Below are 71677 nucleotides of genomic sequence, written 5' to 3'. Positions count from 1 at the left end.
CGTCGTTTATGGTCAGAACTAGGGCGGTATCTGATCGCCTTCAAACATCTGACTTTCGTTCTGGATAAAAGAAAACATTATTGGCAAATGCTTTCGCAGTAGTTCCTCTTGCGACGCGGCAAGAATTTCCCCTCTAGCGCCGCAATACGACTGCCCCAGTCTATCCTTCTTAACCATTACCTTGTATTCCAAAAACCAATAGAACCGAAACGACGCCTTCTACTATTCCATGCAACATTACTCCGGCGAGTCGCCTGCATTGCTCTAGCTTTTTTTTTCAAAAGTAGAAGCACCGGCCTTCTCGAGGCACACAATGAAGTGCACCAAGAAAGGACGGGCATGATGTTCAGTCCGAGCCGTCGAAACGGGTAGATGCACTACTCGTCTGGAACTGAGATCCAACTACGAGCTTTTTAACCGCAGCAACTATTACAGTAAATGCTATTGGAGCCGGAATTACAGCGTCTGCTGGCACCAGACTTGCCCTCCAATTGATCCTCGGTAAAGGATTTAGAGTGTACTCATTTCAATTACAGAGCCTGATTTTTTTCCCATTATGCGCTAAAAAGCTCGAGACAGTTCTGGCAATGCACGCGCAAATTGCCCATGTGCTCTCATTTCTCGATTAGCTCAATGTAAAGAAATGGCCGCCCGCGGGCCCCTAGTGTTCCTACACAGGGACACCACGGGCCCCGAACCACCCGCGCCATCTACCGGATGCGCAGCAGAAACTATTACGAGTGGCAGAGCCGCACTCTACATGGCGCCACCGCGCAGTTCAAACACCTCTAATATTCTTCCACCACAGTCAGCACTGTCTAAGCATCGCTTGTTCTTTTAACCCCACTAAGGCCAATAATGCCCCAGTCAATGCTTGATAATGGACCTTGGATGGCTGGATGAATCGAGGGATGCTAAGCGTCCCTTTCGAAAGAGGCGCTGGGTTGCGCCACCAAGCACTTCCCCTTATTTTGCCGAATATCCCACCTATCTTCATTAAAAAGAAAACCACAAGGAATTCCTTGCATCAAACTTTCTGAACCACTACTGGGAACATTTTTGTATGCCTCCGTCAGTTGTTGCATCCCTCCTTTTTTTTGCCACCAAACCTCCAACCACGTCTTACTAATCTCTATCGCGGATATGTTTACTTTCCTCCTGCTATCCATGTGGTGGTGGTGGTGATAAACTTTATTGAAAGGGGGAAGGGTAAAGAGGGACGTGGCTGAGCGTTAGGGCTCAAGTAAGGCCCTGGGCCTGCTTGGCCTTTTCCGCCCAGTCCACCAGTTCCAATTGTCGGTCGACGTCCCCGGAACTGAGCCAGGCTGTCCAGTCAGTCTCGCTGCTGACGGGGGGATGAGAGAACGGGAGCGAGGTGCATTCCCACATTATGTGTGTGAGTGTTCCTGTTTCTGAACAGAGCCTACATTTGTCGCTTTCCCTGCCCCCTGTGATTTTTTAATGTATTTTGGGTGTGGGTATGTATTTGTCTGAAGTCGCCGAAACGCGACCGCTTGCGTTTTGTCGAGTTGCTTGGCCGGTGGTGGGAGCGCGCGACGCCTCAAGCGATACCGATGGGCTGTTTCATAATAAGTCTCGCAGGGTTCCTCGTGTGCCTCCTCCTCATTCACGCCGTCCGCATCCGCGGACGAGGCTCGGCGCGCGAGATCTCGAGCCAAACTGTGAGCCGACGCGTTGCCGGGCACAGCCGCGTGAGCGGGGGTCCACACGAGGGTTTTCAAGCCGCTTAGGGGGCGTCGTATGAGGACATGGTACGCCTGTTTGCAAATTCTACCACGGACGAAATTGCCGATGGCCTGCTTGCTGTCGCTGATGACGGTATTGGCGTCCGCATGCATGGCCATGGCAATCGCGGTTTCCTCCGCTTCCACCACTCGGCCAGCCGTGATTGTTGTATGTTCTAGCAGTCCTCCGTTGTGATCAGCTACCACCGCAGTCATGAGGTCGCCGCGAGGGTGTCTGGCTGCGTCTGTGTAGACCACTCCATCTTGCGAGCCATAGCGTCGCCAAATGGCTTCACTACGGGCCTGCCGACGGCCCTGATGGAACTCGGGGTCCATGTTGCGGGGTAGAGGTGGGGCATAAATATGCCCCCTCACCTTTCGCGGAATCGTAACGTACTCAGCAATTTCGGGGATAGCCTCGAGACTGAGCTTCCGGAGGACTGTGCGGCCAGCCGGGGTTAGCGAGAGACAACGGACTTGGGCTGTGTGGTGAGCGTCCAAGAGCTCCTCGATCGTGTTATGCATGCCTAAGGCCTCGAGCCTTGCGGTGGCCGCGTGGTCCGGAAGGCCCAAAGCTGCCTTTGTGCTTCGTCGGATCATGGTGTTTAATTTGGCTAAATCTGTGACTGCGAGTTTGACATACGGTGTCGAGTACATGGTTCTGCTGGCTATGTATGCCTGCACAAGTCGAAGCAGATCGCCCTCGCCCATGCCGTGGTGCCGATTAGCCACCCGGCGAATGAGCTATCCATAATGCCCAGCGCTTCAAGAGAGCCAGCCGAGCCTAAACCGACAGCTGGGTCGATAGCTTCACCATATAAAATATGACCCATTGTTTCCCTAGATTTACTGCAGCAAGTACAAGCTTCTTATTCCTCGGTGCACCTCGCTTTAAAACTTCACGTTCAAAGGCGTCCTGATCTCGCTTCGAAAAGTAAAGAGCTTCCCTTTGAGTCATCACAAACTGTGTTTTTCCTTATTTCGTTTTCCCTCTTAAGTAGTTACTCATAGCAGGTTTATTTTCCATTGCCGCCGCCCTGGAGACTGTTTCAGCGTCTCCCACTTTGCGTTTGGCGTTATCTCTTGCCAGGTTGCTTACGATACCGGTCGCGTTTCTACCTGCTAAGCTTCCCAGTTCTTTTCCCTCATCATCATCATCATCAGCCTGGTTACGCCCACTGCAGGGCAAAGGCCTCTCCCATACTTCTCCAACAACCCTGGTCATGTACTAATTGTGGCCATACCGTCCCTGCAAACTTCTTAATCTCATCCGCCCACCTAACTCTCTGCCACCCCCTGCTACGCTTCCCTTCCTTTGGGATCCCGTTCGTAACCCTTAATGACCATCGGTTATCTTCCCTCCTCATTACATGTCCTGCCCATGCCCATTTCTTTTTCTTGATTTTAACTAAGATGTCATTAACTCGCGTTTGTTCCCTCACCCAATCTGCTCTTTTCTTATCCCTTAACGTTACACCTATCATTCTTCTTTCCATAGCTCGTTGCGTCGTCCTATATTTGAGTAGAACCCTTTTCGTAAGCCTCCAGGTTTCTGCCCCGTAGGTGAGTACTGGTAAGACACAGCTATTATATACTTTTCTCTTGAGGGATAATGGCAACCTGCTGTTCATGATCTGAGAATGCCTGCCAAACGCACCCCAGCCCATTCTTATTCTTCTGATTATTTCCGTCTCATGATCCGGATCCGCCGTCACTACCTGCCCTAAGTAGATGTATTCCCTTACGACTTCCAGTGCCTCGCTGCCTATTGTAAATTGCTGTTCTCTTCCGAGGCTGTTAAATTGGATTGTAAAACTTTATTTGTCCAACAGATGTAGGGAAGGCTTTAAGTCTTCCCACCTAGACGACGGCCAGGAGTCCTTGGACCCTAGCGGCGATTTCGGCCAGTTGGACGGTCTTCAGTTGAATCTCCGGATCGGAGCTGAGTAATAAGGTCTCCCACTGTTCTAAAGACATTATTCTTCCCTCAGAGGGAGCCTGTGGGCATTCCCACAGAATGTGATTAAGATTAGCCCTGGCTTTACATAGCTTACACTGGCTAGAGTACTGACCCGGGTAGTAGAGGCTGCACGACACCGGGCTTGGAAACGAGTTGGTTTGCAGGCGACGCCAAGTGGAGGCCTGGCTCTTGTTTAAGGATGCATCAGCCGGAGGATATTTAACCCGCCCTAGTCTGTAGTGTTGTGTAATCTCTCTGTAGCACACTAACCGGTCTCGCCCCGCGAAGCCTTCGGCTAGCCCACCAGCTCGGAATGTGAGTCCTCGAGCTAATTCGTGGGCCGCCTCATTCCCAGCGAGGGAGGCGTGGGCAGGTGCCCAGATTATTTCAATTTTCCTGCTATCTCTGCAGGTCTGCAGGATTCTGTTCGCCTCGGGAGAAATTCTGCCTCTGGCAAAGTTCATCACCGCAACCTTAGAGTCGCTGACTATAATTTTGGCTAAAGTACTTGCAATTGCAAGTGCTATGGCAGATTCTTCTCCAATTTGAGAGCAATCCGTTGGAACTGTGCCACTGGTTATCAATCTAGTTTCAGCGCTCGCTACAGCAAGGGCCATGCGGCCGTTGCCATGGTCTGCAGCATCAACGTAGAGCACGTCCTTCGAGTTTTTGAAACGCTTCTCAAGAGCCTCGGCCCGTTTCTGTCTGCGTTCCTTGTGATGGATTGGGTGCATGTTTTGAGGTAGTGGTGGGATTATTAGTCGGTTCCGCACGCTGCGCGGCAGGTCTACTTTGATGCCTTCCTGCCCCTCATAGTTTATGCCTAGCCTAGCTAGGATTTTCCTGCCCGTAGGGCTTCCCGCAAGTCTCTCATACTGCGAGATCCTCACTGCCTCAATAATCTCCTCAAGCGTGTTGTGGAGCCCTAGAGCTAAAAGCTTTTCATTTGCAGTGCGGATGGGAAGCCCCAGCGCCTGTTTTATACTTTTACGTATGATGCAATCAATCTCCTTCTTCTCGAATGACCTAAAACTGAGGAAGGGAGCAACATAAGCTATTCTACCTATCACAAAGGCGTGGACTAGCCTAACTAGATTCGCTTCTCTCATCCCGGACCATCTGTTGGCGATCCTGCGGATCAGCCTCATGGTCTGCAGTGCGCAGCCGTCTAGTCTCCTTATTGTTTCGCCATTAAAACCGTTGGCCTGAATAAAAAGTCCAAGAACTCTGATTTTGTCCACTTTTGGAATGGGGATCCCCCCAGCTGTGAGAGAGATTTGCGGTTCCTCCTTACTGGCCCTGCCTTTCGGCTGGTATAGAAGCAGTTCCGATTTTTGCGGTGAACATTTAAGTCCCCTAGGTCCGACATAACCTTCAACTGCCTGGATAGCCCTTTGGAGGGTTTCCTCTATTTGGGCATCGCTGCCCCTAGCTATCCACAAAGTAATGTCATCAGCGTATATGCTATGATTTAGTCCTTCAATAGCCTCCAGTCTTTCAGGGAGTTTGATCAAGGCCACATTGAAAAGAAACGGCGAGAGCACAGAGCCATGTGGGGTCCCTTTGCTGCCTAATTTAATGTCATCCGATTGGCATTCTCCAATCTGGATTTTTGCTTCTCGGTCTGACAAGAAGTCCCTAATGTAATTGTAGGTTCGCACGCCTACTCCCAAGTCCTGAAGGTTCTCAAGAATGGCTTTATGTGTGACGTTGTCAAAAGCCTTCGCTAGGTCAAGCCCTAGAATTGCCTTTGCGTCCCCCGTTTCCGCATCGATGATTTGGTGTTTTAGTTGCAGCATCACGTCCTGGGTGGAGAGCCTGGGCCTAAAGCCCACCATCGAATGCGGATAGAGGTCATTATCCTCCATGTAGTTATTGAGCCGCGTTTGAATAACGTGCTCCAAAAGCTTGCCTGCACAAGAGGTTAGAGAGATAGGTCTTAAATTCTCTATCTGGAGTTTCTTGCCTGGTTTTGGGATCATCACCACCTTAGCGGTTTTCCACTGATTTGGTAGTTTACCCTCTTCCCAGCACTTCTGCATAAAGTTAGTTAATGCAGTTATAGAGTTATCGTCTAGATTGCGTAGCATTTTAGTGCTAACGCCATCCGGGCCTGAAGCTGATTTGGTTTTGAGCTTGGCAATCTCCGCCCGGACCTCCGCCTCGCTGATGGGTTCGTCTAGGCTGGAGTTGCCTACGCCTTCATAGTTAGGTAGGGGTTCCTTGCTAGTGTCCCCTATGTATCTCTCCTGTATGTCCTTCATTAAATCTACCTCCGTACCTTCGTACAAGTGAAGAATTTTTTGAAGGTTCTGTCGCTGCGCTGTTTTGCAGCCCTGTGGATCCAGCAGGTAGCGGAGTAGATTCCATGTCCTAGCTAGGCCTATATTTCCGTCCATCCTATCGCAGGTGGACTCCCAGTTCTGCCTGGTTAGTTTGAGCGCGTAATCTTCTATATCTTTATTGAGCCTAGCGATCCGTCTCCTGAGATTGCGGTTCCACCTTTGCCTCCTGAGCCGTTTTTCCATGCTGAGCTTAGCCTCCCACATATGGAGGAGGTGGCTGTCCGCTATCTCCAGTGCAGAGTCTTCCGTTATCTCCTTGGTTGCGTTTTTAACGTCCTGGCCTAGTTTCTTAGCCCATTCATCAATATCCTTTATCTCACTCCCTGCCGTCTCCCTTCTTATTTCGCGAAAGGCATCCCATTCAACAATTAGCTGGTTTCTGCCTTTTCTCCTGGCAGGGCCTGCGCTCACCACTGTTTCGAGAATAAAGTGATCGCTACCTAGGTTTTCCTGGGTATTAACCCAGGTTGCATCTCCCACGTTTTTGACGAATGTGAGGTCGGGTGAGGTGTCTATGCTGACACTATTCCCCGTTCTAGTGGGGGTTTGGGGGTCGGTCATTAAGGTGAGCCCCTCTTGCTGTGCATCGAGCCACAGTTCCCTTCCCTTAACTCCTTCTTTTCTGTACCCCCAGGCAGCGTGTTGGGCGTTAAAGTCTCCCACCACTACTAAAGCTTGCCTGTTGGCAATACGCAGAGTTTTTTGGAGAAGAGTTCCAAATCGGGCCTTCCTTTGTTTTGGGCTGCTATAGATATTGAGAACAAAGAGGCTGCCTTCTTTCTTTTTTGCTGGAATGAGTTCAACAAGGACGTGGTCTACGTTGATAACCTCCGTGTCGTGCTTAACGACTGCCAAGTTTCTCCTGACCAGGGTGGTTACCCCAGATCTTCCATCATCTGTACTAAATGATATGTAGCCCGATAATTTTGCCATCCCCGCAGTTTCTTGTAAAGCGATTACGTCCGGATTGTCTTTGCCAAGAAGGAGCTGCTGTAGGACCGCCCTTTTGCGACGGTACCCGCGGCAATTCCACTGCCAAATCGTGTGTTTATTGTGACTGGCCATGATTGAATTGTGGATTATCACCCAGTGGTATTAGGGTCGCAGTCGTCTGAGAACCACCATGTACCTTCTGCTCTGTTTCCCTCTGCCAGTTATTAATGCTCACCAACGCAGCCCTGTGTTTCTGGCTTTCTTCCGATAGCGCCTGGATGGCTTGGATGACTGATGCGAACTTTGCCTCCCAACTCGCCTGGAAGTCGTCCATTTTCTTACACAGATCTGCCATTGTGGGTTCTTGTGGCGCGTTCGCGCCTGGTTTCCTTTTCAGAGGTGGGGAGCGGGTGTCATCTACCTGCATCGCCACAGTGCTTTCAACGGCTGGGTGGGTTCCAATCGTGTTAGCTGTTTTGACTGCGTTAGCTACTTTCTTCTCCCTTTTTAGCATAGCGTTTTCCTTTTCGAGGTCATCTACTCTCTTAATGAGTTTCTCTACCGTGATTCTCATCTTGGCGAGTTCCTCGGACTTGGTATTTTTTGGGGAGACCTTATCTACCCAGCTCACCTCCCTTTGCTTGTTGGCTTCATTCCTCGGCCTGGACGACGATCTTGCCCTGGAGCCGGAGTGGACCCCGGAGCCGGAACGATCCCTGGAGCTGGAGCAGCCCCTGGAGCTGGAACGGCCCGGGTGATCGAGGCGAGGGAAGGAGCCCGAGCGGCTCCGGAAGCCCTCCCGGCTTCTTGATCGGCTTTTTCGCCCAGACGAGGGTGTTTTCTTCGCCTCCTCTTCTTGGAGCTTCCGCTCCCACCGGCGTTTCCTGATGATGTATGGAGTTCGGTAGATCTCGCGACACTTCTTGTTGCCCAGTTCATGTCCCTTTCCACAAAGAGCACATTTAGGATCGCACACGTGTCCATCCGGTGGCTTCACCGTAGAGGCTGTTAAACATTACTTTAGTTTTCTGCAGATTAATTTTTCGACGAACTCTTCTGCTTTGCCTCTCCAGGTCAGTGAGCATGCATTGCAATTGGTCCGCTGAGTTACTAAGCAAGGCAATATCATCAGCGAGTCGCAAGTTACTAATGTATTCTCCATTAACTTTTATCCCCAATTCCTCCCAATCCAGGTCTCTGAATACCTCCTGTAAACACGCTGTGAATAGCATTGGAGAAATCGTATCTCCCTGCCTGACGCCTTTCTTTATTGGGATTTTGTTGCTTGCTTTATGGAAGACTACGGTGGCTGTGGAGCCGCTATAGATATCTTTCAGTATTTTTACATACGGCTCGGCTACACCCTGATTCCGTAATGCCTCCATGACTGCTAAGGTTTCGACAGAATCAAACGCTTTCTCGTAATCAATGAAAGCTATATAAAAGGGTTGGTAATATTCCGCACATTTCTCTATCACCTGATTGATAGTGTGAATATGATCTATTGTTGAGTAGCCTTTACGGAATCCTGCTTGGTCCTTTGCTTGACAGAAGTCTAAGGTGTTCCTGATTCTATTTGCGATTACCTTAGTAAATAGTTTGTAGGCAACAGACAGTAAGCTGATCGGTCTATAATTTTTCAAGTCTTTGGCGTCCCCTTTATGGATTAAGATTATGTTAGCGTTCTTCCAATATTCCGGTACGCTCGAGGTCATGAGGCATCGCGTATACAGGGTGGCCAGTTTCTCTAGAACAATCTGTCCACCATCCTTCAACAAATCTGCTGTTACCTGATCCTCCCCAGCTGCCTTCCCCCTTTGCATATCTCCCAAGGCTTTCTTTACTTCTTCCGGCGTTACCTTTGGGATTTCGAATTCCTCTAGACTATTTTCTCTTCCATTATCGTCGTGTGTGCCACTGGTACTGTATAAATCTCTATAGAACTCCTCAGCCACTTGAACTATCTCATCCATATTAGTAATGATATTGCCGGCTTTGTCTCTTAGCGCATACATATGATTCTTGCCAATTCCTAGTTTCTTCTTCGCTGTTTTTAGACTTCCTTCGTTCCTGAGAGCATGTTCAATTCTATCCATATTATACTTCCTTACGTCAGCTGTCTTACGCTTGTTGATTACATTCGAAAGTTCTGCCAGTTCTATTCTAGCTGTAGAGTAAGAGGCTTTCATACATTGGCGTATTCCCTCACTGTGAGTCAATGTATTTTTCTGTATAAGAACACTGTGGCAACCCATTAACTTTCTTTCACATCTCTAAGTCATTCTTCGAAATGAATTGCAGTATGAGCTTCCCTCACTTCAAAACTTCTCCAGCCCACATCACCCTGTGCAGCTCTATTTGTAGCCTTCCGTGAGCGTCCATTGCGAGCTGATGTGCACGCTGCCCTTGTCCTCGCATGAGCGAACATAAAGACGACTATTCCGTGGAGCCGCAACAGTTGTGTGCTTACCGTAGATTGGATTGGAAAAACTTTAATAAAAGTCCTGCAGGACGCACGTCAGCGCGCAGTGGGCGTCTCCCACGCAGGGACCGACAGGGAATACCTGGCGGCCGCTGCGCGAGCCTGCTGGACGGCCCATTGCTGGTCCTGTAGGAGCGGGCTTCTTAGGGTCTTCTCCCACTTGTCGGAGGTAGAGTCGGGCGGAGCGTTTCTGCACTCCCAGAGCACGTGTGCGAGTGTCGCCGTGACCCCGCACGAGGGGCACGCATCGTCTGGGTAGACGTCCGGGTAGATTATGTGTAAGGTGACCGGGTTTGGATAGGTATCCGTCTGTAATAAGCGTAGCGTTAGCGCCTGCGGCCTGTTTAGTTTGGGGTGCGGGGGCGGAAAGAGGCGTCGTCCCAAGTAAAAGTGTTTGGTTATTTCATTGTATGTTATTGGGGCATCCCTGTTCGCCTCCAACTCATCGAGACGTAGTTGCCCGGGGGTGACGGCGCGGTCGGTAAGCGCGCGCGCAGCGTCGTGGGCTGTCTCGTTGAGGTTGGGCGGGGCGCCCGGAATCCGACCCAGGTGGGCGGGAAACCAGATGACGGTGTGGTGTTTGAGGGTGCTTGGATCAGCGGAGCGGAGGATGCGTAATGCCTTGACAGAGACGACTCCTCTCTCGAACGCTTTGATGGCTGGTCTCGAGTCGCTAAATATTGTGGTTCGCTTATCGTCGAGCATTGCCAGGGCTATGGCCACTTGCTCCGCCACCTCGGGATCACGTGTGCGTACCGTGGCGGCGTTCAAAGTTCGTTGCGAAGACGAGACCGCTACCGCGGCGAAGGCTCGGTTGCATCGGTAGGCGGCGGCGTCCACGAAAGCGACGTCATCCGCTTTCTTGTTTACTCGTTTGAGGAACGCGGTGGCCCGGGCTTGGCGCCTGCCTCGATTGTGTTCCGGATGGACGTTTCGCGGAATGGGCGCGATCGTGATCAGGTCGCGGAGCTCGCGGGGAACCGGCGTAAGCTCCGGTGGATCCTGGGTGTTCAGTGGGAAGTACCCGAGCTCGCGCAAGATGTGACGGCCGGTCTTCGTCATCGTCAGTCGTATCTTCTGCGCTCTCTCCTGAGCCTCAGCGATCTCTTCGAGGGTATTGTGCACCCCGAGCTCGAGGAGTCGATACGTCGGCGTCGTGATCGGGAGCCCAAGGGCCCGCTTCACTACCTTTCGGATTAGTGTATTGAGCTTGTCACGCTCCGATTGTTTCCACTTATGCATTGCTGCGACGTAGGTGAAGTGACATAGGACGAACGCATGTACGAGACGCAGCAGATTGTCTTCTTTGAGGCCGTGGTGACGGTTGGCCACCCTGCGTACAAGTCGTATTGCGTTCTCCGTCTTTGTCGTCAGCTTGTGGACCGTTTGGATGTTGGATCCGCCTGCCTCGATAATCATTCCCAGTACTCGGATGGAGTCAACCCTGGGGATTGGGCGACCGTCTCTGGTGCGGACAGTGATGTTGCGCTCGGTGGGTGGTTTCCATCCGTTAGGCCTTTTGCCTCGTCGTTTTGGGCTGTACAACAACAACTCCGATTTGGCGGAGGAGCACTTGAGGCCCGTGTGGTCGAGGTAGGATTCGGCAGTTTCGACTGCCTCCTGCAGAGCGGATTCGATAAAGCCATCCGACCCCGCGGAGCACCAAATGGTGATGTCGTCCGCGTATACCGTATGGTTGAGGCCTTGTATCTTCGACAGGCGTTCGGAGAGCCCAATCATCACCAGGTTGAACAGCGTCGGTGAGAGGACGGAGCCCTGGGGGGTGCCACGCTGTCCGAGCTCGACTTCTTCCGACGTGAGGTCTCCGACATGGAGCACGGCCTTGCGACGGGCTAGGAAGGAGCGGACGAACTCGTAGAACCGGCGCCCGAGCCCTAAGGCCGTGATCGCCTTTAGTATTGCCGAGTGCTGGATGTTATCGAAAGCCTTCTCCAGGTCAAGGCCAAGTATGGCGCGGGTGCCCCAAGTAGCCCCGGCGTCTATGATTTGGTGTTTCAGGAGAAGCATCGTATCCTGAGTCGAGAGCCCGGGTCTGAAGCCGATCATGTGGTGTGTGTAACAGTCCTGGTCTTCGAGATACCGGCCGACTCTGTTGAGTACGACATGCTCGGCCACCTTACCCACGCACGACGTTAGCGAGATGGGGCGAAGGTTATCGACGCCAGGCGCCTTGCCCGGTTTCGGAATGAGGATCGTCTGGGCTAGTTTCCAGGCATCAGGTAACTCGCCCCGCCCCCACACGTCATTGATGGCGTCCGTGAGGTACTCGACCGAGGGGTCGTCTAAGTTCCGCAGGAGCTTGTTGGTTATGCCATCGGGGCCTGGGGCGGAACGGCCGTTTAGTTCATGGAGAGCCCGGCGTATCTCTTCGACGGAAAAATCGGCGTCTAGGAGACTGTTGTCGGTACCGGTGTAATCGGGATATAGGGTCGGCGGGCCTTTGGCTATCGGCAGGTACTTATGCACAAGCGTCTTGACGATGTCATCCGGCGAAGCGGTGCCTTTGGCCTGGTGAAGGATTTTGGTGAGCGAGTGGCGCTGGTTTGTGTGGGTGTTGGTGTCGTCGAGCAGGTGTTTGAGGAGGTTCCACGTCTTCCCGTTGCGGACTTGTCCGTCGACGGAGTTACACACCTCGTCCCATTGCTGTTTGGATAGGGTGCTGCAGTGTTCCATTATGGTCTGGTTCAGTTGTGCAATGCGTTTGCGGAGCCTGCGGTTGAGACGCTGGCTCTTCCATCGTGTCATTAGAGACTGTTTGGCTTCGAGCAAGTGGGCGAGGCGGCTGTCCATCTTCTCGGTTGGCATATTCGTGCTAAATGTTTTCGTGGCCTTAACGACGTCGGCCTTGAGCTGAGCCGTCCACGTCGCGAGGTTCGGGGCAGCGTCTGGAGGGAGTCGTGAGGCGCGAGTCTTGCGAAAGAAGTCCCAGTCGACCCACGTGTATGCCTTGGGCTTCCTGACGATGCTGGGTAAGTGCACGGCCAGTATGAGATGGTCGCTGCCAAGATCCTCCGCAAGATTGGACCAGCGGGCATCGGCTGTGTTCTTCACGAAGCAGAGATCTGGAGTGGTGTCTCTGTGCGTGGATGTGCCGATACGGGTAGGGAACGCCTTGTCTGTCACTAGGGTGAGATCGAGCTCGTTCGCATGCTGCCACAGCGCGGTGCCCTTGGGGGTGTCATATACGTAACCCCAGGTGCGATGCGCAGCGTTGAAGTCGCCAGCAATGACGAGCGGGTTTGAGCCAGCAAGACGTATGGCTCTCTGGAAGAGGCGTCGGAAACGGTGACTCGTTTGTCTGGGGCTGCTGTACACGTTGAGTATGTACACACTTTGTCGGGACGCGTCGCTTGGGAGAATCTCCGTCATGACGTTGTCAACCTCGGACGTGCCGAGGTCATGCGCGAGGCAGGTGAACTTTTTAGAGACCAACGTGGCAGTACCACGTCCTCCCGCGAGGCCTGGTAACCACTGGTAACCGGTAAACGTGGCGGTGTGTGTTAAAGTTTCTTGCAGAAGGATTACGTGGGGCTTGGCATCGTGGCTACGTAGGTATTGCTGCAGGGAGGCTTTCCGTGCAGTGAAACTCCTGCAGTTCCACTGCCAGATGCGGAACGCTTCATCTCGCCTGGCCATCTTGATGCTTGTGGGGATCGGCCCGGGCGCTTGACGGTTGGAAGGGGGCCGCGTGTGTGGGTGGATTGAGCGTGGGGTGTTGTGTCGAGACCGGCTTAGCAGCGTCAATGGCGGGGGCTACGACGTTTTCGAGATAGTGTTCGACTATCCCCAACCGATTACCGTGGGCCGTGAGGGTTGACTGTACGCGGGCCATATTCTCTCCGAGAAAGCGGAGGCTCTCTTTAATTGCCGACAGCGTACTTTTAATCTCCTCTAACTCGGGTTTCAGTTCAGGTATGGCGCGAGCTACGGCGCGTTTCTTGGGCGCGCTCTCGCCGTCCGCGCTATCAGCGCTAACAGGGTGTGGCGGTGGTGACGGGGCTACTGCCTTCGCAGCGTTTTCGGCGGCGGGCATAATGGCTGCGCGCGCGCTCCTGTCGTTCTGTAGTTCGGCAATCGCGGCCGTAAGTTTGAGGATTGTTTCTTTCATAGCGGCGTTTTCGCGTTTGAGTAACGCTATCTCGGATATGTTGGTGTCTGTAACGTGCTCTGGGAGTGAGCCCGACCCTACCTGTGATGTGATGTCGTTCCTTCTTCCCCGGACGACATCTGTCCAGGTGAGGGAACCTCGTTTCTTGTTGCTTGTTGGTGGTGCCGGTGAGCTTGGCAAACGTTGACAAGAGGGCTCGGAGCGGGATCCAGAACGGGACCCGGGCCCGGACTTGGAGCGAGAAATGGAGCGGTCCCGAGATGCGCCGCGCGGCGCACCGCGGGAGCGGGCCCGTGGTCGGCTCCGGGATGTCGATGCCCGCCTGGAGCGGCTCCGAGATCGGCCCCTGGATCTGGAGTGGGATCGGTCGTTGTCAGCGGCCCGGGAACTGCCAGGGAGTTGCGGGTAGGCGTCTTCGGTGGTAGCGATGGCGGACTTGGGCATTGCAGTGCAGTCGTCACCGTTCCTCGTCGAGCGTGCTCTCTCCCATCGCCGTCGACGGACCACGTATGGCATGTGGTAGCGTTCCTTGCAGGCTTTGTCGGCGGTGAGATGGGGGCCACCGCATAGCTTACATTTGGGTGCACAGTGGTGCTCCCGAGTGGGGTTTGGGGCACCACAGCCTCGGCAAACAACGTCCCCAGGGTTTGGGCACACGTCCGCACGGTGGCCGAGCCGACCACAGGCGTAACATATGTCGACCTGCCTGCGGTACAGCGTGCAGTGCATGAGGACCGAGCCATAGCGCACGAAATTGGGCACTCGATGGCCATCAAATGCCACGATTGCTGCGGTGGTAGTGCCTATGCGCTTGGCGGCCAATGCCAGTGGATTTCTGTCATTGACGATTTTCGAGTCAATGTCCGTCGGCCCATCCTCCACGGGGACCCCGCGGATGACTCCCTTACAAGTGGACTGTGGTGCCGCTTCGTAGGCGCTGATCTCGTGGGTGACGCCTTGGATGCAAATTTGCTTTACCCGCGCGTAGCTGTTAGCATTTTCTCTGAGCGGAGTGCTTGCCACTAAGATATTCTGTTTGTTGTTGGGGCAAAGCGTGTCCGAGTGTTGTGCCGGGCTGAGGCCAGCCGAGGCGGCAATGGCGTTGGCAACCACCGCAGGGCCAACCTTTGCTATGTTAAGTCCCCCACGAGGCCTTATAATAATACGGATGTCATCTTTTGGCAATGGCGGCATTCTGCTCGCGCGGATTATGGTGTTTTTAACGTTTTCACGGCCGCGGGTCTCAGTTCCTCCACGTTTCAGCACGCCATATGGCGGAGTATGGTTAACGCTCTCACGTTTGGCTGCGGCGCGGCGAGACGTGGCAGTCTGCCAGCCTTGATCCGGGGTGATGTCCGCCAAGGCAATGTCATCCCCAGCCACTTGGTATTCCATGTCTCAGCACAATGATTGTAGCCCATGCAGCGGCGGCGACGTCGTGGAAGAGAGAGCAACGCGCCAGAAGCGTCGCCGCGCTCGACACGTCGGATCAGAAGCTCCCCTCGTTAGGGCTAGCGAGGCGGCGGCCGGGTGACGATGGCAAAACCGCTGTAGATGGTAGAGATAAACACTCACAGTGTCCAGGAAAGTGTCCACAAGGTCCGTGCAACTTCACAAAGCCGTGTTACACAAATATTTTCTTGAAATCGTGAAAAATCGCCACGAAAACATTGGTAGAAACAAGAGCCGAATAGAATTCGTCCGCGCACTCCGGCGTCTACCGTAGAGACTAGTGCGAAAGGAACTGTACCACTCACCCTACCTGGTACGTGAAGAAACCGCCGCGCGCAGCTAGCTAGTAAACTGTAGCACAGCAGTATGATGATACCAACGTTGCTATGGTAACAGCACCCGTCAATTTCTCCTCAAAGAAACACATCATTGACAGCCCTGAGCCCATTGACAGCCCTGATTTCTCCTCAAAGAAACACATCGGACAGCCCTGAGTTGGTCCGCCAGCACTTCACTGTGCAGCATCCGCTGCCACCACTGTTCACCTCGAGAACCATCACCGGCCAACGCCAAGCAGCGCCACAGCATGTGTTGTAAATCGAGCAAACCCCCACACTTACTACAATAAACTGAGACCCCGCAGTCCGGATTAATTTTATTAATGATGACCGGGTTAGGGTACGTACGTGTCTGTAGAAGCCTTAATGTAACCGCCTGCGGCCTATTTAATTTAGGATGTGGCCCCCGCTCTTTCGGAACGCAGGATGTAGAGAAAGACTGGCTAAGGTAAATACTGCTCTCATCGTATCTGTACTTTTACTAGGCCTTCTTGAAAAAAGGAAGATACGTAAGGTCTTCTTCAGATATGTCGACGGCTGTTTCAGTGTTTTGCAATGACAAAACCTTGAGCTCTTCACGGCTCGTCTAAACAGTATGCAAGCAGCAATCAAGTTCATCGTAGAAGTGGAATCTGACGGCTAACTGCCGTTCTTAGACACAGTTGTGCAACGCGAAGAGCCAAACCTGTCATTCAAGGTGATTAGGAAGCACACTCACACTGGTCCCTACCTCAACTACACGTTGGTGCACCTTGGTTTACAAAAGAGGTCTGTCGTCGCCTCTCCTTCGTCGGGCTAAAAGTTTGTGCACAACAGCGGAAGACCGCATGGCTGACAATGCACGTGTGCGGCGGGAATTGACGGCTTGTGGATACCCTGAGTACTTCATTGACTCACTAGGGCATCAGCTGTCTCGCGCAGTCCCCACCCACCCTGGACCCTCCCCCCCCCCCCCCCCAAAACAAAAGGAAGAAGACCAGGCTTCGATACCGTACTTCCCCGGCATAAGCGAGACACTTGCACGCGTTCTGTCGTCACATGACGTGCAGGCTGCACACGATCCCTACCGGAAACATGGACACGAGCTCGTACATGTAAGAGTCTTTGGAGCAGGACAAGTTGCCAGGTGTGATATACGTAATTCTGTGCGCGGCCTGTCGCTATGCCTACGTCGGGGAAACCGACAACATCGAAACAAGACTTAAACGGCGCAAGAATAATGTCTAGAAGCAACACATTGCGTCTAATGCCCTGACCGACCACTGTGCAACCTCGTCACATACGATTAACTGGAAAAAATATCGAGTGAATGCCAAAGAACGAATTTATTTTTCGCGTCTTTATCTTGCGTCCCTAATCATCCAAACACGGCGCACGCTCTCAACCGCAACGAAGGCAATCTGCCGTCCTTGTATGACAAGTGCCTTATTCATGTTTTGAGCCGCACATAAAAAGGGCGCCAGCTCTGCCACTTGATTCATTGTGAACAAGGCTCCCGTTGGCGAGCCGAAGTGTAAATATTTCTTTAACCATTGTGGTCGGAGTCCGGACCTCTACCTTTTAAGTAAAAAACTATATTAAAGCACTATATTATATTCCCGGCACGCACCATATACGTTCGAAGACGTTTTGAGACTTCAAAGAAAGGTGATCGGTGACCTTGAAGAAGTACTGACATACATTATACTCAGTTTATCGTTCTTTCTTTTTTCTTTTGCGTTAAATTGTTCGCAGCTAGGCCTCTAAACGACATAAAGAATACTGGCACGTCTCAGAGCGTCCTAGACATCCTAATATAATAGCTTTTCGAGAGTCAGATTTTTCTTTTTTTTTCGCTTTCCAGAAAATTACTCTTTCGTGCCGTCATGACGCAGAGGGTGATCACGCGGGCACACAACAGCGCAACGTTTTCGCACTCGCCCCGGTTCACTCGGTCGCCCCCTATGTTGCTACTTGTTGTTAGGGCCGATATAGTCGCACAGCAGATGGCCGAATGAGCCAGAGCGAGTGTCAAAAGGTCGGAACGTCCTGCTCCCACGTGACCACCCTCTGCGTATTGACGTCAGAGCAGAGTAGAAGCAAAACTGAAACTATCTGTAGAACAGCTAATATAATCATTTATTTCAGCACTTTGAGGCTTACGAGTACTTTTCTATGATTTAGAGGTCTCTGACCTTCATTTAACGGAAGACATGAAGGCTAAAAAGTGGCTTGTCGGTATCCCTTCAAGTGAAATATGTATTCCTTGGCCTAAGTCACCGTCACACGGCTAGAGGCGTTGCCGATGCTGCGCTTCTTGCACGCACAAGTAAAAAAAGACCACATAACGGCGTAAAATAGCGCGTAACTTTTATGTTTAGTAGGCAAGCGAGAACGTTAGATCGCGTCGACACAGTATACACGGTCACTAGAAATGGCGAAATATTTTACGGGGCAAACTTATCAAGGCGTCCAAGCAACAGTTGCCGCTGCCCAGTACCGTGAGTGTTTCTTGGGGAGGTCTCACCCACCGCGTTGTTTTTTTCTTGTTTTCAATATAGTGTGTAGCTTCAAAGCTGGTGGAGATAAGCCCGATTGGCGCATTGGCTGCTTTGATTGACGTCGTAGGACTTGTGCTTGGCAGCTTCGGCTCTGGTAAGTTTCCATTTTGTCAAACACTATCGCTTTCTTTTCAGTTATTTTTGCAAATTCATGCTTTCCGATTTCTTATATGGCCTGTGCGATTACGAAGGTGCCCTAAGATTCTGTACTTGGGTCTCTTCTTTTTCTAATTTACATAAACCATTTACCTGATTGAATTATTTCCTCTGTAGGGCTTTTTGCAAATGACTATGTTGTATATCGCATGATTTTGTTATGATAATAACGCATCGCTACTACAGACTGACCATGACAATATTTCTTATTGGTGTAACACATAAAAAATGAAACTTAACCCGACGAAGTGAAAACTAATGAAAATTTCTCGCAACCTTTCCACTAACCTTGCAAGTATAACTTAAATGGTTCCCCTCTCGAAGAAGTGACTACTTACAGATAGTTAGGGGTCCACATTATATTCTAAGCTGTCTTGCTAACCGGACATTAATTACATTGTCAGTATTGCTAACCGCACGCTTGGGTACCCGCGCCGTAATTTTTCAATGGCCCCTTCTTCTCTTAAACTCCTTATTCATAAAACTTTTGTTCGTTCCAATATAGAATATGCATCAGCAGTGTGGAATCCATTTATTGGAAGTCTTATTAGTCACCTTGAAGCTTTACAAAATCGTAACGCACGCTTCATTTTTCCCAACTACTACCGTCTTTCCAGTGTTTCATCTATGAAAACAGCGTTACAGTTTCCATCCCTTTCCTTAGGCAGGAAAATAGCACGTATTCATTTCATAAGATTTACTACCATAACCCTCGTCTTAAGCAAGAATTATTTTTCCGCCCTTCATTCACATCATCTCGTATTGACCATCGTTATAAAGTGTTTGTTCCTCGTTGTCACACTAACCAACACTTTCTTTCATACCTCAAATTTGTAGTGATTGGAACCACTTTCCCACTTCCATTGTATCTATTAAGGACCCCGATCACTTTAAAAATGCGCTTGAATATGTTACCTAATATTTGCTTTGTGTTTTTATTTCTTATTTATTGTTACCACTCCCTTCTGTAACGCCTTATGGGCCCTGAAGGTATTCAAATAAACAAATAAATAAAAAAGGCGCCTCGCATTTTTATATGCATTAATATCCACTGATGTGACTATCCTAATGTTAACCAAGCACAACTTTCTTTAATAGCCACTTCAGTAGCTGCACTTATTGCGACAGCCCTGAGTCGCTTCAAGACTGTTTTCAAGGACGCCTTAAAGTGGATCGCCAGTTTCCTGTCTTTGTTCTCTTTAGAAGCTCATCCGACTCTGTGTTTAAGCGGCAATGACCAATCATGGCTGCTGTATCTGAGGTTTTGGGAGAATCAAGGAGCTTAGGCTTTTTGTCTTGTGGGGGTATAGTAGTTTCCAAGTGGGTTCTCGCTCGATGAAATTTAAGATATTTTAATCGAGAGTGTGAGGCTTGTTCTCACTGTCATGAATCGCGTGGTACCTTCATATGACAAGCATTGGTGTCATTATGTTCGGGGCCGCTGTAGCCAGCGTGACATTGTAGCCTCCTTCGGCCAAGTCCTGCAGCTTTGAAGCTGATTTCTCCAGAACCTGTGGCCTTGGCTCCCCCACTTTTTAAACATAGAGCTGGTAGGGAACGTATGGGGATTGGTCGTCTTCCCACGAGATAAAAAGCGGCAAGTACGCCCGCAGTACAGCTGAAAAGAAAGTATATGCGCCACTAACATGTTGCTCGCATAGCGGACTTCCAGGAGACGGAGGTTAGGATTAGAAACCTGTCCAGGAGCTTACCTCTCCAAGACAGAGATAAGCTTGCCTCTACAGGAGAGGCAAACTGGCCTGTCTCTGAGGGCAAAGGTCAGCTATGTGAGTTTCTCCATTTTACCAGAAGCCACCACGAGAATATACAGCACGTGACAGTGGTTGGTAAGGAAGTGAACGTTGCAGGAGCTCTGCTGACACAGTTCGACAGAGTCGTGAGTGTATACCCCAACGTCGTCCATGCGACAATTGGGTCTGCTCAGCAAAAAAGGAAAGCAATTGTGCGTTGCTGCTGTGCCCTCTCCATAAAGTAGATGGCGCGTGGAGCCATCAGGAGTGCATTTGAAGAGGACATACTCGTGCTTTGCCTTTACGTGACCACTCTAATGACTTGGGAATGAGCCAGAGGGCAGTGTTGTACTCCGTATCTAGCCAACTTCACCCCAATTATCCGCCCCATTATACGTAGCTACTTTGCGGCATCAGAGATTTAGCTCCCATGTTTGGTACTATTAGTACTAAGGTCACGGCCTGCCACATACAATCGGTGAACGACATTAAAGACGCCTGCACCTGTTTCTTATTAAGGTACCTTCGCACCTTTCTTATTAAGGTACCTTCGTCGAAAAACGACGTGAACCGTCACAAAGAAGTCATCAGGAGTATGGAGTTAAATTACTTCATACTCCTGAGAAGGACAGGTTGTAGTTTCCTGGCGTGTCAATCAGACTGACCAATTCCTTCCAAAAATATTTGACGGTCGGCTCGCACCAAAGCTTCACGTACACTTCAAAGTTCGACTACTGTAGGCCACACTCGGCTGTCTCAAATAGGGATGTCGGCACAAAAGCAACAACAATATTAGCGATACCAACGGAAAGTTTCTTTAAACAACGTGTGCCGTAATATATCTTCCATGAATGACTGTAGCGAAGGGACGGGTGAACTAATCTACTGGCGTAAAGTCTTTGGAAGGAATGTTTTACAAACAGGTCTCCTTTAAAATTATGTTTGCCAAGAGTACTTCTGCGATACAAGAACGTTGATAAATCGCTGTAGCTGAGCACGTCACCCACACATGTTGCCATTAGTTTAGCGGTTCAATGCAAGTGCCGGATATTACAACATCACTGGCGTCTTGCTCGGTTGACGGGTGGAGTATGTTTTAGATCTGTTTCAATCGCCAATTTGCTATTGTTTCGGCATTTACACAATGTGAAGGGTATGCTCTGGGCGTGCGTGATCGTGCTGCCGAGATCGGCAGTGGTGCAAAGAAATGTTAATTTTGTGTGATTTTACTCGGGGTTATTGAACTGCACCACCCTGAGTGACAGTTTATGATTCTCGCGCGTTGCTCGTTATCACTGTGATGTAAATGTCCTTTCGGGGATGTGCAGAACTCGACTCGGTCACTAACATACTTACGCCCCTGTGCGCCGTGATTGACGCCCGCGGATGCATCTCGCTACTCTCCGGAGACGATACTTGCACCACGCCCATCCCAATAGGTCTTCCAGGATATCTGGACATGGGAGGGGTAGGTCTGGTTTTATTCCACAGTTCAGTTTTAGCAAAATTTTCCCATTCCATAATCACTAGAGAAAGTGCCTCAAGATGATAAAAATTACTGCTGTACCAAAGACGGCTCTTCGCATGACAGTTTTAAACACCAGTGGCTTTATCAAAATATCCCTCCGCCCCAATAGGACACGCTTCAAAGATGTTATTTCTGTTAACCGACAATCTTATCATGACAACTTTACTGCAAGAGGGTCTGTCATTACATAAAGCGCTTGTGTGATGACTGAAAAGCCTTGCAAAAATGGTCTATGATGACGATAAAAATTGTCCTTCTGTGTACTTTTTTGCTTTGGTAAGATATTGGCTACTTTGGTGGCTGTAACGTGATCCTGCAGGCCTCTCTCAAAAAGACCTGAAGTGCATATTTGCCTAGGAGCTTTGTTACTTGGAGAAAAATAGTTTAATTGAGGAGACGCATTTCACAATCCTCGAAGGAAACTTCCAGCTTTTGTTAAACATCAAATTGTTCCTGCTAGGAAAATTGTGCATTCATTCAAAATCCATTTCTTTAGAACAAATTGATTATTCTAACCTACACAAATAGATGTGTCGAATACATCATGATTACAATTAGCAGCGTAAGCCGCAATTTCTAATAAAGTCCCAACTCTTGCAGCTCTAAAACCTAAATTAAATTATGCGGTTTTAAGTGCCAGAACCACGATCTGATTATGAGGCTCGCCGTAGTGGGAGACTCCGGAAATTCGGACCACTTGGGGTTTTTTAATGTACACCTAAATCTAAGCACACCGGTGTTTTAGCATTTCGCCCCCATCGATATTAGGCCGCCGTGGCCGGGATTCGATCCCGCCACCTCGCGCTTGCCGAATCAACACCACAACCACTAAGGAACAACGGTGGGTTAGATGTTGAAACCTTACAGTTTCTGTATGAGCACAGACATCCATTTCAATGCGGCCCTTGATAAGACGATTTATGTTTCTCTTAGACGTATGTTAAGCGTTACTGTACGCGAAATGAGTTTGTTGGTTTGTTAATCATTACTCTTCGGTCTTGATGGAAAGGCCCACCAAAATCTAAAGGAATGCGACTAGACTATATGTCTTACGTGCGCAACACGTTCTTGCGTAAAGCTTTGTTATGAATGAGCAATATTTCAAATATGTACTTAGAGTTTCTACACCTTGTGCCTGCGCTATCCCTATGCAAACTTTTTAAGCGTCGTTAGAGTATGTTTTATAATAATGGAAGACCAGCCTTTCTTTTAAGGTGGAGAACAAAACAAGCGCCCAGTTTTGTAGCAATAAAGATTTTCTTAACGTGCAACGAAATTTATACGAATTAATACATATCTCTAAGCCGTAAATTTTGGGCATGAGCAGCCAGTTCTCATAGGGGTTCTAGCTACAAAAGGCATTGAGGCCTAATGTTCTGAAAATACTCATAACGCAGGAATGACAACGAAAATTAGGCTAGTAGGTACACCCGGATAGCGTATCCTGCCATCAGGTGTGCAGCGGTAATTGGTTTTGTGCCAGAAAGTTTTGGTGTCAACAACTTGTGGAAGCCGGATTAACACATCTTTTGAGAATCTTCAAATTAGGCATAGAACCAGAAATTATTTGCGAATACTATAGAAATCAAATGGGTATAGCTAAAGGAAGCTTAAACGGTGCTTTTATTTCTAGCAAGCAGCACTTCTCGAAAGTACGTAATCCAAGTTTCTGAGACGTTCTTAAAACAATATACAACAAAAGTGTCGCTTCGTTCTTTGTGTAGAAAGTGCTTAATGACGTCACCTGCTGACAATGCACAAACTGGTTTTTTGCAGTGCCTTGACAACGCTGTGGATTTGTGTGAAGCCGGCGAGGTTGCTACGGTAAGCCATCCCGTCCCAATTCATATCGCGCCGCATACGGGTGCGTCAAATACATCCATAGAACGTGTAGATAAATCTCATGTCGCTTCAAAGAGCTCTGATATGCTCACGTTTTTCTGATCCTTGTTGTTCCAAGTTGCAAGTGCATCGGATTATTGCCGCCTGCACATTTAGCGCACAAGCAGCCACGGCTTCAGGCGTCCTCGGAAAGCAATGATCGACAGTGCCACTGTGGTACTGCTACTTCCAAACGCTGGTGTGATCACTTGCGAGAGCATCTTGAAGTGACTTCTGTGACAATAGTCCAGTGGGGTGCTATTTATTGGTACTAGCATTCAGCCATTACTTAAGCGAAAATCGAGGTGCTAAAATATAGTTTTGCTTACTGCTCAGATTGCCTCCGTGGAATACAAACATCATGTCTACTAGGAACTGGTTTGCGTGCAGATGACATCACCTTCATGTTGCACCTCAGCTCTGTGTAACTTCATAGGTGGACTGTGGTAATGTGTACGCTTACTCGCTATAGGAATGTCTAGGTCACTGTAAAATTACACACTGTACGAAGTATTCGACAAAAGGAAAGAAAAGTCAACTTTTTGCAGTTCTTGAATGGTTAACTCACAAATAGATGACGTCACATTAGGTCCTTATTACAATGTGCTGCACGGTATAGATAAGCAAAAGTCATTCTCTGGACCCAGAAAATTTGCGGAGAGTTCCGAAGGCATTGTTGACCAAGCTATTTAGAAAGCACGTCATTTTGGGCATGATCTTGAATTGTAGCGCCAAGTCACACAGACAGAGACTAGAAGCAGACAGATAGAGCGCTTGCTCTCAACTAAATCTTTATTGAAGCTATCAACATATATACAGGTGACTGCGTATACCAGAGCGTATGAGCATGACAACGTATCTTGATATGTTTAACTTCTGTCTTTAGACCTTCCCATGTTCATATGCTGTGGTATGTGCAATCATATATATATATATATATATATATATATATATATATATATATATATATATATATATATATATATATATATATATATATATATATATATATATATATATATATATATGTGTGTGTGTTGAGAGTTCAAACACAGATTTAGTTGAGAGTAAGCGCTCGTCTTGTCTACTTCCAGTCTTTGTGTTACTTCGCGCTACAATTCAAGATCATGTTACCGTACAAACTCGCCAAACTTTCTATCCTTTTGCTTTTGGGCATGTTGGGCAAAGAACGCCTTCCACCTGACAAAAAAAGATCTGTTTTCAACTCTCCTGTGTCAAATTTGCAAAAGCTCTTTGTGTCGATCTTGAAGTAAATTTAGGCGCTGAGCTGTCTTCCCTACGCGGTTGGAGTATATGGCGCCTCTCCCCTCCCATATATATATATATATATATATATATATATATATATATATATATATATATATATATATATATATATATATATATATATATATATATATATATATATATATACATATACATATATATATATATATATACATCCCTCACTAAACTTACAAAGATAAAAAAGTTCCGCTCAAGCGTTGCCCTACATACTATAAACTACCATGCATTTCTGCATAAGGCAATGATTTGGTTGCTGTCGCATAACTGTGTCGGACTTTCCTTAGTTTTTTACTCCTCACGAGAACTCCACGACCGCCTTTCTTCTGAAATAGACGGAATCGCAATTTCTCGCGTGGCTGAGGGCTCTCGTTACGATGCATACTCTGACTTGACAACCGGAATCGTGCTTTATTTAATGTTTATTTCTTCCGCCGCTTCGCTCGCTCAACGAGATTGCTCTTGGGCTTGCAATAATCGGGCCAAGGCCCTTGGCCAGAAGCTCTCAAATGCCGCCCAAATACGCGTAGTAAATTTTCTAATCTGTTCAAGAGTGCGAAAAAATATGTTTTCGGAGGAAATAAAAAATCCGTAGATCTACGTTGCGCATCCCACAAAAATAAAAGGAAACCTGTCTTACCTAGCAACGAACACGGAGTAGGTGTTTTCACTGCTGAAATGGCTCCCCAACTAATAGTTTTATTTTGATACTCCATATTTTGCCTCTTAATAATAACACGTTGCCTTCTAGAAACATTTGTCTTTTTCCTGTTAGTGAGCTTTTGACATTTATGTTATCAAGTACTTGCTCTGATGCAAATGCCATCACAACTGCCGAATGTCTACCCCCGGTTGCCTCCGCGGTCAGCAAGATAAATTCGTCAGTTTACAAAAGTGCACGTCTCAGCATTTTTTACTGACCCGCAAAGTTTAATTTGCTTGACGTCTGAGTGCCCTCACAGCTGGCTACGTTGCCTATCACAAATCAAAGATACGTTTATTGTTTATATAATGACGCGGAGGACAGCTTTCCTATGATTTGCCGATGTTTGGATAAGGCGAAAAAAAGATGTTAAGCGGTTCTCATTTGGATAACCACACACACTCCCAGGACAATCTTTCACGATGCTTAGGTTTAAAATTTCGCTCTTGTTTGCAACTGTAATCAATGCCCCGCTATCTACTAAAGCATTTACGTGCCGTCCATTTGCTTGCACAGAAATGTGCACAAGCTTGGCACGAACGGTAAGCAAGATGGTCACGTGAAATAAGAGAAGGTGATCCTTTCCAATGTCAACAGGGTCACGTTTTTACACAAAGTCTGTGACCTTTTTCAGTAGATGAAGTACTACCACCATTAGGAACACTCTCGGGATGCTGCGAAGTGCAGAAGTCTATCACATTTTTAAGCACGTGATCAGCCGTATGTGGTGTTCATAGTTAGACATCGTGCTTTTATAATTAGAGGTACGAGGAAGAGTTCAATAATGTTGCATCAGCAACAAGTAAGAGCCTTCTCTTCGCAAAAAAGAAGCATTCTACGAGAGGGCCGGAATTATATTTGAAGACTATACCACTGTCCCAGATCTGGAGCTTATTCTCGGAGAAAGGCATAACAAAAGACTGCCTCTCCTCTCAGCCCCTGGCCGGTGCGCTTTTCCTGTGATTCTCAAGTCATGCCGGGTTTTCGCTATGCGTCGTAGCTGCAAGCGCATGTTCACAACCTTCTCTAGGTGTCGTCACCAACTATTTTAGTCGCGCGCGTACGCGTAGAAACTCGGCCAGACTTGAGCGCTTGCAGATGACGCACCGTCGTAGACGTCCGGTTTTATCGTTTCTAACGACGTCCTCCGAGAATGCTGAAGGATATTCTTCGTCATGAGTTCTAGCATATGTTGCTGGTGCTCGCTGTTTCTCTGCTTGAGCTCCATTACATGATGTAAAGTGCTTTTCGCACTCTGAGATTTTCGGCCTTGTTCACTCATGCTGGCCGCCCACGGTCGCACTACACCACCAGTAGCTAAAGGTCGCCTTCGTGAGCGCTCTCAACAATGGGATCAGCTTGCGATGCTCGCGGGCGTGTCGCGATTCGCGACACGCCCTGTGATCACGCTCGAAAAAATGGTCGTCGGTAAAACGAAGTAGGTGAGGTGCACAACGCGGTATCGAGTCGTCGAATACGCCAAATTTGTAATACAACTGAAATAAGCTAGCATGCCGAGGTAGCCATCATTGTTTATTCTAGCTTACTCCTCTTCTCCGCCCTTCAACCTTACCTCTTCTTTTTCTACCTTACACTGCACAAGAAACTATCCACTGATATAATATGATAACTCGCGGAGGACGACGAATTCTACCCTGTGAGAGATATTCCGTACCGCCGCCTAATGAATCAGGTTGCCTGATTGCAGGCAAACAAACTAACAGCATTTTTGTGGAGTTCAAAGTGGCGTCAAAGCAAGAGCCAAATTTTACCATAGCTTGTGCAAACATTCCTCGGCAATGCATCTAAGGCTGCTAGCTCATGTGAAAGGGCATACCACTGTGGAGCTTCTTGGCGCTGTCAGCAATTTTGGTCTGCTGCGTATGTATGATATTTTTTTCTGTTTTCTTTAGGATGAAGCTCTTCTGAAGGTAGTGGATGCCTTGGTGGTAAGTACTTTGCTCTAACAAAGATCCTCTTGTGTCATTTGGTGCACTCGAGAAAACCTGGCCGACTTAGGCAGAGCCGTTCGGCGGTAACGGTCAACGCACGGTGTGCGGAGTCATGCGGAGTATTTGAAAACGAACTTTGTCAGGTATTTCGGTAAGCCCCGTTATATAGATAACTAGTAACTTAAACCGCGAAAACAAACGCTACCCACGCCGAAACACGAAAAAACTGCGCAATGACCATTCTATAATTTCAACTTCAATTTATTCAGACATGTTCCCAACGTGCCCACGAGATGTTACAAATTTACTGACAACCGATCAATCGGGCAAATACGTGTCCAACCTAATGGAGGCTGGTTTTCATTCGTAAGAAGCGCTTGTAGCGTTTGTTATGCGCTAAGAGAGCAGTGGCACTGCTATCACAATCCACGCTGACCTATCCCTCTATGTGCGCATGGATGAGGTGGGCACTATTCACATGCACTCAAGCACCAGACACTCGAGCATTCACTCGTGCACCAGACAGCGGGCTTCGGAAGGATGTGTCAACCTTTTCGCTTTAAAAGTAACAGCACCAGTCAAGTAAATGCACTTAGCCGCATCGAAGCCACGCTCTCATACAGATTAAGAACGGGATCGGCCTACACTTCTGCATGGATGTTCAAAGTCCGCGGTGCTGCTTCTCCAACTTCCGTCACCGTATATGACTCAATCAATTTCGGAAAGAAAACTAATGCAAAAGCAACTGAACCGATAGGTGAGGAACGTACCGCTACTTTATGGTCAACTAAAAATAATATATACAGGGCAGCTATACAGGAGAACATATTGACACGATTGAAGAATTTGTGGTTTAGCTTTAGAATGTCGCCGGACTAAAACTATTGGAATAGTTCAGTTATATATATCTTGGTTATCGCTAGAAACAATGATTAACTTTGCTTGAAGTTTCGTGCTCTCATAACTCTTATGTTTAACTTATTCCAACGATTTCAGCTGCAGAATTAAATTATTATTTCACTATATGCATGATAACATTGCAGGTACTGCTGCCGTTAGAAGCGTATCTTATATTGCGAGATTGTAAATACAATAGTGATTTCGGGGATAAAAACTTTCGTACGCAAAATAATATGGACTGAAATAGATGTCTTATGACTACATATTGTTTTAAACGATGGCACACGTTTTGTTTCGCAAATATCAGTAAAGGCACCATTTGCCGAGAAAGAATAATTTGCTGTATTTGTTGCATTTGCTGAGGCCCCGTACAAACGAGTTGCTACAACCAATCCGTGCAGCTGATACGGGATGACACAACCATGATATCTCCATCCGTCTTCTGCGTCGTGTGAAGCCGAAATGCATGGTTAACTGCGGCCGGGCGCAGTGTGTGTTGCCGAGTGAATGATCTAGTACTGAGCGTATACTACAAACATATGGGAAGAAGGACAAAAATTGTGGCATCGCAGGTTGTATGAACATTTTTGTACCTAACATGGTTTCTAACTGGTCCTTTGTTTGCAGGAAGCACTCTAGAACAACGCACATCAATGCGAGAAGAAAAGACGTTGTTTCGCCTGAAAGGCGAAGGTTCGATTGCGATAGTGAATTAGTGGACACCTATACGAAGCAGCAATGGTAGTTTTATCGGCCACTGAAACTTGTAAACATACGCATACTAACTAAATTACCAAGCATGGTGTCACGCGCGCCCAAGCAAGCGTGAACGCATCTCACTCGATGACCACGGAAACTCGCTGTCGCAATGCTGGAGTGAGGAAGTGCGGCTGCAGCAGCGAGCGAATAGACCTTCGTGCTGCGTCTCGCATCAACGCGAACTCGGTCGCGAAAATACAGCGCGAATCGCACTCTGTTATCCCCGTGGCAGATGGCTTTCGAGGTACAGCGGCCCGGGCAACCGCGCGCAGCCGCCCGGGTCGCCCAGAGTAGAACGCGCCCCCCTCCGTGCCCTTCCCACGGAGCCATGCGCGCGACGGAAGGCGGTGCACTTCCTTCCCGCTTTCCTCTCGTTCGTGCGCGTGATCGAGCCGCGATCGCCGACTTACCCTCGCACGCTTTGACTCCCACATACAGCATACGACGCCCGGTGAAGATTTTATCGCCCTTGGACTCAATGTGAAACCTCACGGCGATTCCGACGGCAGAAATACTCTTGAAATGTTCATATTGTACTGTAAAATAGGGAGCAGTGGGGCTGTGGCTAGGAAAGAGACAACGACGACGAGAAAGAACAACCTTGTTTCGGTGCTCGGTCGGCTACACTACCTCTCGCTGCTCCAACGTTCTAGTCGCAAACGCTTACTGCTCAAAGTGCTTCGCGACAATATCATTGGTATAGCAATAATAAGGAATGGTACTGGCGTAGTACTGACAAAATTTGCACGGATTTGTCGAAACTTGCCGTCGCATTTCAACAGCTTAAACATAAAATAACAGTAGCGTACTCTGAAAATGCAGCTTCATTCATCTACACATAGATCCCTATTTCTGGGCCATTTCAACCTGCACCAAAATTCTTTAAGTTGTGGCTTTCAACTTCTCAAACCTACGTACATAGTCGGCTATGAAGGACACCGTAGCTCGGGCTTTCTGGAATAAATTGTGTACCCTTGGTTCTTTAACTTGCACTTAATGGGCGGTACAGGAGCTCTCTGCATTCGGCCGCCATCAAAATGCACTCGCCGCGGCCAGGGTCGAACCCGCACTCTTGGGCTCAGTAGCGCAACACGTTAGCCACTGAGCCACCTCGACAGGTCAAAATACCTTCGACTGAGTGGTTATTTGTAGCTAAACACATCCTATGATGATTCCGTCTCATATTTGACATGCACTTTACAGCGAAATTGTTAGCCTCTCGGCGGTCGGCATTTTTCGTGTCCGCGTTCGTTAGCAATAAATGCGGGCCGATCTCGGTGGCAGTGCAGGCCAGGAGAAGTAGCTCCTACCGCCATAACGCTTAGGCTACAAACACTCAGCAAAGTTAAGCGATTGGTACATGCATTCTTTAATATTACGCATACAAATCATAGAACAATATTCGTTTAAATAAAGAACAAGCATTATATAAGCATCCGAACCGCATAATTGTTGATAAGGCGATCCTGATAACAATGCGAAGGCCGTAGCGTTCCCCGCATACGTTTTCCGGTAAAGATTATTGTGGCGCAAGCTGCCGCGACGACGCCAGCTTGCGACGTGGGGAGTGACATCTGTAGCCCTTAGTATATAAAGTAATCAGCCTATCAACTGACTGTATTTGCAGCACCGCTACGGGTACGAAATGCGTAGTTAGCACTCCCTAGGAGCAGCGTGAATACGAGGAGTGGCAACGGGAAAAAGAAACGTCAACACGACCGGGGGCGGCTTGCTGCCAAAATTACCGTTACTCATATTACTACCATTGCCTTAAAGCAATAAAGCATTGCATACCCCTCAGCAGTTATAGTAGTGGTTTTTTAACAGCTTCCCTGGGGATCTATTTTCGCAGACCCGGGATTGCGAGTCAATATTTGTTATGTTGCACACGCCTTAAAACGCACCAAGTTTGTTAGACATGTGGCCGGTATTCATAGAATACTCATTATGAGGTCTTAAGCGAAAGTAGAAGGAAAAGTAACTGTACAAACGAATGAAATAAAGAATGCAGAAGGACCACAGAAAAAATTAATGTACGCGAAAATTGCCCTGTTGGCAGCCTGTCACTCCGCTCGAGAGCAATACGCACACGATATCGATGAAAAATGGCAGAAAGTGCGTTTCCGCCGATCACGCACGAGAAGCGCTTACTATACATATATGTATATATATATACATATATATATATATATATATATATATATATATATATATATATATATATATATATATATATATATATATATATATATATATATATAGTTTCCCAGAAGCGGGGACAACATGTAATGACAAACGGTCACTGCACAGGTAATCATGCGAGCTTGAACGTACTTTTCAGTTTGTTTCTGATGTTTAGCGCCCAATTTCGTCGAAGTGAAGGGTTTTCGAAAGTCGGTAGGAAAGGGCCGAGAAGTGCGAATAATTCTTTATTTAGAACCGCAAACTTTTTTGTAATTATATATAGCTTTTCTGAGTTTATTTGCTTTGGGAGTTCAAATGTTAATTGCAAATGCAAGTAAGCAGTGATCGCTTATACCAGGTAGGTGCGTAATCCCCAAGATTGTATCGGTGCGGGATGTCAAAACGGTGTTTGCGGCTTTAGAAGACACACGTGTAATTCGTGTTACAGTTTTGACAACGAAAAAACGGAGCGCTAGCTTAGCAAGTCTTTAGCATGTGCCGAAAAGGGAGAGAATGAAGAAGGCTTACTTTTCCAGGTTATATTTGGAACAATAGTATAGCATAAAAATAGGATTGTAATTAAATGAAGGCAATCACATGTGAACAAGGTTACTGCTACCATGCACTTCGTGGGAAAATGTTGGTGCTGCTGAGGGTGAGCGATAGCACACGCTTATGATGAAAGTTTTTCGTGACTAAGGCCTCTAGATAGTCTCTAGACAGCCTCTAGATCGTCGCTCGTGCAGACTATACAAGACGGAATGTAATTTGAAATACTCAAAATGACGCCATATTTGCTCTACGCGCAGCGCGATCGCAGTGATAAACACGAAATTGTGCAGCACCATGGAAACTTGTCGCAGATTCCAAGTTTTTGATGCAGCAAATTCGTCTCGCTCAAAAATTCATAACATTATTTAAGCGACAATTCGGTAAAAGCGATCTCTGGCAAAACGTTAAGCAGCGCACGCGTGGCGTAACACTGAAAATGATGGGCAAATTCGTTATGGTTCAGACAAAATGTTACTAGTAAAAAAACAACACGAGCCAGCAAGGAAAGAACGATGGAACGCTCGCTATACTTTTGGATTTGTAGGGAGTGCTCTGCATCTTCTCTCTCAACAGCAACGTTGAGCCTCGACACGCATGGCTGCAATATGCGCTTCGTGCCACGGTGGTCACCCGTGGAGATTATTTTAAGAAAATATGAGCATGTTGAGAGTCGGGTCTTGCGCAGCACGCGTGACACCTACAATGCAAATAAAGTTCGACGTTCAAAATACCTGTGGTTCCGCCAAGAACGTCGCACGAAATATTGGTGCGCAGTAACAACCAACTTTCCGTCCCGCCGCAGTGCCTGCTGCGCGAGCTGCTGCACTCGGACGCCGGCGACGAGGTCATGAGGGCCTTGTCCTGCACAGTTCTCACTGTGGTGGAGAGTGCAGCGTCCAGCGGAGGCATAGGGATGCGACTCGCACTGGGTTCGATCACAACAGTCATCAGGACCACCGTCAAGTGTGAGTGGCCACTGCGCTAGCGCCGCCGATAAAGAGCAGCGCGCCGCGTGCGTATCGTTCGTTTCTTCGTGTTGTTATTGTCATTACCGCACTACGTTGTCTGCACTAACGGCACTGCTGCAGGTCCAAATAGACGCCTTACTCCACAACTGCTTCGCAAGTTTCATCCTTCGCAACACGTGCGCAACTTAAGCCAGCGCTGGACAAGTATAGCTATACCTGATTCCCCAACCAACGTGTTCATAAACAGGCTTTGAATTGAAGCCCCATGCACGACTCCATGTAGCAATGTATCTACGGATATATTTTATAAGCATCTGTGTTGAAACGAGGCATTCTGTTGTGCAATGCGCTTATTTGTGCCCTGTTGCTTCGTTCGTTGTTGGATCTCATCTCCCAGTCCCTTATAAAAATCATACGGTCCTTTACGTCACTGCATAGAAAGCGACTAAGACTGATCACCCATCCACCCTGTGTGAGAGGACATCTCTTGGAGCGTTACGTATCGTCAGTGCTATTGAGAATGGTGCCAAAAGGTTTAAGAGGGGAAGACGGCGTTTCTAGTGTTATTAGCGTCTTATAGAAAAGTATGTCGTAATGAGTATGAGAAATTTTGCTCTATCTTTGTTGCCAAATTGACGTCAGAAGTTTACGCTACATTTTTTTTTTAGAAAGCAGGCGAATAATATGCCGACGCTACGGCGATTTCGATTCGAATCGGAGGGCCCTCGCTACAGCGGGTGCTGTTACAATGGGCGTTCAATGGACAAGACTCTCTGGAACCAAACCAGATAGAGAAATCCTAGCCAAGCTAGGTCATGACACCACAGTAATGGAGAATCTATATCAAAGCGTTCCGACGGACACACGCAACACATACACGGTTCGCCCACTGCCGCAGAACATGAACTTCGCGCACCATCAACCCAGAAGGCTGGCACGCGGATCGTTTATCCTGCGAAATACTTGATAAGAACATCCTAGCCTGTTTCGTAGATGCGGCACAGTACCCGACCAGGAAGGCCTTCGTTGCCACCACGATCAATAAGCAAGGTCAAGTCACAAACGCTCTCGCAGTCAAGAGCCACAAGTCCGAGATAGCAGAACAGGTCGCCCTCGCACTCGCGCTCACAGACCCGACCACCACCCACGTCTACAGCGATTCACACTCGGCCGTCAAAGCCTCTCAGAAAGGAGCAGTTGCAAGACAAGCGCTACAAATAATCAATAGATCCGCACCGCTGCAGCATCACACCACCTGCTGCTTCCCGGCACATCTCGGAAAAATCGAGGACGCCCCTCGCAATCTCAATCAGATGGCTCACAGGAGCGCGCGAGACCTAACCCTCCGCGATGCCACCTATTCTGGTCGTGACCATCCCAGCGAGAATCGGGACCCTTCCTCCACATATAACGAGATAACAAAGCACTTTTATCTAGACCGTAGAATAAACAGCACACCTCAAAATAAGCTCACCAGGCCTCAAGCCCTCACGTTCAGAATGCTTCAAACAAACACGTACCCCACGCAGAACAGACTACATCATTACATGTCTGGCCTATACAAAACATCACATTGCGTAAATTGCCATAGCACACTAGACGTACACCACTTGCTCTAGTCGTGTTGTCGGACCCACGCAAACAAGGATCAAGACTCCGCCAGGCTACAAGAACCATTACGCAGTACGGACCATAGAGCAGCCCGCTCTATGGGACCTTGCGTCCCGTAGCTCGCAGGACTTTCAATAAAGTTATTCCATCCATCCATCCATACACAACGGACTTCTACACGGGGGTGCTCAATCTGTATATTTTGAGCGCACGCAAGTCGCAAGGGCCTGTATTTTATTTCATGCATGCTAAATGTCTAAGCAATGTTTCTTTTTTTTTGCATTTGGCAAGCTATATTTGTCGGTGACCATTCGTGTTTTCGACAACGCTTTCCGCATATCATATTGCGCCGTGCTGGTCTTGGTCTGCAAAAGCAGTGCTCTTCAAGGAAACGGGACTGTAACTTGATGCAGGGCTTCAACAGAACGCTTTCTTTCTTCCACATACCGTATAGATCCGCATAAGGGCCACATTCTTTTTTTTTTACATTTTCGACGAGGTGAAGCCATGTTTGATAATCCGATGATTAATATAAATTGCCGATATCAAAATTAAATTGTAGGCCTTGTCGTTCGTCGCTGCGAAGTAGGGAGGATCAGAAATGATTTTTTTTTTTGCCAAGTGTTCTTGATTGTGCAGATCAGTTTAAGTACACGATGGCATTATCGTACGCGATCGTAAGCCGCGTCTGTAGCCTTTATATTGCCTTCCGCGCCTTTGAGGCTTAGTCCGTGCCACTTGCAACATGGGCAGGTACCGGAGATGCCTTGTGCAAGATGTGGCCTCTGATAACGCGTGCGCGCACTCCGAATTTCAGAGACGCAAGCAGCATATGGTCAATCTTTGTTGATTGTTAGTGGTGTCTCATTTCTTTCTAAGAAGTAAAATCTGCAATGAAATTAAGGTGGAAGGTGAACACGCCACTTTTCTTTTCCAAATTGTTTCGACTAAAATAAGACTAGCAGTTGAAGCGAGCAGCATTAAATATGCTCCGTAACTGTGATCATTTCGAATATTACCTCGTTTTCGACGTCGTGTCATTTAACCTGATGGTGTTGGAAGAAGTGAATATTCAACACATCATCAAAGTAGGGAACAGCGCATTCTAATATACATATTCAACGTTTTCTTTGCAGGTTCATGAAGGAAACACACGGAGAGCATCAAATGTGTAGCCCACAGCTTTGATATCTATTATGTAGCCAGCATTACTAATATCAATGGTATAGTATAGAATAGCCTGATGACCACTCTGACTACCTCAGCTTTGTATACTACTACGGCATTCATGGTGCCGCTGCCACAGCGTAAATTTGGTTTCTGAAGAAAGCGTTTGGCATTAACAACCATAGATTGGTGGATGTGTTCTCAAGAGGAGTCAAGCACCAGGTGTATAAGATTCCGCAATAAAACTACTGTATCCCAGCAACCTCTTTGCTGACATTGTACTCATCGTATTGCAATGCGGTCAGCGGTATAGAGCTCTTTCCGTTTATGTCCCACCAGAAAGGCACGTGTGCAGATTTTCTATTAATTTTTTTCCTGTGCATACACTTCTTACGACCTACGTCGAGCTATGTGTTGAGCTGCAAAGGGACATCCGGCATGATCGTTTTCAGCAGTGATTCCCTACCATAGCCTCCGAAATCAGGCAGCACATAAGCCCACGCCCGCTGCCAATCTCTGAGGTCATGCTCTTCCAGAATCTAGAACAGTGGCGAAGCGTGAGAATTGACAGTAATCCATTCTAAGCAGCGCGCAAGAAGCAACGACGACTAGGAAGAGCCCGGGGCGATCGCTGTCTTTAAACTTTAAGCATATCCCGAATACATATCGGTAGAAAGGGAATATATTTACTTAGGACAGGTAGTGACAACGGATCCGGATCATGAGACTGAAATAATCAGAAGAATAAGAATGGGCTGGGGTGCGTTTGGTAGGCATTCTCAGATCATGAACAGCAGGTTGCCATTATCCCTCAAGAGAAAAGTGTATAATAGCTGTGTCTTACCAGTACTCACGTACGGGGCAGAAACCTGGAAGCTTACGAAAAGGGTTCTACTCAAATTGAGGACGACGCAACGAGCTATGGAAAGAATGATAGGTGTAACGTTAAGGGATAAGAAAAGAGCAGATTGGGTCAGGGAACAAACGCGAGTTAATGACATCTTAGTTGAAATCAAGAAAAAGAAATGGGCATGGGCAGGACATGTGATGAGGAGGGAAGTTAACCGATGGTCATTAAGGGTTACAGACTTAATTCGAAGGGAAGGGAAGCGTAGCAGGGGGCGGCAGAAAGTAAGGTGGGCGGATGAGATTAAGAAGTTTTAAGGGACAACATGGCCACAAATAGTACCTAGTCAAGCCGATTTCATGGATTTTTGTCTGTGCCCCTGCTATCTGTGCGTTGTATAAATACAAATAAAGTTCAAAGTTCAAAGTTCATGACCGGGGTAGTTGGAGAAGTATGGGAGAAGCCTTTGCCCTGCAGTGGGCGTAACCAGGCTGATGATGATGATGGTGAGGATGATGATGATGCTCCGATTAACCGGCAAATTTATGAGCGGCAGCCCTAGAACGAGTTTATAAAATACATTGAACTCGCACGAATAGCCAAAATTACGACTCACCAACACATGCTATTTCATCTAGGTATTCGCCGAGCAACACTTCATGCTGGATGATGCCACAAAGTGTTATTTGAAAGCACTGAATGTCCTCTTTCTAATGCAACACAAGGCACAGTGTGTCCGCGAACTCTGAACACCGCTGAGCATGGTCACGCGGGCCCTACATTGAAAGCGATCTGTGGTGCGCACAAAATTTATGCGCGCCGAGGGCTGATGGAACAAAGGCTGCTCTCAAGGGCGGCGATCCTCTTGGGGAAAGGGGTTTATTTCTGGCAACATTAAATTTCTGACCTTGTGCCAAGACTGAAATTTCTCCTGTCGTGAGCTTCCTCGATGAAAAATGAAAGAAGATACAAGCATTGTAATCCTACCGGCGGACGAGGGCAACTCAACCGTGGTTTTGAACATACAGGACTACTAGGAAAAGGTACCCGCCGACTTAATTGCCAAGACTATGAGAAACTAAAGGACCCCAACACGAGAACCCAATCTGTACTGAATAAGACGCTGGTTGAAATATTCTGCAGCCGCCCAAATTCTCGAGATCTCTACCTAAAATTAATGTGTAGGAATGAATCCGCCCCAGCTTATTACGGCTTACCAAAACTCCATAAACCCTGAATCCCTCTACGGCCAATCGTAGACTTTTTGTGAGCGCCGCTGTGATTACTATCCACTATACTTGCACAAGATTATATCACCACCCTCCGGAAGGACCGCATCCCACGTGCACGACTCCGAGTAGTTCATCAAACGCACTCCACAATTACGCATCGAAGATGATCGAAGTCTCTTTTGATGTGATCTCTCTGTTCACCAGAGTAACCATTAGGTTGGATATATGCGCAAGCAGGGATACCCTGGAACGAGACGATACACTGAACTAGAGAACCCCCTTGAGTGTAGACGAGATCTGCCGCCTTCTTGAGCTATGCCTGTCAAATACCGACTTCACCTTCCGAGGCAGCTACTGCAGGCAGGTGAAGGGAACTTCCATGGGGGCTTCAATTTCCGTTGCCATGGCTAACTTGACTATGGAGAATTGCGAGGAAAGAGCTCTGAGTACCTTTTCCCCGAAACCAAAAGCTTTCCTCTGGAACGTGGATAATTGCTTCTGCATCGTGAAGACAGGGCAGGTCGAAAACTTGCAGAACAAATTAAATTCCATGGACCCGGACATACAGTTCACATATGAGCGCGAACAGAACGGATATCTTCCATTCATAGATGTAAAACTTACAAGAACGGAAGGCATTCTAAAATTTTCAGTCTAGCGCAAACCAACCCAGAAGGGCCGCTACCTTCACTTCGAATCCAACCATCCGGTAAACCACAAGACATCTGTTGTAAATTCTTTATTCAAAAAAGCCAAAATTCATTGCTCATTGGAATCAGACAAAAAGAAACAAAGAACAGTTCTCAACGAAGTTAAAAGGAATGGCTACACAAATGGCTTTATTTGAAAAACCACCTCGCAACAAAAAGATGAAACAAACTACAAACCCCTATAACTACCAACCGTTGACTTCACCCCTATCCCATAAATGAATGTCCATTCCATGCGGCAAAGGTGCCAGCGAAGCTCGCAGCCGAATAGTGAAAACACAAGGCCTCAAAGTCGCGTACAAATCGATAAACACATTCAATAACCTACTCCCTAAATCAAAAGACCGACCAAAGAAATAATAATAATAAAGCTCCAGGCGTCGTCTACAAAATCAGCAGTGCCGAGAGTCCGGCGACGTACACTGGGGAAACTAAAAAAAATCTAAAAGAAACAATCAGACAATGCGAGAATGACATCTCAACATTCAACCGAATACGTAGCGCCGTCGCCGAGCATTGTGAAGACGCCGATCGCTAAATTGCTTTCCAAGGAACCCAAATCCTTCGAACGAGACGAACTCGCGAAAAAGGCTGCTACTGGAGTCATGGCACATTCAAAATACGGGAGGTAACATTTAACCGCGTCAAGGTCAACCTATCCTCTGCCTGTTTCCATGACGAAAAGAAGGAAAGGATGTCCAGCCATTTAGATCCCCATGATCAAAACGTCTTCGCCCCCCCACCCCTGCCTCCCTTTAACGGCACGGACGGATGGATGTTACGAACGTACCATTTCATACGGGGTGGTGGGTTGCGCCACCAAGCTCTTGTTATTTTATTGCCAAATGTCCTACCTATGTTCAAAATTTAAAAAAGAAAGAGAAAAAGAAAGCCACGATGAACTCCCACAACAAAGATTATGAACCCCTATTGTGAACTTTGTTTTTGTACGCCACCGTTGTTTGTCGTTTCCTTACTTTCTTCCACCAATCTTGCAATCGCATCTTACTGATCTCTATTGCGGACATGTGTACTTTCCCTCTGTTCTCGCTGAACCCAAGGTCTTCAAGGAGGCATGTGATTCCTAAATCGACAGCTGGGCAGATATCTTCACATTCTAATATAACATGCTCCATCGTTTCTGCATTTACCTCAGCAAGCACATGCTTCTTCTTCCTTGTTATATTTCCCTTCTTAAGTGCGTATTCCAAGGCATCCTGATCTCGCTTCCAAAAGTAATGAGCTTCCCTTTCAGTTATCATAAATTGTTTCCTTCCTGATTTTGTTTTTTCCACTTAAGTAGTTACCCATGGCAGGTTTCTTTTCCATTACCGCTACCCATGAGATTATTTCAGCCTCTCTGACTTTCCGCTTGACCTTCTTTGACCCTACAGGCCGCATATTTGCTGGTAAGCTTCCTAGTTCTTTTCCTCCACTGTGAATCAATCTTGTTCCTGTACAAATACCTGAACACTCTCGCAGCCCATTTACTTTATTGCATATTCCTCAGTCATTCTTCATAATTATTTTACTGTTAGCTTCATTCACTTCAAAACTTGCCCAGCCCATTCACCCAGCATAGCTTCATTTGTAGTCTTCCCGTGAGCGCCCAATGCGAGGCGACCCACTGACCTTTGGTTGCCATCGAGTCCTGATTGTACACCTGATTTCAAGGAAACAACCACATTTCCGAATGTAAATCCTGGAACCATTACACCTTTCCACATATCCGGAGCATCTCGTACATATTGTCACGTGGTGGTGACGTTGAAGCACACAGTAGCAACACTGTGAACGACAAAACTAAATTTTATTGGGCGAACCTGTGCCCACAAAACAGGCTACACTTATAGCACAACGATAGCGGCGAACACAGTCGGCGATCGTCGAAAATCTGATCAGCGGGTCAAGCGCGTCGGCTTTTATACAGCAATCATCGAATGTTCCAGATTAAACGTTGGGACCCGCATGCCTTCTAAAATGTTCTACACCATTCGTGTCAAGCGATGAAATCAGATAACACAACGTTCGGCGACAACAGACAGCGGATAGAAGCATCGATAACTTTCCAGAAACTTCGGATACATGCAGGCGCGTCCCGCGCTGTGCGATAACATTTGTTAGACGACAAAACTTGTCGCCCGATAAAGACAAGTACACGTGTCAATACCCCCTCTTAAAAAGCATCGACCCGATGCTGCAAACAAACGAAAGTAATAAGTAAGCACTCATAGCAAAGAAAAAAAACAAAATAAGGAAAGTTCGTTAGCGTCCGTAAAATGGTTTAAGACGCACCACGTGGACCACTTCAGGTCGTGCGCGACGTCGCTGTGAATGCGAAATGCTGTCTGGCTCGACAAGGTCATCCGACGTATTGGCGCTCTGGACTATGAGTCCAGAGCGCCAATACGTCGGATGACCTTGTAGGATGACCTTGTGTGTCCCTGCAAACTTCTTAATCTCATCCGCTCACCTAACTTTCTGCCGCCCTCTGCTACGCTTCCCTTCCCTTGGAATTCATTCTGTAACTCTTAATGACCATCGGTTATCTTCCCTCCTCATTACGTGTCCTGCCCATGCCCATTTCTTTTTCTTGATTTCAACTAAGATATCATTAACTCGCGTTTGTTCCCTCACCCAATCTGCTCTTTTCTTATCCCTTAACGTTACACCTATCATTCTTCTTTCCATAGCTCACTGCGTCGTCCTTAATTTAAGTAGAACCCTTTTCGTAAGCTTCCAGGTTTCTGCCCCGTAGGTGAGTACTGGTAAGACACAGCTATTATACACTTTTCTCTTGAGGGATAATGGCAACCTGCTGTTCATGATCTGAGAATGCCTGCAAACGCACCCCAGCCCATTCTTATTCTTCTGATTATTTCCGTCTCATGATCCGGATCCGCAGTCACTACCTGCCCTAAGTAGATGTATTCCCTTACGACTTCCAGTGCCTCGCTGCCTATTGTAAATTGCTGTTCTCTTCCGAGACTGTTAAACATTCCGTTTTCTGCAGATTAATTTTTAGACCCACTCTTCTGCTTTGCCTCTCCAGGTCAGTGAGCATGCATTGCAGTTGGTCACCTGAGTTACTAAGCAAGGCAATATCATCAGCGAATCGCAAGTTACTAAGGTATTCTCCATTAACTTTTATCCCCATTTCTTCCCAATCCAGGTCTCTGAATACCTCCTGTAAACACGCTGTGAATAGCATTGGAGAGATCGTATCCCCCTGCCTGACGCCTTTCTTTATTGGGATTTTGTTACTTTCTTTATGGAGGACTACGGTGGCTGTGGAGCCGCTATAGATATCTTTCAGTATTTTTACGTACGGCTCGTCTACACCCTGATTCCGTAATGCCTCCATGACTGCTGAGGTTTCGACAGAATCAAATGCTTTCTCATAATCAATGAAAGCTATATATAAGGGTTGCTTATATTCTGCACATTTCTCTCTCACCTGATTGATAGTGTGAATATGATCTATTGTTGAGTAGCCTTTACGGAATCCTGCCTGGTCCTTTGCTTGACAGAAGTCTAAGGTGTTCCTGATTCTATTTGCGATTACCTTAGTAAATAGTTTGTAGGCAACGGACAGTAAGCTGATCGGTCTATAATTTTTCAAGACTTTGGCGTCCCCTTTCTTATGGATTAGGATTATGTTAGCGTTTTTCCAAGATTCCGGTACGCTCGACGTTATGAGGCATTGCGTATACAGGGTGGCCAGTTTCTCTAGAACAATCTGCCCACCATCCTTCAACAGATCTGCTGTTACCTGATCCTCCCCAGCTGCCTTCCCTCTTTGCATATCTCCCAAGGCTTTCTTTACTTCTTCCGGCGTTACCTGTGGGATTTCGGATTCCTCTAGACTATTTTCTATTAGATTATCGTCGTGGGTGCCACTGGTACTGTATAGATCTCTATAGAACTCCTCAGCCACTTGAACTATCCCATCCATATTAGTAATGATATTGCCGGCTTTGTCTCTTAACGCATACATCTGATTCTTGCCAATTCCTAGTTTCTTCTTCACTGTTTTTAGGCTTCCTCCGTTCCTGAGAGCATGTTCAATTCTATCTATATTATACTTCCTTATGTCAGCTGTCTTACGCTTGTTGATTAACTTCGAAAGTTCTGCCAGTTCTATTCTAGCTGTAGGGTTAGAGGCTTTCATACATTGGCGTTTCTTGATCAGATCTTTCGTCTCCTGCGATAGTTTAGTCGTATCCTGCCTAACGGAGTTACCACCGACTTCCATTGCACATTCCTTAATGATGCCGACAAGATTGTCGTTCATTGTTTCAACACTAAGGTCCTCTTCCTGAGCTAAAGCCGAATACCTGTTCTGTAGCTTGATATGGAATTCCTCTATTTTCCCTCTTACCGCTAACTCATTGATCGGCTTCTTATGTATCAGTTTCTTCCGTTCCCTCCTCAAGTTAAGGCTAATTCGAGTTCTTATCATCCTGTGGTCACTGCAGCGCACCTTGCCGAGCACGTCCACATCTTGTATGATGCCAGGGTTAGCGCAGAGTATGAAGTCTATTTCATTTCTAGTCTCGCCGTTCGGGCTCCTCCACGTCCACTTTCGGCTATCCCGCTTGCGGAAGAAGGTATTCATTATCCTCATATTATTCTGTTCCGCAAACTCTACTAATAACTCTCCCCTGATATTCCTAGTACCTATGCCATATTCCCCCACTGCCTTGTCTCCAGCCTGCTTCTTGCCTACCTTGGCATTAAAGTCGCCCATTAGTATAGTGTATTTAGTTTTTCACTCTACCCATCGCCGATTCCACGTCTTCATAGAAGCTTTCGACTTGCTGGTCATCATGACTGGATGTAGGGGCGTAGACCTGTACAATCTTCATTTTGTACTTCTTATTAGGTTTCACAACAAGACCTGCCACCCTCTCGTTAATGCTATAGAATTCCTGTATGCTACCAGCTATTTTCTTATTAATCAGGAATCCGATGCCTAGTTCTCTTCTCTCCGCTAAGCCCCGGTAGCACAGGACGTGTCCGCTTTTTAGCACTGTATATGCTTCTTTTGGCCTCCTAACTTCACTGAGCCCTATTATATCCCATTTACTGCCCTCTAATTCTTCCAATAGCACTGCTAAACTCGCCTCACTAGATAACGTTCCAGCGTTAAACGTTGCCAGGTTCATATTCCAATGGCGTCTTCCTCTAGTCTAATTCAACTTCCTTCACTTCACCGTAACAATCTCTCATGTGATAAGTACTCTATTTTTTTCTAGAATGTTCATGCTCTATCTCGCTATGCATACTTTCCATTTTACGAAGAGCGTCGGAATTTCAACTTACTTGTGGCTGCATTGCTTCTCCTCCTCTTCAGCACTGGCAGAATGAAGTCCCCAAACATAGATGCCTCTCTGCTGAAGTTATCCTTGCGTCTGTACAAGCAAGTCCTTTGCCAAAACAACCAGATTGATAACATCGTCTGCTCACCCATAATCATCGCCGCCGCGATCTCCATCCTGCTCGCCAGTGCCCGCAACAAAACTGCCAAGGAACTGTACGGCTTGCTCCAGGTAAAGGTAAGCGTCGATAAGTTGCGCGATCATTCTTCCGTGCTTCTCCCCGACCTAAATACATACGCTCCCGAGGCCTCCTTCCACGTGGGAAGCCGGATGTACATCGAGCAGCAGCTTCCGGTGCAAGCCGGCTATATCTCCCTTCAGCAAAATTTCTTCGGGACGACTGTCAAGTCCGTCAACTTGAAGAACAGTCTCGAAGCGGCGCGGCAGGAAGCAAATGCGTGGGTTGCGCAAGAGACGGCCTCCAAGATTCGGGAACTCATCCCGCCTGAAATCATCGATGTCGATACAGCGTCGATCCTGTTGAACGCCGTCTACGTCCAGGGATTCTGGTAGTCTCCCTTCCAGTAGAGATACACCAGACCGCAAGAGTTTCACGTGGACTCCGGGAACAGCGTTCTGGCAGACATGCTTTACCAGCACTGTACCTACAGGGTGGGACACGCGGATGCTCTGAGGGCCAGGGCCGTGGAGATACCGTGCAGAGGTCTGAAGGTTTCCATGGTCATCGTCCGTCCAGACGACCCGGACGGACTCGCTCTTCTCCAGGAGAGACTGACACCGGCCAGACTCTGCGAGCTTCTGTCTAGCCTCAAAATGGTCATGAACGTGGAATTGAGCCTTCCCAAGTTTAAACTCGATACAGGCATACTGCTGAAGGACAGCCTCGTTGCCCTAGGCGCAAAGGAGGTGTTCGCTCCTGGCTACGCTGACCTGTCGGGTGTATTTGAGATTGGGCGGCCGGCGGTCGCTAATGTAGTTCACAAGACGTTCGTGGAGGTCGAGGAGGGAGGCATGGACACAGTTTGTTGGAGCGCCACGACGACTCCCATGTGGTGTGCAACGATGCCCCTTTACTCAACACGCTTTTTCGTCGACCATCCATTAATGTTCCTTATCAAGTGCAACGAACCGGACGTGATAATTTGTCTGGGTTTGGTGCGGAGACGGTGAGCACACGCAAGATGGGGATCCGCATTGCCAAATTTTCATTGAACATATATACCGCGAAATTTCTTACATGGTCCACTTCGAGGAAAGGCTTTATGTTGCACGCGATGAAGTGTATATCTAATTCAAGAATGTATTCACATACAGAATGACGTGCTAAGATGCAATAAATTGTGACGTAGAAGACAGCGTATGTGAAATTGTTGGCTGGCTGATAGGATAGGATAGGGATCATTTTAATAAAGTGCCGGCAAACGACGGCTTAACGCCTCGTGACGCTGGCCAAGCGTCGACCCGGGTTTATACCCTACTCTGCACTAGCGCAGTTGGGCCCGTTTGTAGTGGGTCATGGCTGACTTAACTGTCTAAAGGTAAACATTTGCCAGCATATATTAAATGTAGAAATAAAAAGGTCGCAGTTTCGCCCGGAATGGGAATCGTAGATTGTGACAGCAAATTATTACACAGCTACACGAAGTACTCGAAGCTAAACATTTCGACAGAATTACCTGTCTGGTTGGAAAAATTTATTATGACCTTGTGAGTGACTGTGAGGGCCGTCCAGTGGGCCGAGGATGCCGTCAGGACCCATGAACTCCTGGCCGCCACCTAGTCGGGGCATTTGGCCCTCCCAACCAACTCGCAGGACACGCAATAAAGTTATTTCCTCCTCCTTTGTGAGCGACTCCAACCAAATAAGTGAATTTTATTAGCCCGACATTTCGGAGCCCATTCGGTTCCTCCTTCAGGGGGCATTCTTCGAGGGTGGTGGTCTGCAGCCTTTAAAAGGTCCTGTGTAAAAAAAGAAGAGGAGAGCGCGGAAGGTGGGAAGACACTTGACAGACGGGAAGGTGTGAAAGGGTGGGATGGCTGCAGCGGTGCTCGTCGGCCGGAATTACCGATGCTGGGGGCGCTTGACCCACGAGAATGTGCAAGCGAAGATAAAAGGTGAAAGCGAACGTTGGTTGTCAGAAATACGTGAGAAAAAGAAGGCCGCACCTAGAATATTTTGAAACCATATAAGCTTATTGGACAAAGTCTGAAACCATACAACATATCCTAGACGGAGATGGAAACAAACTGGTAGGGGACGCGGCATTAAATTTCAAATTAAAAGATGAGATTGTAGTTGAGAAAAAAAGGGGCACGAAAGAGAACCAGATGGGAATGGAGCTGGCGCTGACAAATTTCAACTGGAAGAAAGCCGAAAAGAAAATTCCCAAGCGCAGAGCCACAGGGCTACACGACGTTCTCGTTAGGCTCATTAATGAACTAGGACCAATAAGCAAGGAAGCTCCATTGAAAGCAGTAGGAAAAAGTTTAAAAGTTAGATGAAAACCAGACAGTTGGTGAGAAAATAGAATCAATTTAATTTATAAAGCTATGGGGGAAAAAGATAGAATTCGCTCGTATAGACCGTGGACCATAACATCGATAATATGGAAGTTATCAATGCAGGCAATTAAAGCTGCAAGCGAGGGCAGATAATAATGGCATTTTGGGAAAACTTCAGACCAGTTTCAGATTAGGTAGGGCCCTTGATGATAACTTATTTGTCCTTACTCAATGTGCTGAAATATTGAGAGTAGAAAGGAGACCGTGCAACGTCTGGCAAATATCTCTGAACAGGAATGCGATAAGTTAGGTCAGAAATATGGCGTTAAAAAAATCAGGTGTTATGGTATTCAATAAAAACAGCGAACACGGGACCAAGAAATACCTCACGTAAAAGAATATAAATATCTTGGCGTATGGATAAACGAAGGCAATAGATACATGGACACATAGGGAAAAAAACAGTAACAGTAAAGGGGAAGAGAAATGCGGCCATAATAAAATCCAGAGTGCTATGGAGGTAAATATTGACACGTGTACTTGTCTTTATCGGGCGACAAGTTTTGTCGCCTAACAAATGTTATCGCACAGCGCGGGACGCGCCTGCATGTATCCGAAGTTTCTGGAAAGTTACCGATGCTTCTATCCGCTGTCTGTTGTCGCCGAACGTTGTGTTATCTGATTTCATCGCTTGACACGAATGGTGTAGAACATTTTAGAAGGCATGCGGGTCCCAATGTTTAATCATAGAGAAAGGAATACAACAAGAGCGGACTCTCCCTTAGAGCCCAGCGGCCGAATTGACTGCAGGGGCTCTATTCTGGACACGCATGGCGGCTGCACGGCCGCCATTATCCGCCATGTTTACTCTCTGATTGGCTGTCGAAAGGTCACGTGTTTTGAAATTTGTGCCGAGAAGCGGAAGTATTGCAAAATGCAATTTTGTGTTTTCATCAAGATGACGAAACGTGACGTGGAGCTGCAAATGTTATAGACTAATACATTTTTTTGGTCCTTGGCAGATATATTGTGATGTTAGCGCTTCAAAAAGAATGTGAGCGGTAGCGTGCAGAAGCTAGTGAAATGCATCTGCAATTGCGCGAATATGTGGTGGCGATTCAAGATATGCGCCATGCCAGCTTGCTGATTGGCTGAAGGAATATCTCATGAGGAGCGTCACAGGAAGGGCTCTTTCGTAAACGTCATTTTGACGATGCGTGACGTTGCGCAGGGCCGCCATTGCTGAGATTTTCCGCCATAATTTTTGCTGCGACGAGCCGCGCGAATTATGCTAATGGGCAGCCATATGCAATGGCAGCCGAGAGGAATGCGCATCGCCACATTTTTCCCGTCGTTTGGCGCCACGAAAATCTTTTGTTCATAACGCGTGCTCATAATATTTGCATCGCTCTCGGGTGGTGTTGGCATTTGTGTTTTGGGCCATCGTTTTTTAAAAGAACGCGTTTATACGAAATAATATTGGTTAAATATAGCAAACTTTCAGCAATGTTGTCCCCTTTTCACTGCTGCATTTGTATTGTAATCGAGATTAATGCCTTTTCGCACAATCAAAAGTTATGACAACGGCCTTTTTCTAACTTACAAAAAGAAATGTACGCAAGGCGGCGCCTTGAAGTTTCCTCCCGCGGTGCGAGTAACCAGCGAAATGAACAAGAGATGGCAGCGCCGGCGCTTGCGTCGCTCTAGTGGATATCTCTGGCGCGCGCAACGCTATCGGTGATATTCGGCCGTTTCTAAGCCAGCCGAGTCGGGCTGGGTCACTTACGTTTCACGAAATAGCGATAACGTGGCCTAGAACGTGCACGCATCACCACTGGTAGGTCGCGTATGTTGTCTCAAGAAAGAAAACAAGCGCGTTGGCGCCAACATGCGATGACTCATTCCATTTTCCAGGGACACGCATCCGAGCTACTGAAGCAGACGACGGCTTGTACGCAGCAGACGACGGAAGCGAGAAGCGTTTTCGACAGAATAATCATACGCTTTGAGATAGCTGCTTTATTTTTACTGCGGAGGAAAACTGTTTTGCTTTACCGATAACGCTACATTCAGTGCCTTCATTTCAGTTTCTTAGGCGAAACGTCAAGTTGGCGTCACGTTATGTAGGCAAAACCGGGACACCAGCGCCATTTTGTTTGCGTCGCGCCTACGTCACGCATCGAAGAAAATGGCGGAATGTCCAGAATAGCGCCCCAGTGCACCAAACCGTCGATGTTAAAACCTGAAGCACACTTCCGGTTTCGGTTTTGTGCGCGCGCGTTTTGAATTCTAGCTGGTGCGTGTCACGCCGGCTCCGTTCTTTTTTTTTTTGCTTTTGCAGGAAATATGTATTTACATGTTTATTTCTTATTAAATATTTATTTGCAAATTATTTTGTTAAGTAAAATTGATTGCGAACGATCTTCATAAGCCTCTATTGAATATGTGCCACGTGCAATTTCATAAAGACGCAAAACACCTTGTGAAACGTAGAAAAATAAACGTTTATTTTATTCTTTGTAAATGCTCGTCGCGGGCTTTTGTGAATTCATCCAGCGTTGTGGCACCAGGTAAGCAGCAGTAGTTTCCGCAGGAAGCTCCACCAGACGACGCGAGCTGAAAAAATTACAAGCGTTATTTTGGTATTAACATCTAAGAATAATGCCTGTAGAGGCGAAGCGTGCGAAAGTGGTGAGTGGGCGGCATTACAAACAAAAGCAGTTCGTATTTACACACACGGCGTAGGAAATAACCAACTCGTCCCAAGCAATACCGTACATACCAAAAACACATTCTAATTCCAAGCATTCCCCTCTTCCCAATACTTATTTCCTGCACTTTAATAGCACGAATGCGCGGGCAACGGCGCGTTTCGCGAACTTGGCTACAACCGACGCGGTAGTACGCTACGAGTACACAGAGGTGGCCACAACACAGCCTCTCAACCAGAGTATGCTGGACGCTCGCAGAATTCCTTCTACTCGCACTCAAGAGAACATGCGTGGGTGCCGTTCAGAAGACAGAATTTTCGAGTTACTAGTTCCTGGCGTTTGAACTCCTTGGCTTATCACTTGTACGTTCTGCAGGCGCAAGCAACGCACTCCCGTGTTATCACTCTTGACGATTGCTCGTCGCGTTTTTGACAAGCGTGGGTACCGAAAGAAGGCTTAAATTGTTGCGGGGACAAAAATTGCGACAAATTTGTCGCAGTGAGATTCAGTACGCGCCAAACTAACTCACCGCGGCCGAGCTGCTTTTCGCTGCGTCACAACAGGCGCGGCGAGCGGGCCTCACATAAAAGTATCGAAAATAATTTTCAACACTATCGGGCGTCAGAGAAAGAAAAGCGCCATGAACTTGTCAGTGCATTAAAGCGAGGAACCGCGCACCACGGCCGACCTGATTTTCGCTAACCGAGTCACAGTGCCAGGCGCGCCCACTGCGCTCGAAAGGTAGCCCAAAAAGTAATTAAATTAGTTTCAATAATGTTGGAAGTCCGAGAAAGCGCCAAAACTTGTCGCAGTAAAATTCCGTAAACGCGGAACTGCGTCACAGCACCCTGTGCGACTAGCGTGCCCAAAAACTACCGAAATTAGTTAAAACAATATTGGGGCTTATAGGAAGCGTCGCGAACATCTCCCAGTACGATTTAATTCAAATGAACTGCTCCACGACGGCCACGCTGTTTTTCGTTAACTGCGTCACAAGTCTAGCCTAGTGGCCGGGCAGTAAGCCTAATTGAATTGCTTGAAGTGCGTCGCACAGACTGTCGAACAATGTTTCTCACCTTGCCGTAGTCCAATAGTGCAGTGCTGCCATGTCGAAGTTCCGAATGAATGCAATAATTCGCCGGGAGGCCACCAAGCCAGGCTAAATCCCAAAATAGAAAAACAGGCAGACGGGTGCCCGAACAGTCCAACGCTCAGACGCGCGGCCGGTCCCTCCCGCTTCGGCGGTGTGTCTGCCGAATGACGCAAACATCTGGCTCATGTCTGGCTCGTCATTCGCCGGTTCGCCTGTCGCTAGGCAACGGAAGTGCGCCACAAAGTTTAATTTAATTTATACGCAGATATATTTAATTTTTCCGGGAAAGAATAAAAAAAAACAATTTCTGTTACTCTCATTTCACATTCTTCTTTTTTTCGATGCTCGCGACCCCAATTCGTCGATGTTAAAAGTATAGCGTGACGTATTTCCTGTTTCCAATTTTCGCCGAGTGTCCGCTCTTGTTCAATCCCTTTCTCTATGGTTTAATCTGGAACATTCGATGATTGCTGTATAAAAGCCGACGCGCTTGACCCGCTGATCAGATTTTCGACGATCGCCGACTGTGTTCGCCGCTATCGTTGTGCTATAAGTGTAGCCTGTTTTGTGGGCACAGGTTCGCCCAATAAAATTTAGTTTTGTCGTTCACAGTGTTGCTACTGTGTCCTTCAACGTCACCACCACGTGACATCTGCACTGTTGTTACTGCGTTGGCGTTTTGTAGGTGCTCTGCGACTGCATTTCCCATTTGTGAGGCGCCAGTGAGTGTTTACCTCAGACGGGCTGTCGCTACATTGAAGCAACTGCCAACACACTTGGAATACAACCTGGGTGCTCACAGCGATGAACAGGCGAGCCAAACCATACACGGTTTCGGCGGAACCGTCTCGGTCTGCAAGCGAGGAGCTTCCGCCACCCCTTCAGGCAGAACGTCACCTGGACGCACACCTTGCTCCAAGCTCAGCGGTGAGGGTGTACCTACGCATAAGACCAAGAGTTGGGGGCAGGGCGTTCACGGATCCTGCGTTCCATGCATCCGACGCAACAACTGTCGAGTCAACCACGGCCACTCTGATCCATCAACATCAAAAACGTTTTAGATTTACAAAGGTGTTTCCAGAATGCTGCAGTCAGATGCAGTTGTTCCAGGAGGTGGTGCGGGATCAACTTGACGCCTTTGTGCGTGGGGCCAATGTGCTCCTCTTTGCATATGGCCCTACCGCTGGGGGCAAAACCCACACGATGCAGGGTCCACCAAATGACCCAGGACTCGTGCCGCGCACCCTCGAACGCCTATTCAAGCTGATCGGATCTCGGGTGTGCAAGGGGGCACCAGTACGCCCGGACTGCTTTGACGATGTGGTGCCGCTCAGCGCCGAGCAGGAGGCCTCTGCGCTCTTGCGGAAAGGCAGATTGTTGGACATGAAGGCAGCCTGCAGCGCCATGGACTTCAGCCGTATTGCCTCAAGTAGCAGCCATGAGTCCCTACTTCACAGCTGTGACAGCAGCTATGATGAAGCACAAGTATCCCTGTGGCTCTCCTTCTATGAAATCTACAACGAGGGAATTTATGACCTGCTGCTCCCATCGGCTGAGGCAGCCGATGGGAGCAGGTGCGCTACTGGCCGCCTTTCTTTGTGGCTGCCTCAGCCGATGGGAGCAGCAGGTCATAAATTCCCTCGTTGTAGATTTCATAGAAGGAGAGCCACAGGGATACTTGTGCTTCATCATAGCTGCTGTCACAGCTGTGAAGTAGGGACTCATGGCTGCTACTTGAGGCAATACGGCTGAAGTCCATGGCGCTGCGGGCTGCCTTCATGTCCAACAATCTGCCTTTCCGCAAGAGCGCAGAGGCCTCCTGCTCGGCGCTGAGCGGCACCACATCGTCAAAGCAGTCCGGGCGTACTGGTGCCCCCTTGCACACCCGAGATCCGATCAGCTTGAATAGGCGTTCGAGGGTGCGCGGCACGAGTCCTGGGTCATTTGGTGGACCCTGCATCGTGTGGGTTTTGCCCCCAGCGGTAGGGCCATATGCAAAGAGGAGCACATTGGCCCCACGCACAAAGGCGTCAAGTTGATCCCGCACCACCTCCTGGAACAACTGCATCTGACTGCAGCATTCTGGAAACACCTTTGTAAATCTAAAACGTTTTTGATGTTGATGGATCAGAGTGGCCGTGGTTGACTCGACAGTTGCGTCGGATGCATGGAACGCAGGATCCGTGAACGCCCTGCCCCCAACTCTTGGTCTTATGCGTAGGTACACCCTCACCGCTGAGCTTGGAGCAAGGTGTGCGTCCAGGTGACGTTCTGCCTGAAGGGGTGGCGGAAGCTCCTCGCTTGCAGACCGAGACGGTTCCGCCGAAACCGTGTATGTTTTGGCTCGCCTGTTCATCGCTGTGAGCACCCAGGTTGTATTCCAAGTGTGTTGGCAGTTGCTTCAATGTAGCGACAGCCCGTCTGAGGTAAACACTCACTGGCGCCTCACAAATGGGAAATGCAGTCGCAGAGCACCTACAAAACGCCAACGCAGTAACAACAGTGCAGATGTCACGTGGTGGTGACGTTGAAGGACACAGTAGCAACACTGTGAACGACAAAACTAAATTTTATTGGGCGAACCTGTGCCCACAAAACAGGCTACACTTATTGCACAACGATAGCGGCGAACACAGTCGGCGATCGTCGAAAATCTGATCAGCGGGTCAAGCGCGTCGGCTTTTATACAGCAATCATCGAATGTTCCAGATTAAACCATAGAGAAAGGGACTGAACAAGAGCGGACACTCGGCGAAAATTGGAAACAGGAAATACGTCACGCTATACTTTTAACATCGACGAATTGGGGTCGCGAGCATCGAAAAAAAGAAGAATGTGAAATGAGAGTAACAGAAATTGTTTTTTTTTATTCTTTCCCGGAAAAATTAAATATATCTGCGTATAAATTAAATTAAACTTTGTGGCGCACTTCCGTTGCCTAGCGACAGGCGAACCGGCGAATGACGAGCCAGACATGAGCCAGATGCAAGGTCGATCCAAATAGGTCGCGAAGCTTCGGGCGAAAAGCGGTTCAGTACAGATTGTCACCGACATCAGCTGGGGGGTTATGGGAGCAGCGATTGAAGCGCGACTATGTTTGGAGGGAACAAACATTGGGAAAGAAAAACGCGTTTTTTAATTCAAACGAGACACATTTAGATTCATTCAACAAAAATAAAATTCCTAGTCAATTTTATATATTCGTGATGAGTTAAGAAAATACGTTTAATTTTATTATTATTAATAAATGCGTTTCTTTTCAGCGCCCATCGCTACAGGGGGCGTTGACGCCACTATCGCTCGCAGTGCAATGCACGTCTTGAAATGGACAGAAAGGCGCACTCGTATCACCTGTTGAAATACGCCCCCCCTCACAATTTGTGCTTTCTTGCTTGTCGAAGTTTGTCTGAATTTGGTGACGCGGGTAGCTTCACTGCTTCTTAATCTGTTCAGTCAAAAGTAGTGAGTTACGACCGCCAGATAATTGTGTAGTTGTTTTCATGCGACTGCGCTGGCCGACGGGCTTGGCATCCGACAATAGGATCAGCACTCTACACCTAAAGCTTTCGTCGGCCTCCAAAGAAAGTATGTTCCATATGTTCTGTGCAGGGTTGCGATTTCGACAATCATACGGCTGGCCTTTTTCCTGCATCGCTTTCCACGCTGAAAGCTCGAAACGCCCATCAAGTCGAATGGCGGGGCAGTTGAATATATAGCTCCAAAGGAAGACCAACATAACAAATTTCGCACCTTCGAAAACAAAATGACGTCACTTCTGCTTTTAACGGACATGGCGTCACGTTATTTTTTTTTCCGCCGGAAGTGTTCCCACCACATACAGATGGCGCTAAGCCCCATGAACCGGCGATGGACCGCCATGTTTTGAACGTATGGGCTCCTATGGAAGCTTCGCTACCAGGTACATTTACCTTGGACACACCGCCGAAGCGGGAGGGACCGGCCGCGCGTCTGAGCGTTGGACTGTTCGGGCACCCGTCTGCCTGTTTTTCTATTTTGGGATTTAGCCTGGCTTGGTGGCCTCCCGGCGAATTATTGCATTCATTCGGAACTTCGACATGGCAGCACTGCACTATTGGACTACGGCAAGGTGAGAAACATTGTTCGACAGTCTGTGCGACGCACTTCAAGCAATTCAATTAGGCTTACTGCCCGGCCACTGGGCTAGACTTGTGACGCAGTTAACGAAAAACAGCGTGGCCGTCGTGGAGCAGTTCATTTGAATTAAATCGTACTGGGAGATGTTCGCGACGCTTCCTATAAGCCCCAATATTGTTTTAACTAATTTCGGTAGTTTTTGGGCACGCTAGTCGCACAGGGTGCTGTGACGCAGTTCCGCGTTTACGGAATTTTACTGCGACAAGTTTTGGCGCTTTCTCGGACTTCCAACATTATTGAAACTAATTTAATTACTTTTTGGGCTACCTTTCGAGCGCAGTGGGCGCGCCTGGCACTGTGACTCGGTTAGCGAAAATCAGGTCGGCCGTGGTGCGCGGTTCCTCGCTTTAATGCACTGACAAGTTCATGGCGCTTTTCTTTCTCTGACGCCCGATAGTGTTGAAAATTATTTTCGATACTTTTATGTGAGGCCCGCTCGCCGCGCCTGTTGTGACGCAGCGAAAAGCAGCTCGGCCGCGGTGAGTTAGTTTGGCGCGTACTGAATCTTACTGCGACAAATTTGTCGCAATTTTTGTCCCCGCAACAATTTAAGCCTTCTTTCGGTACCCACGCTTGTCAAAAACGCGACGAGCAATCGTCAAGAGTGATAACACGGGAGTGCGTTGCTTGCGCCTGCAGAACGTACAAGTGATAAGCCAAGGAGTTCAAACGCCAGGAACTAGTAACTCGAAAATTCTGTCTTCTGAACGGCACCCACGCATGTTCTCTTGAGTGCGAGTAGAAGGAATTCTGCGAGCGTCCAGCATACTCTGGTTGAGAGCCTGTGTTGTGGCCACCTCTGTGTACTCGTAGCGTACTACCGCGTCGGTTGTAGCCAAGTTCGCGAAACGCGCCGTTGCCCGCGCATTCGTGCTATTAAAGTGCAGGAAATAAGTATTGGGAAGAGGGGAATGCTTGGAATTAGAATGTGTTTTTGGTATGTACGGTATTGCTTGGGACGAGTTGGTTATTTCCTACGCCGTGTGTGTAAATACGAACTGCTTTTGTTTGTAATGCCGCGCACTCACCACTTTCGCACGCTTCGCCTCTACAGGCATTATTCTTAGATGTCAATACCAAAATAACGCTTGTAATTTTTTCAGCTCGCGTCGTCTGGTGGAGCTTCCTGCGGAAACTACTGCTGCTTACCTGGTGCCACAACGCTGGATGAATTCACAAAAGCCCGCGACGAGCATTTACAAAGAATAAAATAAACGTTTATTTTTCTACGTTTCACAAGGTGTTTTGCGTCTTTATGAAATTGCACGTGGCACATATTCAATAGAGGCTTATGAAGATCGTTCGCAATCAATTTTACTTAACAAAATAATTTGCAAATAAATATTTAATAAGAAATAAACATGTAAATACATATTTCCTGCAAAAGCAAAAAAAAAAAGAACGGAGCCGGCGTGACACGCACCAGCTAGAATTCAAAACGCGCGCGCACAAAACCGAAACCGGAAGTGTGCTTCAGGTTTTAACATCGACGGTTTGGTGCACTGCAGTCAATTCGGCCGCTGGGCTCTAAGGGAGTGTCCGCTCTTGTTGTATTCCTTTCTCTATGATTAAACGTTGGGACCCGCATGCCTTCTAAAATGTTCTACACCATTCGTGTCAAGCGATGAAATCAGATAACACAACGTTCGGCGACAACAGACAGCGGATAGAAGCATCGATAACTTTCCAGAAACTTCGGATACATGCAGGCGCGTCCCGCGCTGTGCGATAACATTTGTTAGGCGACAAAACTTGTCGCCCGATAAAGACAAGTACACGTGTCAATATTGTACCTCCATAGCACTCTGGATTTTATTATGGCCGCATTTCTCTTCCCCTTTACTGTTACTGTTTTTTTCCCTATGTGTCCATGTATCTATTGCCTTCGTTTATCCATACGCCAAGATATTTATATTCTTTTACGTGAGGTATTTCTTGGTCCTGTGTTCGCTGTTTTTATTGAATACCATAACACCTGGTTTTTTTAACGCCATATTTCTGACCTAACTTATCGCATTCCTGTTCAGAGATATTTGCCAGACGTTGCACGGTCTCCTTTCTACTCTCAATATTTCAGCACATTGAGTAAGGACAAATAAGTTATCATCAAGGGCCCTACCTAATCTGAAACTGGTCTGAAGTTTTCCCAAAATGCCATTATTATCTGCCCTCGCTTGCAGCTTTATTTGCCTGCATTGATAACTTCCATATTATCGATGTTATGGTCCACGGTCTATACGAGCGAATTCTATCTTTTTCCCCCATAGCTTTATAAATTAAATTGATTCTATTTTCTCACCAACTGTCTGGTTTTCATCTAACTTTTAAACTTTTTCCTACTGCTTTCAACAGAGCTTCCTTGCTTATTGGTCCTAGTTCATTAATGAGCCTAACCAGAACGTCGTGTAGCCCTGTGGCTCTGCGCTTAGGAATTTTCTTTTCGGCTTTCTTCCAGTTGAAATTTGTCAGCGCCAGCTCCATTCCCATCTGGTTCTCTTTCGTGCCCCTTTTTTTCTCAACTACAATCTCATCTTTTAATCTGAAATTTAATGCCGCGTCCCCTACCAGTTTGTTTCCATCTCCGTCTAGGATATGTTGTATGGTTTCAGACTTTGTCCAATAAGCTTATATGGTTTCAAAATATTCTAGGTGCGGCCTTCTTTTTCTCACGTATTTCTGACAACCAACGTTCGCTTTCACCTTTTATCTTCGCTTGCACATTCTCGTGGGTCAAGCGCCCCCAGCATCGGTAATTCCGGCCGACGAGCACCGCTGCAGCCATCCCACCCTTTCACACCTTCCCGTCTGTCAAGTGTCTTCCCACCTTCCGCGCTCTCCTCTTCTTTTTTTACACAGGACCTTTTAAAGGCTGCAGACCACCACCCTCGAAGAATGCCCCCTGAAGGAGGAACCGAATGGGCTCCGAAATGTCGGGCTAATAAAATTCACTTATTTGGTTGGAGTCGCTCACAAAGGAGGAGGAAATAACTTTATTGCGTGTCCTGCGAGTTGGTTGGGAGGGCCAAATGCCCCGACTAGGTGGCGGCCAGGAGTTCATGGGTCCTGACGGCATCCTCGGCCCACTGGACGGCCCTCACAGTCACTCACAAGGTCATAACAAATTTTTCCAACCAGACAGGTAATTCTGTCGAAATGTTTAGCTTCGAGTACTTCGTGTAGCTGTGTAATAATTTGCTGTCACAATCTACGATTCCCATTCCGGGCGAAACTGCGACCTTTTTATTTCTACATTTAATATATGCTGGCAAATGTTTACCTTTAGACAGTTAAGTCAGCCATGACCCACTACAAACGGGCCCAACTGCGCTAGTGCAGAGTAGGGTATAAACCCGGGTCGACGCTTGGCCAGCGTCACGAGGCGTTAAGCCGTCGTTTGCCGGCACTTTATTAAAATGATCCCTATCCTATCCTATCAGCCAGCCAACAATTTCACATACGCTGTCTTCTACGTCACAATTTATTGCATCTTAGCACGTCATTCTGTATGTGAATACATTCTTGAATTAGATATACACTTCATCGCGTGCAACATAAAGCCTTTCCTCGAAGTGGACCATGTAAGAAATTTCGCGGTATATATGTTCAATGAAAATTTGGCAATGCGGATCCCCATCTTGCCTGTGCTCACCGTCTCCGCACCAAACCCAGACAAATTATCACGTCCGGTGGACGTATAGTGGACGTATGCCACGCCTGCGGAAGACTCGGGCATCGCGCCGATGTATGTCCAACACCGAGCGACGTCATCTGTCGGGGATGCGGCCTGCCAAATCCCAATGAGCAGCATCAATGCACCCCAAAATGCAAGATCTGCGGTGGACCGCACCTTACAGCCGGTAAAGAGTGTGCGCGCAGATTCAAGACGCCGTACATAGTTCGCCGACGACGCTTCGAGCGTGCCAGGCAGCAAGAGCAGCTCCCTACGCCAGCACCAACAGCACCAACTGCACCATCCAGCACCAACCGTAGGGGCAGAAGCCGCTTGCGCTCGAGAAGCCGCTCTACAAGCCGACGGGGCTCCAGAAGTCGCTCTACCTCGAGATCGCGACTTACATCACCTTCTTCAGCGCGCTCCATCTCCAGAAGCTGCTCCAAGTCCCGTACTGGGAGCGACTCCTCCAACAGCTCACGTTCGAAGACCCCCAACGGCGGTAAAGGCAAGTCCTCTCTAACGTGGGCCGATAGGGCCCGTGGCAACCAAACGCTGGCGTCCAACTCTCAAGACTCGCGCGACCTGCGTCTCACGAATGAGCTCGAAGAGCTTAGGCGTGCCAATGATAGTCTTAGAAAGGAAAACGCTCTGTTCAAGCAGGAAATCAGTCGGCTAGCCGCTGAGATGGCGGAAATACGAAGATTGGCGCTCACACAGTCTGCTTCTCAGCCTGCCGCACGCTCTTCGGCCATGGACACAGTGGAGGCCCCTCCCAAGACGGTTGCAGTGAAGCGGCGTGCCCTGGATGACTCAAGGGGAGACGAGATGGTAGAACTCCTGTCTGACCTCAAGAACGCCATCTCCAACATACAGACAGGTCTCTCTCACGTACAAGAAATGATCGCGCACCCTCAGCTGGGCCTGGTCGCCCTCAGCACTAGAATACTTAGGCTGGAGGGAACCAGCCACGGATCTTTGCCAAGCACATCTACAGCACAAGTCCCAAAGTTGCCCAGCGTCATTGCCTCACCGACGGAGGGTGCCATTATGAATGCGGCACTTTCGCAATTCATTCCCAAGCCCAAACATGGATAACGTAACTAACGTCATAACAATGTGGCAGTGGAATTGCGCAGGGTTCGCCAGCAAACGGGCGACCCTGCGACAATACCTAAAAAGCGTAAAGGACAAACCCCAAGTAATCGCCTTGCAAGAAACGATCACATCATCACCTATCAAGCTCCCCGGTTTCCTTACGGTGGCTTCCACTGAAGGAGGAAGGGGGGTCGCTATCCTGGTCAGCAAAAAGTTCACGTGCCTTCAGCGAGACCTTGGTCCCGCGGACAATGGGATTGAGTACGTCATGGCCGAACTCCTTGTCGACCCCCCTACGCAGCGCTTAAGAAGAAACAGTATCTTCATACTGAATGTTTACTGCAGACCCAGCGTTCACAGAGCCAGGCCTAGTGGTATTCTCAAGAAGGCCGTGCATTTGGCTGGCTGTCAGCCTCTAGTCGTCATGGGGGATTTTAATGCCCAGCATCAGGCGTGGGGCTATTGTACCAATACCAAGAAGGGCAGAGACATATGGGATGCGGCAGCGGAGGAAGATCTTACGCTGATAACCGATAAAGACTTTCCAACCAGGAGAGGGAACTCGGTATGCCGAGATACGACTCCGGATCTTACCTTTGTCAAGAATCTGGAAAACGTCAAGTGGACCAACACAGCCATGGACCTCGGTAGCGATCATTGCATCATTGAAGCTGTGATCAAGACTGCCCGCAACAAAACGAGGACCTTTAGGTTCACTGACTGGGACTTGTTCCGAGCCAATCGCTCCGAGCGCGTCCTTAACGATGATATGGACCTAGACTCTTGGTGCGACGAGATAAAGAAGGATGCGGCTAGAGCCACCAAGGAGGTGACAACTGATCTGGAGGTGGACAGGATGGACAGTAGGCTGGCGCATCTTTCGGAAGCCAAGCAGGCACTGCTCGCGAGATGGAAGACTCAGCGCCATAACAGAAGACTACGCAAGAAAATCTCCGATATAAACAAGATGATAGAGTCTCATTGCAAGGTGCTATGCAAGCAGCAATGGGACGAGCTGTGCGACTCGGTGGAGGGCCAGCTCAAGAACGGTAAAAGCTGGGGTCTCCTTAAGCACCTACTGCACGATGGCAACACCAAGTCCAACCAGAAGAGAGCTTTGGCGAAAGCTGTCCATTTGGCCACCGACTCGACTCCAGATGAGGCAGTCATGGAGCACCTCATAGACAAGTACCTGGCGGCCACGGAAGATCCGGTGCCCCCCCCCCCAGTTTCCCGAGTACGAAGGGCGTGACGTACCATCTATGGACGAGGATTTCACCGTGGCTGAGGTCAAGCGAGTTCTCGCATCCCTCAACGGCAGATCTGCCCCTGGGCCCGACGGGATCACCAACAAAATGCTCAAGCATCTCGACGACGCCTCAATCGAGTTTCTTACGCGCAAGATGAATGATATCTGGTGCAGCGGCCTCATTCCCAAGAGCTGGAAAGCAGCCTACACAGAACTCATACCGAAGCCAGGTAAGGCGCCGAGCATCGACAATCTAAGGCCCATCTCCCTGACATCGTGTGTTGGAAAGATGGCCGAACACGCCATGCTTAACCGCCTCACTGACCATCTCGAGTCTAACGAATGCTATACACACAACATGATTGGATTTCGGTGGGGGCTTTCGACTCAGGACGCCATGAGACTAATCAAGCACCAGATCATTGACTCTACCTCCGCCGACACTAAGGCAATTCTCGGCTTGGATCTGGAAAAGGCTTTTGACAACATATCGCACGCCTTTATTCTCAAGAGCCTGACAGAGTGTAACGTCGGCAAACGGGCGTACAATTTCGTGCGATCCTTCCTTTCCTCAAGGTCGACTAGACTCAAGATTGACGAGTTTTTGACCCACGAAATCCAGCTGGGGCCAAAGGGAACACCTCAGGGGGCGGTGATCTCCCCGACGCTGTTCAACATCTCCCTGATCAACCTGTCGAGGGCCTTGAACAAAATCCCCAACATTAACCACACGATCTACGCGGATGACATCACCATCTGGTGCTCCAGTGGATGTGAAGGGCAGGTCGAGGGTGCTTTGCAAGAGGCCATCGATGTGACGGAGCGGTATCTTATCCCCACCGGGCTAAGGTGCTCGCCCGCTAAATCCGAGCTCTTGCTCTACAAGAAGAGGCCCAGAGGCGGTTCACACCGGTCCTGGAAGCCAGCAACAGAGAGCCACATTACATTATTCACCGGCAAGGGCTCCCCAGTACCGCGGGTAGACACTATCAGGGTCCTAGGGATGTTTATCGAGTCGAACGGGGCCAATGGAGCCGCCCTCAAACGCATTTGTTCCAAGACCGAAAGCGCCCTCGGCCTGATCCGAAGAATCGCCAACAGGTACCGCGGAATCAAGGAAGACAATCTGATCCGGATTATCCACGCCTTCGTGCTATGCCACCTCGCTTATTCAGGGGCTATGCACAACTGGCTCGTATCGGAGCGCAACAAGATCAATGCCCTAATCAGAAGAGTCTTCAAGCTTGCCCTCGGCCTTCCCATCCGAACGCACACAAAAGACCTCCTCAATCTGGGAATTCACAACACGTTCGAAGAAATCGTTGAAGCCCAAGAATTTTCCCAGTTTGTCAGACTCTCCGGTACCCCAGCGGGCCGAGCCATACTTGGCAAGCTGGGACGTAACCCCATGGTCGTCAGTCTCGACGCTGTGAAGCTTCCCAGTGACGTCAGGTCCAAGATTTACATACACCGGATGCCACGAAATATGCATCCCACCTACAACGAAGGACGAAGACGAGCCAGGGGTAAAGCTCTGCTCGCCAGTGCCCGCTTGAACAAGGACCGCACATGCTTCGTAGACGCTGCTTCGTACGTTCAAGAAGAGGCCTTCTCCTCAGTGGTCATCGACTGTGACTCTAAAATCCTTAGCTGCGCTACCGTCCGCACTTCTAATTCCAGCGTTGCAGAGCAAGTTGCTATTGCTCTTGCATTGACGGACAGTGCACATGACACGATTTATTCGGATTCCAAGGCCGCTGTCAGGGCCTTTCAGATGGGAGTGGCTCCCCAGGCCCTACGTATCATCCGAAGTGCCAAAGACATGAAACATCACTCTTTGGCCTGGTTCCCTGCACACCTTGGAACAATTGAGGGTGCCTCGATCAACCCCAACGAGGAGGCGCACTCGGCTGCACGAGGTTTGACTGACCGTGCGCCGGGCAACGCGTCCTCTCCTGGGCGACCCGAGCCTCTCTGCTCGTACAACGAAATCTGCAAATACAATTATCTATCAAGAAGAGTCCTACCTTCGCCGCACTCCTCGCTGTGCAGGGCCCAGGCAGTCACTCTCAGACTTCTACAAACAAGCACTTACCCGAGCCCCGCGGCGCTGCACACAATGTACCCCGAACGGTTCCCAAGCCCGGACTGCCCTCTGTGTGGCGATTATGCGGACTTCGAACATGTCCTGTGGGGCTGCGCCTCTGCCGGTCCCCCTTTCACTCACGAGGAAATGATGAGGCTAATTAGGGCCCAGGATCCGACCTCTCAAATCCTGGCAGTCCAGAGGGCTCGCGACAGGGCCGTCAGGTTCCACCTGATGGTCCCCGAGTGGGCCTAGCCAGGTGGCGTGGAGTTTACTTGCGTCTATAGTGGACAAAATAAAGTTGTTTCACTCACTCACTCACTCACGTCCGGTTCGTTGCACTTGATAAGGAACATTAATGGATGGTCGACGAAAAAGAGTGTTGAGTAAAGGGGCATCGTTGCACACCACATGGGAGTCGTCGTGGCGCTCCAACAAACCGTGTCCATGCCTCCCTCCTCGACCTCCACGAACGTCTTGTGAACTACATTAGCGACCGCCGGCCGCCCAATCTCAAATACACCCGACAGGTCAGCGTAGCCAGGAGCGAACACCTCCTTTGCGCCTAGGGCAACGAGGCTGTCCTTCAGCAGTATGCCTGTATCGAGTTTAAACTTGGGAAGGCTCAATTCCACGTTCATGACCATTTTGAGGCTAGACAGAAGCTCGCAGAGTCTGGCCGGTGTCAGTCTCTCCTGGAGAAGAGCGAGTCCGTCCGGGTCGTCTGGACGGACGATGACCATGGAAACCTTCAGGCCTCTGCACGGTATCTCCACGGCCCTGGCCCTCAGAGCATCCGAGTGTCCCACCCTGTAGGTACAGTGCTGGTAAAGCATGTCTGCCAGAACGCTGTTCCCGGAGTCCACGTGAAACTCTTGCGGTCTGGTGTATCTCTACTGGAAGGGAGACTACCAGAATCCCTGGACGTAGACGGCGTTCAACAGGATCGACGCTGTATCGACATCGATGATTTCCGGCGGGATGAGTTCCCGAATCTTGGAGGCCGTCTCTTGCGCAACCCACGCATTTGCTTCCTGCCGCGCCGCTTCGAGACTGTTCTTCAAGTTGACGGACTTGACAGTCGTCCCGAAGAAATTTTGCTGAAGGGAGATATAGCCGGCTTGCACCGGAAGCTGCTGCTCGATGTACATCCGGCTTCCCACGTGGAAGGAGGCCTCGGGAGCGTATGTATTTAGGTCGGGGAGAAGCGCGGAAGAATGATCGCGCAACTTATCGACGCTTACCTTTACCTGGAGCAAGCCGTACAGTTCCTTGGCAGTTTTGTTGCGGGCACTGGCGAGCAGGATGGAGATCGCGGCGGCGATGATTATGGGTGAGCAGACGATGTTATCAATCTGGTTGTTTTGGCAAAGGACTTGCTTGTACAGACGCAAGGATAACTTCAGCAGAGAGGCATCTATGTTTGGGGACTTCATTCTGCCAGTGCTGAAGAGGAGGAGAAGCAATGCAGCCACAAGTAAGTTGAAATTCCGACGCTCTTCGTAAAATGGAAAGTATACATAGCGAGATAGAGCATGAACATTCTAGAAAAAAATAGAGTACTTATCACATGAGAGATTGTTACGGTGAAGTGAAGGAAGTTGAATTAGACTAGAGGAAGACGCCATTGGAATATGAACCTGGCAACGTTTAACGCTGGAACGTTATCTAGTGAGGCGAGTTTAGCAGTGCTATTGGAAGAATTAGAGGGCAGTAAATGGGATATAATAGGGCTCAGTGAAGTTAGGAGGCCAAAAGAAGCATATACAGTGCTAAAAAGCGGACACGTCCTGTGCTACCGGGGCTTAGCGGAGAGAAGAGAACTAGGCGTCGGATTCCTGATTAATAAGAAAATAGCTGGTAGCATACAGGAATTCTATAGCATTAACGAGAGGGCGGCAGGTCTTGTTGTGAAACCTAATAAGAAGTACAAAATGAAGATTGTACAGGTCTACGCCCCTACATCCAGTCATGATGACCAGCAAGTCGAAAGCTTCTATGAAGACGTGGAATCGGCGATGGGTAGAGTGAAAACTAAATACACTATACTAATGGGCGACTTTAATGCCAAGGTAGGCAAGAAGCAGGCTGGAGACAAGGCAGTGGGGGAATATGGCATAGGTACTAGGAATATCAGGGGAGAGTTATTAGTAGAGTTTGCGGAACAGAATAATATGAGGATAATGAATACCTTCTTCCGCAAGCGGGATAGCCGAAAGTGGACGTGGAGGAGCCCGAACGGCGAGACTAGAAATGAAATAGACTTCATACTCTGCGCTAACCCTGGCATCATACAAGATGTGGACGTGCTCGGCAAGGTGCGCTGCAGTGACCACAGGATGGTAAGAACTCGATCGCCTTAACTTGAGGAGGGAACGGAAGAAACTGATACATAAGAAGCCGATCAATGAGTTAGCGGTAAGAGGGAAAATAGAGGAATTCCAGATCAAGCTACAGAACAGGTATTCGGCTTTAGCTCAGGAAGAGGACCTTAGAGTTGAAGCAATGAACGACAATCTTGTCGGCATCATTAAGGAATGTGCAATGGAAGTCGGTGGTAACTCCGTTAGGCAGGATACGAGTAAACTATCGCAGGAGACGAAAGATCTGATCAAGAAACGCCAATGTATGAAAGCCTCTAACCCTACAGCTAGAATAGAACTGGCAGAACTTTCGAAGTTAATCAACAAGCGTAAGACAGCTGACATAAGGAAGTATAATATAGATAGAATTGAACTTGCTCTCAGGAACGGAGGAAGCCTAAAAACAGTGAAGAAGAAACTAGGAATTGGCAAGAATCAGATGTATGCGTTAAGAGACAAAGCCGGCAATATCATTACTAATATGGATGGGATAGTTCAGGTGGCTGAGGAGTTCTATAGAGATCTATACAGTACCAGTGGCACCCACGACGATAATCTAATAGAAAATAGTCTAGAGGAATTCGAAATCCCACAGGTAACGCCGGAAGAAGTAAAGAAAGCCTTGGGAGATATGCAAAGAGGGAAGGCAGCTGGGGAGGATCAGGTAACAGCAGATCTGTTGAAGGATGGTGGGCAGATTGTTCTAGAGAAACTGGCCACCCTGTATACGCAATGCCTCATAACGTCGAGCGTACCGGAATCTTGGAAAAACGCTAACATAATCCTAATCCATAAGAAAGGGGACGCCAAAGTCTTCAAAAATTATAGACCGATCAGCTTACTGTCCGTTGCCTACAGACTATTTACTAAGGTAATCGCAAATAGAATCAGGAACACCTTAGACTTCTGTCAAGCAAAGGACCAGGCAGGATTCCGTAAAGGCTACTCAACAATAGATCATATTCACACTATCAATCAGGTGATAGAGAAATGTGCAGAATATAACCAACCCTTATATATAGCTTTCATTGATTACGAGAAAGCATTTGATTCTGTCGAAACCTCAGCAGTCATGGAGGCATTACGGAATCAGGGTGTAGACGAGCCGTATGTAAAAATACTGAAAGATATCTATAGCGGCTCCACAGCCACCGTAGTCCTCCATAAAGAAAGTAACAGAATCCCAATAAAGAAAGGCATCAGGCAGGGGGATACGATCTCTCCAGTGCTATTCACAGCGTGTTTACAGGAGGTATTCAGAGACCTGGATTGGGAAGAAATGGGGATAAAAGTTAATGGAGAATACCTTAGTAACTTGCGATTCGCTGATGATATTGCCTTGCTTAGTAACTCAGGTGACCAACTGCAATGCATGCTCACTGACCTGGAGAGGCAAAGCAGAAGAGTGGGTCTAAAAATTAATCTGCAGAAAACGGAATGTTTAACAGTCTCGGAAGAGAACAGCAATTTACAATAGGCAGCGAGGCACTGGAAGTCGTAAGGGAATACATCTACTTAGGGCAGGTAGTGACTGCGGATCCGGATCATGAGACGGAAATAATCAGAAGAATAAGAATGGGCTGGGGTGCGTTTGGCAGGCATTCTCAGATCATGAACAGCAGGTTGCCATTATCCCTCAAGAGAAAAGTGTATAATAGCTGTGTCTTACCAGTACTCACCTACGGGGCAGAAACCTGGAAGCTTACGAAAAGGGTTCTACTTAAATTAAGGACGACGCAATGAGCTATGGAAAGAAGAATGATAGGTGTAACGTTAAGGGATAAGAAAAGAGCAGATTGGGTGAGGGAACAAACGCGAGTTAATGATATCTTAGTTGAAATCAAGAAAAAGAAATGGGCATGGGCAGGACACGTAATGAGGAGGGAAGATAACCGATGGTCATTAAGAGTTACAGAATGAATTCCAAGGGAAGGGAAGCGTAGCAGAGGGCGGCAGAAAGTTAGGTGGGCGGATGAGATTAAGAAGTTTGCAGGGACGGCATGGCCACAGTTAGTACATGACCGGGGTTGTTGGAGAAATATGGGAGAGACCTTTGCCCTGCAGTGGGCGTAACCAGGCTGATGATGATGATGATGATGATGATGATGATGATGATGATGAGAGGAAGACGAAGTCTGGCAGTTGCCTGAACGCCATATCCATCATTTGTAAATATACGTTATTTTATACTCGTGGGCCTGCTTTCTTCCCGCAACATTTTGGTGGAGGTGCCGGGGTACAACCACGGAACTTCGCAGCGGACGTCATCTACCTGCTGCAACAATGGCAAATCAACCGACACAAGCGACAATGCCTCGGCAGCCCATGCCAACGGTCATCCTCACTCACCCACGGGACCCGGGAACATTTCGTGGCACGGACAACGCCGACGTCGAGTTCTGGCTTACGATGTACGAGCGAGTATGCGACAACAACAGGTGGGATCCTACAATGATGCTTGCAAAGGTAATATTTTATCTGAGGGGAACTGCGAAGCAATGGTATGACACACATGAAGCTGACCTAACGAGCTGGGATGTCTGCAAAGAAAAAATGCGTGACCTGTTTGGCAGACCTGTCGGTCGTCAGCTGGCAGCAAAAAAAGAACTTGCGTGCCACGCTCAGACGTCCACAGAATCCTATGTCGTGTACATACAGGATGTGCTGGCCCTCTGTCGCAAGGCTGATGACAACATGACCGAGGCAGACAAGATTGGCCATATATTGAAAGGTATTGCAGACGATGCCTTCAATCTCTTGATCTGTAAGGATTGTGCCACTGTGGATGCAATTATTAAGGAGTGCCGGCGCTTCGAACAAGCGAAGGGCCGCCGCGTCACTCAAACTTTCGACCGCTTGCCCAATACCGCCCCGACATCTTCTTGCGAAGACCCTCCGCGGTTCGTTCAGCCCACAGGACCGGAAGAAATAACGCGCATCGTTCGCCGTGAGCTTGAGGCCATGGCCCCGGCTCCAGTTCGTTCAGACTGTCGGGAAAGCGTACCCGCTATCTCCCTTATACAAGTGGTCGTTCGGGAGGAAATAGCAAGTTTGGGCATTCCATCTCTCTGCTCGGTCCGCCATACAAACACCTACCAAATTTCTCCGACCACTCGCTCCCAGACGCAAAGCTTTCCACCACTCCGTCGCAACCCAGCTGAATGGCGCACAGCGGATGATAAACCCATCTGTTTTAATTGTTCCGGTATTGGACACATCGCCCGTCATTGCCGCAACCACTGGTCGTCTCCTCCTCGGTGGTCGTCTCCTAGTCACTACCGCCAAGTACCAGACAATCGTACTTTCTCGCCCTATACGCCGACTAGGAACATCAACGCCGACAGTGCTCCACCAAGATCTAGCCGCTCCCCGTCTCCGCAGGGTCGTAGGTCCCGTTCGCCTCTCGTTCACCGCTCTTCGTCCCCTTCTGCAACCGGTCGCTTCGCTTCGGGAAACTAGGCGGTGCAGCTCCCGGAGGTGAAGCTGCAACTCCGACCCGGCCCACAAATCCTCTGTTGACCATGCCTACATGTGGAAACCTACTGGACATTGAAGTTGATGGCGTTCCTGTTAGATCTCTCGTTAATACAGGAGCGCAGCTTTCAGTTATGAGCGCTGCTCTCCGCCGAAGGCTCAAAAAGGTTCTGACCCCCGCTGTACCGTGCACCGTGCGAGTCGCCGATGGGAGTACGTCACCTGTCCTTGGAATGTGCACAGCACGTGTGACCATTGGGGGCCATTATACCGTTGTTCTATTTATCGTCCTTGAACACTGTCCACACGACCTAATTCTCGGCCTCGACTTCCTTTCGAAACACTCTGCCCAAATTGACTGCTCCGCAGGTGTTGTACAGTTGGATCTGCCGCTTCCTGCCGACGCAACCACTTGTGCTCCACACCGCTTATGTTCTGCTGAATTTGCAAGGCTGTCTCCACAGGCGGCTACAAATGTCCTCCTGACGCCCTGTCCTCCCGCACCTGATGGCGAGTACGTCGTGTCGCCGCTTACTGACGTGGTTTCGTCGCGTAATATTGCCCTACCAAGCACCTTAATTCGGATCCGCGAAAACTGCGCTCGCGTGCCCATCCTCAATTTTGGGTTTTCGTCACATGTGTTGCCACACGGTATCGCCATAGCGCATATCACTCCTTTGGAAGAATTTCAGATTTCTTTTTTGACCTCTGAATCCTTCCTCAGTACGAACGGACCTTTGTCATCCACTCCTTCGTACTCGACGCCTGCGGACGATGTTTCTAAGATGATCGCCCCCGACCTTCCTTCCGAGCAAACAACAGCTCTTAGTCACCTCCTGTCATCTTATCGGGACATCTTTGATTTGGACGACCGTCCACTTGGCCAGACATTTATTGTCACGCATCGCATCAACACCGGTGACGCCAGCCCCATTCATAGGCGACCATATCGTGTCTCGGCAACAGAAAGGGCCATCATACAGAAAGAGGTAGACAGGATGATGGACAGGGACATCGTTGAACCTTCCAGTAGCCCGTGGGCATCACCGGTTGTCTTAGCAAAGAAAAAAGACAACTCGTGGTGCTTCTGCGTTGACTACCGTCACCTCAACCGGATAACAAAGAAGGGTGTTTATCCCCTGCCTCGCATTGATGACGCTCTTGACTGCCTTCACGGATCCCAATACTTTTCATCAATTGACCTCCGCTCCGGCTATTGGCAGATTCGCGTCGATGAGATGGACCGCGAGAAAACCGCCTTCGTCACACCGGACGGTCTGTACCAATTTAAAGTCATGCCCTTTGGATTATGCAATGCGCCAGCTACATTCGAGCGCATGATGGACTCTCTTTGGCGCGGCTTGAAGTGGTCTACATGCCTGTGTTACCTAGACGATGTGATTGTGTTTTCGCCGAACTTTGAGAGCCACCTGCGGCGCCTCACAACCATACTCTTCGTGTTTCGCAGGGCTGGCCTTCAGCTAAACTCCTCCAAGTGCCATTTCGGTCGCCGTGAAATCAACATGCTTGGTCATCTCGTAAACGCCGCCGGAATCCAACCTGATCCACAGAAAGTTCACACCGTGCGAAATTTTCCTGTACCTTGTTCAACGAACGATGTCCGTAGTTTTCTGGGCTTATGTTCTTATTTCCGGCGATTTGTGAAAACTTTTGCCAACATCGTTCACCCTCTCACTGACCTTCTTAAGAAAGACGTCTCTTTCTCTTGGGGACCACTGCAGGAGAAAGCCTTTGCTACCCTGATTGAGCGGCTTACAACTTCCCCAATTCTGTCACACTTCGACCCTTCTGCGCCCGCTGAAGCACGAACTGACGCGAGTGGTCATGGCATCGGCGCTGTCCTCGCTCAGCGTCAGCAGGGCCAAGACCATGTCATCGCTTACGCTCGCCACCTTCTTTCCACGCCCGAGTGAAATTACTCCATTACTGAGAGAAAATATCTCGCGCTCGTATGGGCGGTCGCGAAATTTCGGCCATACCTTTTCGGTCGGAGCTTCTGCGTTGTAACCGATCATCACGCCCTCTGCTGGCTCTTCTCTTTGAAGGACCCAACTGGACGACTTGCACGTTGGGCACTGCGCCTACAAGAATATACATTTTCCTTTATATATAAGTCAGGACGCCTGCATAAAGACGCTGACTGCCTGTCCCGGAATCCCCGGCCACGGCGGCCGCATTTCGATGGGGGCGAAATGCGAAAACACCCGTGTACTTAGATTTAGGTGCACGTTAAAGAACCCCAGGTGGTCAAAATTTCCGGAGTCCACCACTACGGCGTGCCTCATAATCAGAAAGCGGTTTTGGCACGTAAAACCCCATATATTATTATTATTATTATTATTGCCTGTCCCGGAATCCCATGGATCAACCGGACGATACCGATGCAGACTCGGACATCAGTGTTCTGTCCCTCTCCGGCTTCCTCCATATTGGCGACGAGCAGCGCAAGGATCTTGTTCTACGAACACTTATGGAACGCCTAAGCTACTCGCCCAATGACCCATCTCTTCGGATGTTCACCTTGCGCGATGAAACTTTATACCGTCGCAGCGTTCGTCCTGTCGGCCCGGAGCTCCTCCTAGTCGTCCCCAAGCACCTTCGACTCGCCGTGCTCCAGCAACTTCATGACGCTCCTACTGCTGGACATCTGGGCATCACTCGTACTTACGACCACCTGCGGCGCCGCTTCTTCTGGCCCGCCATTTATCGCTCTGTGCGCCGTTATGTCGCTTCTTGCGACCTGTGTCAGCGCCGGAAGAAGCGTGCTATGCCTCCCGCTGGTTTGCTTCAACCAATTGATATACCTACAGAGCCCTTCTTCCGTGTGGGCCTCGACCTCCTTGGTCCGTTTCCAATTTCCATCAAAGGAAACAAATGGATTGCTGTAGCAACCGATTATGCCACGAGATATGCCATCGCACGAGCGCTGCCAACCAGCTGCGCTACAGATGTCGCCGACTTCTTACTATGCGACGTCATCCTGCACCACGGCGCCCCTCGCCAGTTGCTGACGGATCGCGGCCGCTACTTTCTATCGAAGGTCGTTGATGATCTGCTGCGCTCCTGTTCTACAGAACATCAGATTGCTACGGCGTACCACCCTCAAACGAACGGCCTCGCCGAGCGACTCAACCGCACACTCACTGAAATGCTCGCCATGTACGTTTCCAACGATCACCGCGACTGGGACGTCGCTTTACCATAGGTCACTTTCGCATACAACTCGTCCCGTCACGACACTGCCGGATTTTCACCATTTTTCCTTTTGTATGGCCGCGACCCCACCTTGCCTTTTGACACGTTGCTACCTTCCGCAGTACAGTCACCCAGCACTGGTTACGCTCGCGATGCTATTGACTTAGCCGCCCAGGCCCGAGATGTCGCCCGTCATCGCCTCAAAGTCTCGCAAGCTTCTCAAAAGCGACGCTACGACCTTCGGCACCGAGACCACCATTTTTCGCCTGGTTCCCTTGTCCTTCTCTGGACGCCTTCACGTCGCGTCGGCTTGTCGGAAAAACTACTGTCCCGTTTTTCTGGTCCGTACCAGATCTTACGCCAACTGTCCGACGTGACCTACGAGATCGCCCCAGTCGGTCAGCCTTCAGTGCCTCCCAACGTAACCAGCGATGTTGTTCACGTCACCAGGCTCAAGCCCTATGTCCCCCCATTAAGTGAGGCTGTATAACTTGCACTGGGACGGAGCTACCCCGCCGGGAGGGTGATGTTACGGTGAAGTGAAGGAAGTTGAATTAGACTAGAGAA

General features: G+C 48.5%; 5 protein-coding genes across 5 annotated transcripts; 2 read left to right on the top strand and 3 right to left on the bottom strand.

The window, feature by feature from the left end:
• The first annotated feature begins 43496 nt into the window (after positions 1 to 43496).
• LOC135912147 (ipis-1-like) lies at positions 43497 to 44024 on the top strand. The gene has a single exon (XM_065444534.1). It carries the CDS (start codon positions 43497 to 43499, stop codon positions 44022 to 44024), a length of 528 nt encoding a protein of 175 aa, XP_065300606.1.
• Positions 44025 to 44096: 72 nt separating this feature from the next.
• Positions 44097 to 44642, top strand: LOC135912146 (ipis-1-like). The gene has a single exon (XM_065444533.1). The coding sequence runs from the start codon at positions 44097 to 44099 to the stop codon at positions 44640 to 44642; it is 546 nt and encodes a 181-aa protein (XP_065300605.1).
• A 6715-nt stretch (positions 44643 to 51357) lies between these two features.
• LOC139049211 (kinesin-like protein KIF20A) lies at positions 51358 to 52134 on the bottom strand. Its single transcript, XM_070524576.1, has one exon. The coding sequence runs from the start codon at positions 52132 to 52134 to the stop codon at positions 51358 to 51360; it is 777 nt and encodes a 258-aa protein (XP_070380677.1).
• Positions 52135 to 62371: 10237 nt separating this feature from the next.
• Positions 62372 to 62893, bottom strand: LOC135912145 (ipis-1-like). Its single transcript, XM_065444532.1, has one exon. It carries the CDS (start codon positions 62891 to 62893, stop codon positions 62372 to 62374), a length of 522 nt encoding a protein of 173 aa, XP_065300604.1.
• Positions 62894 to 62965: 72 nt separating this feature from the next.
• LOC135912144 (ipis-1-like) lies at positions 62966 to 63493 on the bottom strand. The gene has a single exon (XM_065444531.1). The coding sequence runs from the start codon at positions 63491 to 63493 to the stop codon at positions 62966 to 62968; it is 528 nt and encodes a 175-aa protein (XP_065300603.1).
• Positions 63494 to 71677: the final 8184 nt, after the last annotated feature.

This window comes from Dermacentor albipictus, chromosome 8 (assembly GCF_038994185.2).
Source record: "Dermacentor albipictus isolate Rhodes 1998 colony chromosome 8, USDA_Dalb.pri_finalv2, whole genome shotgun sequence".
Taxonomy (NCBI): Eukaryota; Metazoa; Arthropoda; class Arachnida; order Ixodida; family Ixodidae; genus Dermacentor; species Dermacentor albipictus.
Note: the sequence above shows the minus strand (reverse complement) of the source record. Positions and strands in the feature narration are given on the sequence as shown.

Coding starts and splice junctions, on each gene's coding strand:
- LOC135912147 (XM_065444534.1), top strand. CDS start 43,497: ATGAAGTCCCCAAACATAGATGCCTCTCTGCTGAAGTTATCCTTGCGT.
- LOC135912146 (XM_065444533.1), top strand. CDS start 44,097: ATGCTTTACCAGCACTGTACCTACAGGGTGGGACACGCGGATGCTCTG.
- LOC139049211 (XM_070524576.1), bottom strand. CDS start 52,134: ATGAACAGGCGAGCCAAAACATACACGGTTTCGGCGGAACCGTCTCGG.
- LOC135912145 (XM_065444532.1), bottom strand. CDS start 62,893: ATGCTTTACCAGCACTGTACCTACAGGGTGGGACACTCGGATGCTCTG.
- LOC135912144 (XM_065444531.1), bottom strand. CDS start 63,493: ATGAAGTCCCCAAACATAGATGCCTCTCTGCTGAAGTTATCCTTGCGT.